Source organism: Bubalus kerabau, chromosome 15 (genome assembly GCF_029407905.1).
Source record: "Bubalus kerabau isolate K-KA32 ecotype Philippines breed swamp buffalo chromosome 15, PCC_UOA_SB_1v2, whole genome shotgun sequence".
NCBI lineage: Eukaryota > Metazoa > Chordata > Mammalia > Artiodactyla > Bovidae > Bubalus > Bubalus kerabau.
In genome coordinates, this window is record NC_073638.1 from 15,927,237 (window position 1) to 15,985,669 (window position 58,433).

Here is a 58,433-nt window from a genome sequence, read left to right on the forward strand (position 1 = left end):
CCAGCACCCCTGGAGGACTGACTTTCCGGGTTTAAATCTCAGCCCCTGTAAAGACACAAAAATAAATAATTCTGTGGAAAATGACAGTATGGCTTCCTTTTCTGTGTAAACACAGGCAGGATTTCTGGGATGAAGGGAGAAGAAGGTTGCTTCTGCTTTATTTTCACATCTATAAGTATGCTTTTTTAAAAATCCAGGTTATAGAAAAATGGATACAGAAGAAATCAGGAGATGATTATTCACATTGTAAAGGGATTCTCCACAGGGTTCCATTAAACACTGAGCTCTCTTATAACAGTGGATTTGATTAAAAAGCGGCCTTTCAGGAATACATTTGTATAAAGCGAGGTACACCAAATATTCACTCTCCCTCTTCTCCAAGGACAATCCAGCATCTTGTTTCCATTCATAAAGCAGGGGAACAAACAACAGTAGTTGTTACTGAAGTCAATGGAGTCTTGGACCGCCCTCCTCACCTTTCTTAGGCGATGAGGCTTTGAGGAATCCAGGTACAAAGAATAAGACCCTGGTGGCCACAGTCCCTTCACTATTCTGCAACAAGGCTCTTTCTAAAACCAGGGTTTTGCAGCATTTGGCCCAGGGACATGTGAGTGGAGGAGTCTGTGAAATTTGGACTCAGCACAGGTCACAAATATAGCCTGTGGCTGATGAGGAAATTCAGAGCCACAGACCATTTTCTTGTAGGTAAGCTGTTTCCTCACCCTAAAATGAGGAGGAAACGTCCCCTTCTTCATCCCTGAGCTCGGATGCCCTCGGACAACCGTGAGTTATGCAAAAACCATGAGCACCCAGGATCCTTCCCACCCAGTCTTTGTGTTGAATGACATTAATTGGTAAATCAACTTGTTCCCATAGATTAAAAATGGGTATTTAGGAAATGCAGTCCCACGACTCAGCCGTCAAGGAGAGGCACCGAAGAGCCTCCAGACATGGCCTCCAGGGTCACACCCAGGGGGACAATGACATCACTGTTGAAACCAGCCAGCCAAGTTGGGGACGCTCTTGCGTTGGTTCCCAGCCTTCTGCACAGCCTGGCAGGCCAGGCACCAGGGCTCGTCCCAGAAGGAGGTGACATGCACGGCATGGCTCCGGCGCCACCTGAAGTAGCCGCGATAGACAGTCGGGTTGCGGTCCAGGAACTGCAGGTGGGCGGCCAGGGAGGAGGCAGAAGGGAAGTCGTCCACGTGGATGAAGGCATTAGAGGGCACGAAGCGCTCGTAATTGGTACGGTTGGGGCCCAGCACGATCGGCACGGCCCCGGCCAGGAAGGCGTTGCGCCACAGCTTCTCGGTGATATAATCCAGGTGCTGCGAGTTCTCGAAGGCCAGGTAGAACTTGTAGCGGGCCACCGTGTGCACGAGCTCCGCGTCGGGCAGCGGCTGCCCGGGCCCGCCCTTGCCGAACACGTCCACGGTCACGTACTGACTCAGCTGGCGGTAGTAGCGCACACGCGCCTGGCGCTCGTCCCAATTGCTCACCACCCAGGCCACCAGCCCCTGCTTCCGGGCCAGCGGTGGGACCAGCCCCGGCGGCTGCTCGCTGGGATGGGTCCTGGGGTAGAGGTAGCCGTAAGGCACGAAGATGTCCGAGTCGGCCCTGTAGGAGAGCGTCCAGTTGAAGATGTTACCTGCCAGGCCCTGCAACCCTGGGGAGTGGGAGGGCGACTCGAAGTTCATCCACACCCAGCGCTGGCCCGGGGGCCGGGAGCCCAAGGCGGCCGAGGTTTCGGCCTCAGCCTCTTGCCCCTCGTCGTCCATCACCAGCCCTTTCCGCTCCTCCTCCGGGGGCATCTGGACGCTCCAGGGCGGGGGCCAGTCTGGGGGTCCTTTCACCAGGTCTCGGTGGTGGAAGAGCACCGCCTGGGCCTCCTCGTAGGCCGCGCGATCCGTGTGCAAGACGCAGCCGCTGATGTTGAAGCGCCGCTGGCAGTCGGGGGGCGGCCTGCGGGGGTTGTGTCGGCCCCTGAAGGGCTCCCACCACAGCAGCACGTTCACCGGCCGCGGCGGGCTGGGGGAGGCCCAGGGCAGAGGCGGCAGCTGCTTCCAGCAAACGTAGATGGCCACCGCGGTGGACAGCAGGCTGGCGGCCAGCAGGGCCAAGTGGGTGCCGGGCAGCCCCGGACCTCCGCGCCGGGCGCCCCGCCGGCCCCAGCGCGCACGCATGGCGAGCGCGGGCAGAGCCGCCGCCGCCGCTGCCGCCCGCCGCGCGGCCGCGAGCGTGGAGCGCCGGCGCCCGCTCTCATGCTGCTGCAGCGGCTCCAGCCTTCTTAGGCGCTTGCCCTCCGCCCTGGAGCGCGAGAGGGCGGTCCCAGGATCTGAGGACGCGCGGGTCCTGCTCCCCTCCCCGCCGCTCCTCTCCCGGCGAGGTTCCAGGGTGAGGAGGGCGGACCCGACGGCCCAACCTGGCGCAGCTGGGTCCCTCCCCTCCACCGCGTCGCCCGCCCGACCGGCCCGGCCAGGCCCCAGGCGCCTCCTGCGGCACCTCCGTCCGCTCCTGCGCCCCTCCAGGGTTCCTGGATTTCCCCTCCGCGCCCCACCCCGCGGCTCCGGATGCCTCTCTCCGCACACCCCACGCCTCAGCCCGAAATATTCCCTCCCAGCTACGCCCCAACCCTCAATCGCGGCGGCCCAGACGCTTGCCTTCCAGGGTGAGGGCCGGGCTCACCCCCTGGCGCGGGCAGGCGGCGTGAGACCCTCCCGAAGCCGCGGTGGCGGCGCGAGAGGAGGCGGGCACCGGAGAAAGGCGGCCTGGGGGTGGGACCGGGGAACCGCTTCCTTCCTCTTGTGCCGTCCAGGGCCGATTACGCCTGCTGGAGGGAGGGAGCCCGCGAGGCCGAGATGCTGAGCGGAGGGAGGCGCAGCCTTGACCTCGTGACCTGCCGCCGACCCCCGCAGGTCCTACACTCGGCCTCCTCGGCGCGGCCACAGAGGTGGTGCATTTTGTGAAACCAAGTTTTCCAGGAAAGCCTGCTGTCAGAAAACCTTCGCTTTGCCAATGCTCCAGCAGTGGAGAGAGAATTGTTTCTGAACAATGGAATTGTTCTGTTTCTTCCCTCCGCCACTGAATGAACGCTTCTGCCTGCTGGCTCAAAGCTCTCTTTGTACCAGGGCTAGAACTCATAAACCAAACCTAAAAATGTGGCCCTTGAGGCCATTGTCCTCAGGGAAATCCCTGCCTATTCAATGAGATGGATGAATGAACGCCACCATTTTTTTCTTCTTCTAAGCACTTAAGAAATGGCTTATCTGCACTTAGGAATAGGAAGATCATTCAAAACACAGGACTATAAAATCCTGACTAAGATAAATATCATAGCATCCAAGTTTAGGATATAAAGGATAAGTATCACAGTGGTACCTTCTGGTTGATCATCGAAGCAACCGAGGCATCTACCTCCACAGTGACTTAAGGAGATTTTTCCCTATGGCTTGATTTTGAATTTCTGGATTTTGACCTTCATTTATGTAACTAAACTTTTCTTCAGCAAATTTCTAAATAGGGCATGGGTGGGCTGCTGACCTGAGAAGAGCAGGCAGTTTTGAGAGAATTTTTAGAGCCCAGCGGTGCATGGGTGGTGTCCCAGGCCACTGCCAGGTAAGTTACAAGATGTTAGGGAAGAAATAGACTTGCCAGGAAGGAGCCAACCTGACAGGTGTTTTTGATGTTATGCCGTATGGATTTATTGTGAAGAACTTTTTCATTGAAAACCAAGTACAGATTGTAAAATCTTCCATAAAAATGGTTTCAGGTGGCACTTCCTGCCTGCCTACACTGACAGCTTGGAAGCTGAATGAACAGTGTTAGGTGCTCTGGCTATACCCATCAACCTAGTGATACTTTCTCCTACACCAAAACTTTTTATAATGTTTTTCTTTCCATAGAATCACTTTTCAAGCTATTAATAGTTAAGCAAATGGGCTTTGAAATAAGATATCTCAGTGATTCTTCAGTTTATTTTTAATTAGAAGGAAAAAACTATAAATGAATGAATAACTTCCTTTCAATCAAAGGAAGGAAAGGACATGTTGGGTTTTCTTTTTATACGATTCAGAAATCTATACCTTTATGCCCATCCTCTCTCCCCCACTTCAGTAAAATGAGACATCATAGACAGAGCCTAACATTGTGTTTGGCATTTGGTAAATGTTAATCTGCTTGCTTATTTATTCAGTTTTCCCTTGTTGTTGTTCAGTTCCTCAGTCATGTCTGACTCTTTGCAACCCCATGGACTTGCAGCATACCAGGCTTCCCTGTTCTTCATTATCTCCCTGAGTTTGCTCAAACTCATGTCCATTGGGTTGGTGATACCATCCAACCATCTCATCGTCTGTCGCCCTCTTTTCCTCCTGCCCTCAATCTTCCATAGCATCAGGGTCTTTTCCGATGAGTCGGCTCTTTGCATCAAGTGACCAAAGCATTGAAGCTTCAGCTTTAGCATCAGTCCTTTCAGGGAATATTCAGAGTTGATTTCCTTTAGACTGACTGGGTTGAGCTTGCTGTCCAGTGGATTCTCAAGAGTCTCTCCAGCATCATGGTTTGAAAGCATCAGTTCTTCAGAGCTCAGTCTTCTTTATGGTCCAACTCTCACATCCAGACATGACTACTGGAAAAACCATAGCTTTGACTAGATGAACCTTTGTAGGCAAAGTGATGTCTAGGTTTTTAAAATATGCTGTCTAGGTTTGTCATTGCTTTTCTTCCAAGGAGCAAGTGTTTGACCCCTGGGAAAGGACATGGCAACCCACTCCAGTTTTCTTGCCTGGAAAATCACTATGGACAGAGAAGCCTGTTGGACTACAGTCCATGGGGTCACGGAGTTGGACATGATTTAGCAACTGAAAAACAACAACAACATAACCAATTAACAATGTTGTGATAGTTTCAGGTGAACAGCAAGGGACTCAACCATACATATACATGTATCCATTCTCCCCGAAACTCCCTTCTCATCCAGGCTGCCACATAACATTGAGCAGAGTTCCATGTGCTATACAATAGGACCTTGTTAGTTATCCATTTTAAATATAGTTGTGTGTACATGTCCATCAAGATTAGTATTTTAAAAAGCTCACTTGTGAAAGGAGATGTGTATACACATGAGATGGGCTTCTGGCATGCTGGCCATGTTTAGTGATGTGGGCACTGGTTAATGGGTGTATTTGGTTGAGGAAATTCATCAGACTGTATGCTTACATATGTAATTTTATGTATGTATAGTATGTCAATAAAATGTTGCTAAGAAACAAATCATTCTGTCATCAGTGAAGAATGAACTGGGTATTGTGCTTAGTTTCTCAGTCGTGTCTGACCTTTTGGACTGTAGCCCCCCAGGCTCCTCTGTCCATGGGGATTCTCCAGACAAGAACACTGGAGTGGGTTGCCATGCCCTTCTCCAGGGGATCTTCCCAACCCAAGGATTGAACCCAGGTCTCCCGCATTGCAGGCAGATTCTTTCCCATCTGAGCCACCAGGGAAGTTGGGTATTAGGGACCAGGGTAAGAGTAGAAGTATCTAGTCCAGTTAGAAAACTCTTGCTATAATTCAGATGTGAAACAAGAGAGCCTGAACTAAGATAGTAGCTGTGAGAATGAGATTAAATTAAACTTAAAGGAGAATCAATTCAGAGATGTGTAGCAGGCCAGTCTCTTTTTCCAGGAAGCCCTCCTGGACATCCATATGCATACATCTGGGGTAGGTCACATGCCCCTCCTGTGTGCCTATATATACATCTTTCGGAACATGATTGGGCAGTGATCATAGCTGTTTCTGTCAACCTCTATCCCTAGCACAGAACCAGGCATCTAGTTGTATTCATCATCTCAATGAATACTTGTTGAATGAATGAATGTCCTAATTGTATTATTAAAATGCTCTGTTAATATCACTGATCCCTAACTAGAAAGGGGCAAGTATCAGGAGAAGCTGGCTATTTGAATGACTTGTTGTGACTTTAAGAAGTTCCTTAGGCTTTCAGTGGTAAATGCTATACATATATTAATCAGGACCCTGGGGACAGTCATCAGAAACTCCATCAAATTAGGCTGGGTCTCACTGGCACAACCTGGACTAGGCACTTATGCTTGAAGAATCACTGTGGTCAGGGCATGAGGACTCCCTTTAGACCTTCTTCTGGGTCTAGGGGGTAGAATCAATCTCATATAAAGACTGTGGACTAACAATGGGGGAAAAGTAATTCCCCAAAGGAAAAAGTGAAGTGCTCTTACCTGAAGAAGAGAGAAGGGACAGTGGCAGAGACCAAAATCATGTGTCTACCAGCCTTGTGCAATTCTAAATAAATTCTAAATCACTTTAGAACTTTAAACATTCTATGATTCTTTTTAACTTTGTAACAATAAGCAAATAGTTCTTTTGTATGTATTTAAAGACCTCCTAGTTTCCACAAAATATTACACAAGAAGAACTGGATTTCAGTCATAAGCATGATGACAATGTCAGGTATCAATAAGGAATTTTGACTAAAGGTTTGTACAAACTAGAGGAGAGCTCCAAAATTCAAGGCTCACTTCATCAAGATGGTTGAGGGATCCATGCACAATGGGACCGAGGATGGTGTATTCAGTTCCAAAATTTGATATAGGGACTGGATTCTCTGGGGGCAAGAACCAGGCCAACTGTGGTTCCTAAAAATTCAACTCATGCTTTGTTCTTCTCCATGGAAAGAGTTCATTTTAAGCCTGTCCTACTGCTCCTCAGGACTTCCCAAGTGGTGCAGTGGTAAAGAATCTGCCTGCCAAAGGAGGAGATGTAAGAAACATGAGTTCCATCCCTGGGTGGGGAAGATCCCATGGAGTAGGAAATGGCAACACACTCCTGTATTCTTGCCTGGAAAATTCGATGAACAGAGGAGCCTGGCAGGCTACAGTCACAAAGAGTCAGATGTAACTAAGTGACTGAGCACACACACACACTGCTCCTTCCCAGAGACAGATGCTATTTTCCAGAGATGCCTCAGAATGTGTTGTGACTGCCCCGGGTCTGCCCACCAGCACCAAGTTCACGGTCAGCCTGGGTCCGTGAGAACCAGACTGTCCTCAAATGGTTTGCTATTTTTTATTAGATCTGAGATTTCTCCAACTGAACATTGACCTGCTAAGTACACTTCAATTTTTTTTTTTTCCATTGAAGAAAGAAAAGGGCAAAGTTCCTCCCAGGATGACATACTTATTAGGAAATGGGGAGCAGCCAGTGAGCAGGTATAACTGGCAAAGCTAACTTGTATGCAGAAAGGTGATTATTTCTTTTGTCAGATATGATTTTTTTCCTGTGCATAATTGGGCTGATGACTATGAGTTACTTAATAACTGTTAAGAATTGTGTAAGTTCCATAACAATCCACAAGTTATTGTTCATTGCCCTATTAAACCCTTGATAGAAAAATAAAACTAGCACCAACTTTTAAGGTTGTTTGTCTGTATCTCAGTGCAAAATTTTACTGCCCCTAAAAGATTGTCATGAATAGTCAATATGAGAATGTATTACACTTACTTTAGGATTTTAACTCTTATGCATTCAAGTCCTTTCTATATTCTTACTTGACTGAACAGGTAATGCAAAAATTTTGGATGTTCAGGAAAAGGTACATTGTGAAATTCTGGTTTACAGTCAGAAATATTTGTATCATATTCACAATGTTTGTAGGGCTTACATCTGCATTCTCCTTGTTAAACTACTCTTTCTTAGAGTGTATTTGCAATCACGTGTACAAGTTATGGAATACAAGACTTACATGAAAGAAAATTATTTTGGCCTTCTGAGGTGACCCACAATCTGTGGAATGTGTTTCTCTCTAAATAAACCCACTTCTTACCTCCCAAAAAAAGAAATAGAAAATTACATTGACATTGCAATGAACATGTTACTATCATATAGTGCAGTGCCTGGCACATGCAAGGTGTATAATAAATATTTGTTACATAAGCGAATAGATGAGTGAACAACACTTTTAATTTTTTTTTTTTTTTGGCCGCATCACTCTGTATGTGGGGTCTTAGTTCCCTGACCAGGGATTGAACCCACACCCCCTGAGGTGGAAGTACAGAATCTTAATCACTGGATCACCAGGGAAATGCCCACTTTTAATTTTACATTTCATGAAGCACTTATGAAACAGTTCACTTTGTTCATTCATGAAGAGTATGGAAAAGACTGGGCTGAAAAATAATGACTAAGATAAATAATATAGCACAAGTGTAGGGTAAACACGTGGAGTATCATACTGGCTTCCCCAAGTCCTCTTCATGTTCACCAGCACTATCTTCATACCTCACCTGAAGTCTGTTTGGGTCCTTGGTCAAATGAATTAGCACAAATCCTGTATGGTCTCAGGATTGCAAACAGGTATGACCTGGGTTTACTATGGTACTGGCTCCACATCAGAGCTTATGTGTGGCCATACTCAAGGCAATCGGACCCTAACTCAAGACAAGACCCGAACTCAGGAAGGCAGCCCAACTCTTTACAGTTGGAGGAAAGGATGGTGAATCCCCTCACCTTTCCCCTGTCCTGACTGCACTTCTCACACAGACCCAGGGCACACCTCACTACAGAAAATGGAGAGGAGATGCATTTTCCATAGAAGTCAGGAAAGTCCGCCCCGACCAGTAAATTTCCCTCAAACAACCATTGAGAACACAAAAGTAGTCAGATCAGATTCCATCACGCTTCTGCCTGTGATTCTTCTTCTAAAAGGAGTCTGAAGTACTTGAAATATTAGGAAATACTTGCTGAATTAAAGTCAACAAAACTAGTGACATATGAATGATTTTGAAAGCGTATGGGAATGGAAGGGTAAATCCATGTTGCTCATGCATGGCAAGGGAAAATTATTGCCAAAGAAGTGGGGCAGCCACATTTTATAGTTCCGTGATCAGCTTCGGTTTCAGTTCAGTTCAGTCACTCAGTCGTGTCTGACTCTTTGGATCCCATGAATCACAGCACGCCAGGCCTCCCTGTCCATCACCAACTCCTGGAGTCCACTCAAACCCATGTCCATCGAGTCGGTGATGCCATCCAACCATCTCATTCTCTGTCGTGCCCTTCTCCTGCCCTCAATCTCTCCCAGCATCAGGGTCTTTTCAAATGAGTCAGCTCTTTGTATCAGGTGGCCAAAGGAGTTTCAGCTTCAACATCAGACCCTCCAATGAACACCCAGGACTGATCTCCTTTAGGATGGACTGGTTGGATCTCCTTGCAGTCCAAGGGACTCTCAAGAGTCTTCTCCAATACCACAGTTCAAAAGCATCAATTCTTCTGCACTCAGCTTTCTTTATAGTCCAACTCTCACATCCATATATGACTACTGGAAAAACCATAGCCTTGACTAGATGGACCTTTGTTGGCAAAGTAATGTCTCTGCCTTTTAATATGCTATCTAGGTTGGTCATAACTTTCCTTCCAAGGAGTAAGCGTCTTTTAATTTCATGGCTGCAATCACCATCTGCAGTGATTTTGGAGCTCCCCAAAAGAAAGTCAGCCACTGTTTCCACTGTTTCCCCATCTATTTCCCATGAAGTGATGGGACCAGATGCCATGATCTTAGTTTTCTGAATGTTGAGATTTAAGCCAACTTTTTCACTCTCCTCTTTCACTTTCATCAAGAGGCTTTTTAGTTCTTCTTCACTTTCTGCCATAAGGGTGGTGTCATCTGCATATCTGAGATTATTGATATTTCTCTCAGCAATCTTGATTCCAGCTTGTGCTTCCTCCAGCCCAGCGTTTCTCATGATGTACTCTGCATATAAGTTAAATAAGCAGGGTGACAATATACAGCCTTGACGTTCTCCTTTTCCTATTTGGAACCAGTCTGTTGTTCCATGTCCAGTTCTAACTGTTGCTTCCTGACCTGCATACAGATTTCTCAAGAGGGAGGTCAGGTGGTCTGGTAGTCCCATCTCTTGAAGAATTTTCCACAGTTTATTGTGATCCACACAGTCAAAGGCTTTGGCATAGTAAATAAAGCAGAAATAGATGTTTTTCTGGAATTCTCTTGCTTTTTCAATGATCCAACAGATGTTGGCAATTTGATCTCTGGTTCCTCTGCCTTTTCTAAAACCAGCTTGAAGATCAGGAAGTTCACGGTTCACGTATTGCTGAAGCCTGGCTTGGAGAATTTTAAGCATTACTTTACTAGCGTGTGAGATGAGTGCAATTGTGAGGTAGTTTGAGCATTCTTTGGCATTGCCTTTCTTTGAGATTGGAATGAAAACTGACCTTTTCCAGTCCTGTGGTCACTGCTGAGTTTTCCAAATTTGCTGGCATATTGAGTGCAGCACTTTCACAGCATCATCTTTCAGGATTTGAAATAGCTCAACTGGAATTCCATCACCTCCACTAGCTTTGTTCATAGTGATGCTTCCTAAGGCCCACTTGACTTCACATTCCAGGATGTCTGGCTCTAGATGAGTGATCACACGATCGTGATTATCTTGGTCGTAAAGATCTTTTTTGTAGAGTTCTTCAATGTATTCATGCCACCTCTTCTTAATATCTTCTGCTTCTGTTAGGTCCCTACCATTTCTGTCAGGTATGACCTAAATAAAATCCCTTATGACTACACAGTGGAAGTGAGAAATAGATTTAAGGGACTAGATCTAATAGAGTGCCTGATGAACTATGGACAGAGGTTCATGACATTGTACAGGAGACAGGGATTAAGACCATCCCCAAGAAAAAGAAATGCAAAAAAGCAAAATGGCTCTCTGAGGACATTACAAATAGCTTACAAATAGCTGTGAAAAGAAGGAAAGCAAAAAGCAAAGGGGAAAAGGAAAGATATATCCGTTTGAATGCAGAGTTCCAAAGTGTAACAGGAGAGATAAGAAAGCCTTCCTCAGCAATCAATGCAAAGAAATAGGGGAAAACAATAGAATGGTAAAGACTAGAGATCTCTTCAAGAAAATTAGAGCTACCAAGGGAACATTTTTTATGACCAGCTTACTGTGGTCAAATAAACCACAGCACAGAAATCTTGCACGATTCACTGCGGTGAAATCACAATAAAAGTGCTCGTTATATTATTTTCAATCACTCCAAAAAGAACCTTTGGGTCTGAATTTACCCTTAGCAATGTTTCTGTATGCTCAGTTGTGTATAATCTTTGCGACCCCACAGACTAGAGACTGCGGGGCTCCTTTGTCCATGGAATTTTCTAGGCAAGAATACAGGAGCGGGTTGCCATTTCCTACTCCAAGGGATCTTCCGGACCCAGTGACCAAACCTGCATCTGTTGAGTCTCCTGCATTGGCAGGCGGATTCTTTACAACTGCACCACCTGGGAAGCCATAGCAATGTTTAACCGGATTCAACAAACATTTGATCTCAGGAGAAAGAGAATCTACAGGTGACTAAACATTGAGCCAACTGTCTGATTGCATTGCTGAAACTACTTCTGGCCTTGCAGCACCACACAACACTGCAAAAAACCCCGGAAACTTCTTTTCATGAGTCACTGTTCAAAGACAATTTCCAGGAGCATCTAAGACAGAGGAGGAGTGCAGCCCCTCTCAAAGTCAGAGAAGAGAAATTCGATGTGATTGAAGACTGGAGATGCTGTCTGACCACCATTCACAGAGCCCGCTCTTCATCACTGCCAAGCTGCTTTGCCTTTTGGGTTCCCTCCAGGCTCTCAAGGACCCATTTCCCTGTCCACAGTTTGAGAAAGAACTTTAGGGATTGTTGTTAGATTTTGGTATGATGACCTCAGGATTGCCTGTGTTCCTTTAAAAGATAAAATGCTGTGATTTTTCTTTATTTTGATATATTTTGACATTTTCAGCTTGCAGAGCTATTCCTAGTGTTTTCCAAGCCATATGGCACTGAGAATCATTCTGTATTGATATTGGGTTGGTTTAAAATCGAACAAACTTTTTGGCCAACCCCATATTTGCAGGGCTACATTAGGGTCAGAACTTGTTTGGGTTTAAAAATTTGCAAAAGCTATAACTTCATGTAGTAACACTTACTGGATGTCAAGTGTGTGCCAGGCACGTGAGGTATATCTGAACACACAACCAACCGAACATTTCTACCCCTGTGGGACATGCTAAATGTCACATTCAACCCATACTGTGAATTGTGGCTTTAGAGAAATTTCCGACTTGAAGAATCCAGAAGTAGACTTCAAAAGCTGTGATGTGAGGTGAAAAAATTCGCCCCTTCCCTGGCTAGCCCTAATTTGCATAGGGCAGGCTCACTGGGGAGGAGACAAAAACTTATAAAAAGAGGGAGCCAAAACGCATTGGACTTCCCTGGTGGCTCAGAGGTTAATGTGTCTGCCTGCAATTCAGGAGACCTGGGTTCGATCCCTGGGTTGGGCAGATCCCCTGGAGAAGGAAATGGCAACCCACTCCAGTATTCTTGCCTGGAGAGGGCCATAGTCCACCGGGTCACAAAGAGTCGGCTTTCACTTTCACTTTCAAAACCCACTGAGGCCTCTCTGTTGGAGTCTGCCTGCCCTCACACCTGGAGGTTGTAGGACAGAACTGTTAAAAAAAAAAAAAAAAAAAAAAAGCTGTGATGTGTTAGGCTTTTAGTAACCCTGCCCATTTGCCTCTTGAAGCAATATTTCCTTGATCGCCTTGTCACTTTGTCCTTTTGGTTTTGAATTAATCAAGTGTCACCATCAGAGTGGAAAGTTCTTTTAGACACCTATCTCTGCAACTCTTTCATATCCAATTATAATTAGTTAAGCAAGATTTTTTCATACTGTCACATACATTTTTCAGGTTAAAGGGAAGCTAGGATTTGTGAGGGGCGGGGTGTAGACAGTGGGTCTCTCCACCCAAAGTTTCTACTCTCTCTCCTTCAGTTATAGAGATGTGGAAATAAAACTGGAAGGAAGCTATTTAGCCCATAGGTGTGCTCCAAGGAAGCACTATAATTAAGACAGATAAAACTAAAGGCAGTTGTACTGTTGCAGGAAGGGGGACCCCTTCCAGGGCCCGAAACTGGGCTCTTGTCTAACACTCAGGAATGAATTGTCTGAGGAGACACATGTGCAGACAAAGCAAGAGATTTTGTTGGGAAAGGGCACCCGGGTGGAGAGCAGTAGGGTAAGGGAACCCAGGAGAACTGCTCTGCCACGTGGCTCGCAGTCTCGGGTTTTATGGTGAGGGGATTAGTTTCTGGGTGGTCTTTGGCCAATCATTCTAATTCAGAGTCTTTCCTGGTGGCGCACGCATCACTCAGCCAAGATGGATGCTAGCGAGAGGGATTCTGGGAAGTGGACAGACTCTCGGTGTCTCCTTTCGACCTTTCCTGAACTCTTCCGGTTGGTGGTGGCTTATTAGTTCCGTATTCCTTATCAGGATCTCCTGTCATAAAACAACTCATGGAAATAGTTACTATGGTGCCTGGCCAGGGTGGGCGGTTTCAATCAGTGTGCTTCCCCTAACACTACTACTAAGGATTCTTTTGGTTGCAATTACAGTGACCTGCTAGAGGCAGCTTTTGACAAAAAAGAAAAGGGTAGGGGACAAAATGTACTATTATGTAAGAAGTAGGTCTCATCAGTTCAGTTCAGTTCAGTTCAGTCACTCAGTCGTGTCTGACTCTTTGCGACCCCATGAATCACAGCATGCCAGGCCTCCCTATCCATCACTAACTCCTGGAGTTCACTCAGACACATCCATCGAGTCAGCGATGCCATCCAGCCATCTCATCCTCTGTCGTCCCCTTCTCCTCTTGCCCCCAATCCCTCCCAGCATCAGAGTCTTTTCCAATGAGTCAACTCCTCACATGAGGTGGCCAAAGTACTGGAGTTTCAGCTTTAGCATCATTCCTTCCAAAGAAATCCCAGGGCTGATCTCCTTCACAATGGACTGGTTGGATCTCCTTGCAGTCCAAGGGACTCTCAAGAGTCTTCTCCAACACCACAGTTCAAAAGCACCAATTCTTCGGCGCTAAGCCTTCTTCACAGTCCAACTCGCACATCCATACATGACCACAGGAAAAACCATAGCCTTGACTAGATGGACCTTTGTTGGCAAAGTAATGTCTCTGCTTTTGAATATGCTATCTAGGTTGGTCATAACTTTCCTTCCAAGGAGTAAGCGTCTTTTAATTTCATGGCTGCAATCACCATCTGCAGTGATTTTGGAGCCCCCCCCCCCCAAAAAAAAAGTCTGACACTGTTTCCCCATCTATTTCCCATGAAGTGATGGGACCGGATGCCATGATCTTCGATTTCTGAATGTTGAGCTTTAAGCCAACTTTTCCACTTTCCACTTTCACTTTCATCAAGAGGGTTTTTAGTTCCTCTTCACTTTCTGCCATAAGGGTGGTGTCATCTGCATATCTGAGATTATTGATATTTCTTCCAACAATCTTGATTCCAGATTGTGTTTCCTCCAGCCCAGCGTTTCTCATGATGTTCTCTACATATAAGTTAAATAAGCAGGGTGACAATATACAGCTTTGATGTACTCCTTTTCCTATTTGGAACCAGTCTGTTGTTCCATGTCCAGTTCTAACTGTTGTGTCTCATAGTGACCCTCTTTTTTTTTTTTTTTTTAAGAGTTGAAGAGTTTTATTAAAGATAGCAAGAAAGCTAGTGTAATTAAGTTATAGAGTCACTCAGCAGAAATTTCCTTAAATGATCAAAGATTTAAGCCATCTGTGAGGCCAAAGGCCCCTCCACTGAGGGACACTCTCACCTGACATTCATGGGTAGCTAAGGCCTTGGTGTCCTGCACCCAAAGTGAATCTGTGACAGAGGGCTCGCTTGAACAAAAGTTACTCTCTTGTGAGAGGGGTTTCAAAGTCCAAAAGGAGGACTGTGGGACAGAGAACGCTGTCAGAATTCTACATCTGCTTCTTTCCCTCCACCCCACCACTCCCATCAGCTCTTTCTCTGTTTCCCCCTTTCGCTGGGCAGAACATAACCCTCCATAGCTCCATGATTCTCCAACAGCAGTGTCTGACAAGCAACTTTGATTTTCAATTTTAAGTCTTTGGCAGCGAGAATCTGACTGGACTATCTTGGGTGTGGTGTTCACCTAGTGAAATTAGCTATGGTCTGGCATAGGGTCCAAAGGTGTGGTGGTCAGTGGGTGGGCTGGGTGAGGGATTGGGGATGGTAGTTCTCAGAGAAGTGAACACCTTTGTGAGCTGAACAGTTCTGAAGAGGTGTCTGACTCTTGTTTTCCTTTTTATTTTAAACAGATGACCAAGGAAGAAACTTTCTCAGTCTATTATTTCCATAAGCAAATGCTTCCTTATGTCTACTGTAAAACAACTTATTATGAAAAACTATAAACACATACAAACATAGGAAGAAAAGGGTGATGAGCCCCTCAGTTCCCTTCATCAAGACTCAGCAATTATTGATTACCCACATATGCTCCACTTAACCACTTTCCCTTTATTTCTTTTTATGTTTTCAAGTAAATCTCATTTATCATATCATTTCACTCCTTCATGACTGTGCTACCTACAAAGTCTACTTACTCAAAAGGGATTACATGAATCTAATCAAGCCACGGGACTTGACACCAGCTGGCACTCAGTGTTCCATTGTCGCACTTGTGTCATTTGAAGATAAACTACAGATCCTGGTGGTGCCCAGGCTTCCCTCCCAATGAGGAACCTCCCATCAACAGTTGTCTAATGGTTTCATCCACTGATGAGCAGAGTCAGTCAACACTTTGTGGATTATAAAATGATGGTTTCATTAATCTTTCATTCTTTCCACATCTATTAACTGAAATTCTGTAAAGAGGATTTCCTTTAATCTACTAGGGCTCTTAGGTACCTAAATTACCAAATTGTTCAGAAAAGGTAAGACAATAGATGATTCTTTCTTTTCAGTTACTACCTTTGTAAATAAGAATTAATGCCTTTGCAATCTGGATTGGTATTTAGTGAAACTGGGTTTTGTTTCTGTTGTTGCCATTTGCCTTCATTCTCTTTCATTTAAAAAAATATCCATATGAACTCATGGCTCTTTATATTTTCAGTGTGTGTCATTTATTTTGTGTTCAAATTTCTCCATCTTTGGACAGAGGACTGCTTTATGGTGACTCCTAAGTGCTTTGGATGTGACCTATTAATTTTGGAAACTTCCCTGTTTTCTGGTACAACAAGATGTTCTAAATTCACCCTGGAGATTTCCTGCCTCGGGTCTAGAATCAGACATTTTTCCAAGGAGCCCTGGTTTCTTTTTTAATCTAAGTGTTTTTAAAAAAACCAACTTTATTGAGGTACTAGGAGTTAGGTTTTCAACATAAAATTTTTGTGGAGATACAATCCAACTTATATTCAAACCGGGGAGTTTTTAAAAATGTTATGAACAATATTATTTTACTTATCAGGATTTCCTTTCAATATTGGCTACCAGGATCAAACTTGATAAACTTTAAATTAGAATTTAAATGAAAGACTATAGTGAAGTAAAGATCAGGATCAGGAGGAAAAAGACATAGCTTTTAATGATCAATGCACACTTACAGTCAGGAGACTAAATATCTCATTGTACAGGAAACTGAAGTGACAAATCTCTTTTTGAAATTGCCAGAGCATAAAGAAATAAAGGCTAGATGGGGAAGGAAGAAAGGAAGGCAGACAGACAGTCAGAAAGAAAAAAACAAAGGAAGGAAAGAAAGGTGAGAAAGAAGAAAGGAAAAAGAGAGGGAGTATAACAGGGGAGAAATAAGAGAAACAGAGAGAGACAGACTCTTTGGCCAAATTAGGAAGTGGGGTGAAGCCCTATGACTCAAGTCACCCAGCAGCCCATGGCAGCTGTCCCTGGCTTGAACCCAGGAAGCACGGGAATTCCAGACCCAGGAGCGAATAAAATGAAAGAGGAATGTGGGGAAAATCCAAGCATCTTTAGGAAAAAAGCAGTTTTCTTTTGTCCTCTCCTCGAAAAGAATGCTTTTGTCACATTTCATCAAGAATAAAAAGAGCCATTAGTTTAAGATTGCTATAGATTTTTATCATCTGAAAGAATGTCCTTGTAACCCTGGCTTTCAAGGGGGTTTCATTTAAAAGTGTTCTTTAAATTTAAAAAAGAAAAATAACAAGAGGCATCCTATTATATAGTAATTTTAAAAATCATCCTCTACATTATTCATTATTATAAATAATCCTGGCATGAAAAACCCTGTACATGAAACCGGTTTGGAAGATGTGCAGTGGGGCAGTGAAGAACAGAATTTAACCCCAAAAGGACCAAGGCCCCAAAGTGGAAAAGAGAGAGAAGTCCTAGCAAGGAAATAGTGCTGTGACATCAGTCCCGAGGGGGAAGACTGAAGTGTGTGCTAGAGGCTGCTGGGGAGCCCCCAGCTCAGACTGCAAAGCTGAGGATGAACTGCAGGGAACTTGTTTGGGGGCAGGAGTAGAGCAGACATGGGGAAGGATATTTCTAAAGTCACCCTGAAAGCCCAAGTGCAAAGAGGACATCATTTCTAGTCAAAGAGGACATCATTTCTGAAAACAGGTGGCTCAGTGGTAAAGAATCTGCCTGCCAATGCAGGGGACTTAGGAAACGTGGGTTTGATCTCTGGGTGGGGAAGATCCCCTGGAGGAGGAAATGGCAACCCACTCCAGTATTCTTGCCTAGAGAATCCCATGGACAAAGGAGTCTGACTGGCTACACTCCATGGGATTCCAAAGAGTTGGACATGACTGAGCAGCATGTGCAAATAAAAGTCAGTCACCTACAGAGTCCCACTTGGGGTCTGTGAGCTAACAGCAAGGCTTGTATCTGCTCTGCAGGTAGAATCAATAGAAACCCAGCTATCTTATAGTGAAACAAGATTCAGACTTCTGGCATTGACAACAGCCTTGCTGCTGCCTAGATGGAACTACCAGCCAGCTCCCTTTGGGACAACAAAATTCCAGGTCCCTTTTGCCTGTGGCCACGTGGAAAGGTATATGAGCCCAGAAATCTTCTCTGAGTATTACTGTCTGGTGTTGTATCTGTACTTGAGTACCTAAAAACCATTTTTTCTATTACAGTAGGATAACAGTTTTCAAAGTTCTTTTCTAATCTTTCCTTACATAACATGTTTTTTAATCAGAAATAAAAGGATGCTGCCTCTTTTGTCATGAAAGTTCAAATCTATTCAGCCAATATTTATAGAGAATAGTCTAATCACCTGGCATTTATGTCACCTTATGAATTAGGGCAAGTTTTGGGATCTGGGGCAAATTACCTAAATACTCAGTCTTGGCTGTCTTGTCATATGTATATGTGATTTGTAACATGAGATTAGCAATGTATTTATTGTTAAATAGGATCTTGCTATTCAAGAAAAGAAGGAAATGGCAATCCACTCCAGTACCCTTGCCTGGATGGAGAAGCCTGGTAGGCTACAGTCCATGGGGTTGCAAAGAGGCGGAACTGACTGAGCGCCTTCACTTTCCTTTCCTTTCCTTTATTCAAGAAAATAAGACTTGCCCCAATGCCTGCTACTGCTGCTAAGTCGTTTCATTCGTGTCCGACTCTGTGCAACCCCATAGACGGCAGCCCACCAGGCTTCCCCATCCCTGGGATTCTCCAAGCAAGAACACTGGAGTGGGTTGCCATTTCCTTCTCCAATGCATGAAACTGAAAAGTGAAAGTGAAGTCGTGTCTGACTACTTAGCGACCCCATGGATTGCAGCCCACCAGGCTCCTCTATCCCTGGAATTTTACAGGCAAGAGTACTGGAGTGGGGTGCCGTTGCCTTCTCCGTATATAGTCACTGCTGCTGCTGCTGCTGCTAAGTCGCTTCAGTTGTGTCCATCTCTGTGCCACCCCAGAGACGGCAGCCCACCAGACTCTGCCGTCCCTGGGATTCTCCAGGCAAGAACACTGGAGTAGGTTGCCATTTCCTTCTCCGCCCCAGTGCCTGGAGCCTAGTAAATAATGAATAAAAGGTAACTGACAAAACAATGATGCCAGTGATGATAAGTAGGAATAAAGTCACATTCATCATTCATTTTCTGAATACTAATGATAGCAATCTATGTTTTATGTCTTGGAGCACATTAGTAAAAGTAGTATATATACACACACAGAAATGTTGAAAGGTTTCAGAAAGGTTGATGATATGAATTTTGATAAGGTTAAGATTTTAGATTCATAAGAATAGTAAATGCTTTACCCCAACTCCAGGTAGTTTTTGGTGTTATATTTCTTGGCTCATTGAAGATAAAAATCTCTCCAATTTTAGCCACTGGCTCACAACACTGTTTTTTAAGTATCCAGTGATGAGAGAGTTCCATAAACATGGTGGTGGCTGGAACTGGCTTACATGTAGGATCTCTTAATGTGTATTAACTAAGTGGAAATTTTTATATTAAATCTGGAAAAGTTTGGATTTTGACTCAAGAGATTGTTGACTGTTTCATAGCGTAAATATTTTTAAGTAGGGAAGGGACATACCCAGTCAACAAATCTTTGTTGACCTCAGTTGATTTATTTTATTAAATCTGAGAAATGAACTCGAGAACTATAAACTGGAGAAAGTTTTAAGATGAGCTTGAGAGTGGAAGGTGAATGAAAGTTGTGTAGTCACAAGACTAGGAAAAAGAACTTTGTTAAATTTGAGGGGAAGGCTGTAAGTAAATTGGGCTTCCCTGGTGGCTCAGCAATAAAGAATCCACCTGCAATGCGGGAGATGCAGGAGACGCTATCCGAAAAACCCAAATATCCAAAAAGTAGAGTAATAAATGCAAAAAAAAATTAGTACAAACATATACAGATTTTTAATATAATTATTCAGTTATATTTTAATGAATAGGAATGATATGTTAAAAAGGGATAACATATATACCATACAATGTGATTTCAACCATATGAAATAAAACATGCATAGGAAAAAAGAATAAAACTATATAAGCATGTTTTCAGTGGTTATTTCTAGAAATGAAATACAGATGGTTTTTTTTCCCTTTATTTTCCAGTTTTCTATATGGTATATATATTATTTTTGATAATTGTGGGGGAAAGGAAGGTTAGGGGTTTTTGTTTTTGTTTTTCTCCTTTTCAACCTCTTTTTAGCCCAGTAGTATTATATTGAGTATTTGTAAAACCTCTCACCCCCACTCTTGTTTTCAAGATCACTTCATAAATTTCCCACTTCCTTACTTTTTAGTGGACAAATTCTAGAGAAGTGATGAGTTCTGCCAAGGCTAACATTAAAATGGTTGTCTCTGAGTCAGAGGCTTTTCATCTTTGCCATTCATTTACTAACTTTTACCTACATGGATAAAACTTTTACCTGGATATTCTTTTTAATGGATGACCATAATCATGCAACAGTGAAAGGTTAACATATTTACCTTGAGGACTCAATAAAATGCCTTTGTTTCTTATCATATTTGGCATGTTTAATAAAATAAGCTGAATTAGACATCCAATGTATTCTAACTGTGACAACTAAAAATAAATATAATATTTTCCTTCATTGTTTTCAGGTGCTTAGCAAACTTTACTAATAGTCTTTCATTGCTTTGGATTAATTTACAGATAGGAAATAATACCAATAATAGGAATTACAGGCTAATATATGCTTCCTGTACACATCTAAACTGTGAAACAAGCTTGGGTTTCTTCTGTTTTTCAGACATCAGGAGAAAGCAGTTTCTTCTCAATGGAAAAGTTGTTCATCTTATCCTAGAGTAAAGAAATAAGTGGACAAATAAGCAAGTTTGTCCTTTGGGGGAAATGTTTTTTAGTCCCAACCCCATTTTAATCTAAAATTGATTTAATGTTCTCAACAGTGTTTCATTGGGCAGAGCAGCATGCAAAAGCATGCAAATCACCCAAGAGATTCAAGTAACTGGAGAAACCTCAGTCTTCTAGATCCCCCTATCTCAGAGCCTAGTGTCTGGACTGGCACCAGCATCATCACCTGGGTGCTGGTTAGAAATGCAAAACCTCAGACCCTACCCTAGACTGACTAGATCAGAAACTGCTTTTTAATAACATACCCATGTAATTGACAGGCACATTCAAGCCTGAGAAGAGCTGGGCTAGATAACTTTATTATTATTGTTTTGTTGTTCAGTTATATGCCACAGAATACGAAGGAAATGATACAAGTAAATAACTCAATCTTATTAGTACAATGAAAGCAGGAGATACTTCACAGTCTCTAACTAAAGTGGTTTTTAAAAATTTTTTAAATTATAAAAGTATGATAACACATTCATAGGAGATTTGGAAAATACAGAACAAAGTTACATATAGTCCCACTATATATTACAATTATTTTATTATTTTATTTTTTATTGGAGAATAATTGCTTTACAATATTGTGTTGATTTCTGCCATACCTCAACATGTATCAGTGCTTTTCAGGTCTACTATATCCTTCTACTTTGCTGTCTATTCATTCTATTAATTTTGGAGAGTTTGATATTGAAACTCCAACCAAAAACTTCACCTTAAAAAAAATAAAGATTTTTAGCTGGAGTTTCAACATCAAACTCAAAAATTAATAGAATGGATAGACAGAAAAGTAGAAGGCGATAGTAAACCTGAAAAGCACTATGAACCGATTCAACATAACTAAGATTTATACAATTTTCACACAACAGCAGGATACAAACTCTATTCAAGTTCCCATGGACAACTATAAGACACTGGAACATATCCAGGGACATAAAACGAGGTGCAAAAATTTCATGGTCTAAAGGTGTTGAACTCATACAGAGTCTGTTCTCCTATCACTGAGACATTATGTTAGAAATCAATATCAAAAGATATTTGAAAATAACCCACATATTTTCAAGTGCAATGTGACATTTTCCAAGAGAGACATTTGACTTAGTCATTGAAAGCCTCAATAAAGTTAAAAGACTGAAAAAACACAGATTGCAGAGAAGAAAGCACTTAAATGAGAAATTGATAGCAAAGATATTTTTTAAATGCCGTATATTTGGAAATTAAATGTCCACTTTTGAATGATGGGTGTATTGAAGAAGCCATAACAAGAAAAATTAGAAAATAATTGTAAGAGAATAAAAATGAAAATAATTGATCAGAATTGGTTGTATGAAGCTGAAGTTGCTCAATGCAACTAAACACAATGTAGAATCTTGAACAGGTATGAAAACAAATAATGGAAACTAGCATAAAATTTTGTGAAATTTGAACAAAGCTGTACTTTAGTTAATAATACTGTGCTGGTGCTGCTGCTAAATCGCTTCAGTCGTGTCCGACTCTGTGCGACCCCATAGACGGCAGCCCACCAGGCTCCCCCGTCCCTGGGATTCTCCAGGCAAGAACACTGGAGTGGGTTGCCATTGCCTTAATTTCTTGTTTTTCTTTTCTTTATTTTTACAGTTTAGCATTTCTTTGTATCCTCAGAATTGGATTAAAAGTTTCAAGCTTCAAAGTTTAAAAAAAAAATTATTAAGATAATAGGCTGTCTAGACTTTTTGCAGTAATACTAGATGCCAGAATAAATGGGACAATATCAAAGTTTTGAGTGAACATAAATTAGAAATCTAGCATTCAGTTCATACTTAGTCAAAGAAGTGGAACCAAAATGTCATAAATTTTTTAGTGAAGCAAAAATTCATAAGTTTCCCAAACTATAAATATTATGTCAGATCCGAAGGTGGCTGGCAGTGAGGGGCAGGCAAGCAGGATCACTCTTGAACTGGCTTTTCTGGGTTTGGCATCTGAGAGAGAGTTTCTGACAGAGTAAAGGTACTCCTTTCTGCTACTCTCGAGATCTTTTAGGAGCAGGTCCTGATATCTGGGAATTGGAGATACAGAAACTGAGCGTTGGGGCAGGGAACTTCTCACTTAGCAGCAGAGCCGGGTTGGGCCAAGTGCTTAGGGTAGCGCCTTGCACAAATTCCGGGTCAAGTTGGTGGAGTAGGACGATCCTGGGCTCACCTCCTCCCAGGGACGCACCAAAACTACAACCTCGTAAAGAACAACTGTCTCTCAGGACTGACCTGAAGACTAGCACAAGAGACTTTCTACAACTAAGGGTATAAGGAAAAGGCCATGATGAGAAAGGCAGGAGGTGCAGAGTCCTGGTCTGTGAGAACCAAACCTTGGTTTTACTCCTGTGCAGCAACCCACAACCCCAAGAGACATCACAACCACAGAGGTACCCCCTGAGGAGCCAGGAGGCCAAGTCCCACATCGTGCTCCCCAGCACCAGGACCTAACTGGGAAGCTGAGTCCCCAAAAGAGCTGGTTCTGAAAAACAGCAAGGATTAAATCTGGGGGCGTGGCAGTGGGGGGACGAGGACGGGGGGTGCCCTGGGAAAGGGGGGAGACTTCACTCTTAAAGGACTCCTCGCAGAAACTCAATCACTCCAAACCCAGCTCAGAGGCAACAGCTTGAAAAGCTCCTGGGCCATACAAGATGGGGAGTCCTTGACTCATTTCAGGGCCCAGAGTGGGTGGGGTTTGTCACAGTCTTTGTAGACCGGGACCTGGGGACTGGAGTCGATGAGAAGAGGGAGGCAGGGGACCCAAGTCTCGAGTGAAACAAGGGTGCTTTATTTGCAGAAACACATGTTTATATATCTTCATACAAGGCAGCTTTAGACAGTAAAAAAAACTGAGCAAAAACAAAGCCAAGCAAATAACAGTCTTCAAAGGGCCAGAAAGCATTCCATATCCTGAGTAAGAGGGGCATAACTGAATAGATTACATTTAAGTAAGGTCACTGAGAGTTCCAGAAAAATATCTATTTCTGCTTTATTGACTATGCCAAAGCCTTTGATTGTGTGGATCACAATAAACTGTGGAAAATCCTGAAAGAGATGGGAATATCAGACCACCCTATCTGCCTCTTGAGAAATTTGTATGCAGGTCAGGAAGCAACAGTTAGAACTGGACATGGAACAACAGACTGGTTCCAAATAGGAAAAGGAGTACATCAAAGCTGTATATTGTCACCCTGCTTATTTAACTTATATGCGGAGTAAGTACATCATGAGAAATGCTGGGCTGGAAGAAGCACAAGCTGGAATCAAGATTGCAGGGAGAAATATCAATAACCTCAGATATGCAGATGACACCACCCTTATGGCAGAAAGTGAAGAGGAACTAAAAGCCTCTTGATGAAGGTGAAAGAGGAGAGTGAAAAAGTTGGCTTAAAACTCACCATTCAGAAAACGAAGATCATGGCATCTGGTCCCATCACTTCATGGGAAATAGATGGGGAAACAGAGGAAACAGTGGCTGACTTTATTTTTTTGGGGCTCCAAAATCACTGCAGGTGGTGATTGCAGCCATGAAATTAAAAGACACTTACTCCTTGGAAGAAAAGTTATGACCAACCTAGGTAGCATATTGAAAAGCTGAGACATTACTTTGCCAACAAAGGTCCATCTAGTCAAGGCTATGGTTTTTCCAGTGGTCGTGTATGGATGTGAGAGTTGGACTGTGAAGAAGGCTGAGCGCCAAATAATTGATGCTTTTGAACTGTGGTGTTGGAGAAGACTCTTGAGAGTCCCTTGGACTGCAAGGAGATCCAACCAGTCCATTGTGAAGGAGATCAGCCCTGGGATTTCTTTGGAAGGAATGATGCTAAAGCTGAAACTCCAGTACTTTGGCCACCCCATGCCAAAGAGTTGACTCATTGGAAAAGACTGTGATGCTGGGAGGGATTGGGGGCAGGAGAAGGGGATGACAGAGGATGAGATGGCTGGATGGCATCACTGACTTGATGGACATGAGTCTGAGTGAACTCCGGGAGTTGGTGATGGACAGGGAGGCCTGGTCTGCTGCGATTCATGGGGTCGCAAAGAGTCGGACACGACTGAGCAACTGAACTGAACTGAACTGAACTGAAGGTCACTGAAGGGAGTCACTGAAGGGAGTTACTGAAAGGAATCCAAGCAGGTGCCTCTTCTCATGATCTCAGTCCTGAGAACTGCATGCATCTCTACTCGTTCCTGTTTTCCAGGAACTGATAAGGAATAGAGAATCCTTGAGAAATGGAACACAAAACAAAAGAATAACATATTGGATCCCTTAAAGCTGAACGTCCCCTGACAGGCGTCCAGTGGAACTTCCTCTGGGGGCGGAAGTGCCTGCAGATCATCATTCGTTTTCACTTTCTTCCCACGTAGCTGGCCTGGTGCTAGTGAGCACCGTTTCTATCAGTCTCCATAAGCCTAACTAACACTACCTGCTCTGGCCCTGCTTTCTCCTGAGAACCCAAGAGGCCAGGCCTACACACCAGCACCCCCTCCCTACAGTGGTCACAGCCAGGTCTGTGGACGTTTGGACCAGGAACCGACTCCACCTACTAGGGTGTCTGCCGCAGTCACAGGGAAGCCTGCCTGGGGACCAACCTCACCCACCATCACACCCACAACAACTGTTGTCCACCCATCACAGGAGGGCACACGCAGCCTACACTGGGGATACCCCTGGGGCACCTGGCTGTGTTGACCAGGGGAGATTGTACCGCTGGGCCCTATAGGACACCTCCTACATAAGGTCACCCTTTTAAGACTGGGCGATGAAGCTGATATATGCAGAAACAGAGTTCAGGAGTCAGTCAGTTCAGCAGTGTCTGACTCTTTGCAACCCCATGGACTTCAGCACACCAGGCTTCCTTGTCCATCACCAACTCCCGGAGCCTGTTCAAACTCATGTCCATCGAGTTGGTGATGGCATCCAACCATCTCATCCTCTGTCATCCCCTTCTCCTCCCGCCTTCAATCTTTCCCAGCATCAGGGTCTTTTCCAATGAGTCAGTTCTTTGTATCAGGTGGCCCAAGAATTGGAGTTTCAGCTTCAGCATCAGTCCTTCCAATGAATATTCAGGACTGATTTCCTTTAGGATGGACTGTTTGGATCTCTTTGCAGTCCAAGGGACTCTCAAGAGTCTTCTGCAACACCACAGTTCAAAAGCAGCAATTCTTCAGTGCCCAGTTTTCTTTTTAGTCCAACTCTCACATCCATATGTGACCACTGGAAAAACCATAGCTTTGACTATATGGACCTCTGTTGGCAAAGTAATGTCTTTGGTTTTTAATATGCTGTCTAGGTTTGTCATAGCTTTTCTTCCAAGAAGCAAGTGTCTTTTAATTTCATGGCTGCAGTCACCATCTGCAGTGATTTTGGAGCCCCCCAAAATAAGTCTGTCACTGTTTCCATTGTTTCCTCATCTATTTGCCATGAAGTGATGGGACCAGATGTCATGATCTTCATTTTTTGAATGTTGAGTTTTAAGCCAGGTTTTTCACTCTCCTCTTTCACTCTCATCAAAAGGCTCTTTAGTTCTTCACTTTCTGCCGTAAGGGTGGTGTCATCTGCGTATCTGAGGTTATTAATATTTCTCCCAGCAATCTTGATTCCAGCTTGTACTCCATCCAGTCCAGCATTTTGCATGATGTACTCTGCATATAAGTTAAATAAGCTGGGTGATGATATACAGCCTTGACGTACTCCTTTCCCAATTTGGAACCAGTCTGTTTTTCCATGTCCGGTCCGGTTAGAAACGGAATTAGGTAAAATGAAAAAACTACAGAATATCTTTCAAAGGGAAGAACAAGATAAAACATCGGGGGGCGGGGGGGAGCAGGGAAAAGAACTAAAGGAAGAGGAGATAAAGTTTATCAGATAAAGAATTCAAAGTAACAATCATAAGATGCTTATCAGACTCAGTAGAAAACTGGATGCATTTAGGGAGAGAATCAACAAAAGGCTAAAAGGATTGTAAGCCTCTTTCACCAAAGGGCTAGAAGATATAAAAAAAGAAAGTTTTTACAGTTTTGAATTCATTAACTGAAGTAACGGAGAAGGCGATGGCACCCCACTCCAGTACCCTTGCCTGAAAAATCCCATGGATGGAGGAGCCTGGTAGGCTGCAGTCCATGGGGTTGCTAAGAGTCGGACACGACTGAGCGACTTCACTTTCACTTTTCACTTTCATGCATTGGAGAAGGAAATGGCAACCCACTCCAGTGTTCTTGCCTGGAGAATCCCAGGGACAGGGGAGCCTGACGGGCTGCCATCTATGGGGTCGCACAGAGTCGGACACGACTGAAGTGACTTAGCAGCAGCAACTGAAGTAAAAAATACACTAGTAGAAACCAGCAGGAGATCAGAGAATACAAAAATAAAAATAAAAATATAGACCAGTGATCTGGAAGATAAGGATAATAGAAGTCACTCAATCAGAATAGCAAAAGGGAAAGAAAATAAAACAAAATAAATAAGAAGAGGGCTCATGAGGGGTCCCAGCTCCTCTGGCAGCAGGAGGAGCAGCAGTGGACAGGCAGCCCAGCTTCTGGATTTCTCTCAGCCCCCCCAGCGTGCGCCCGCCCCACCACCAGCACACCCGACAAGGGCAGCTCCGCATAGAGGACAGCAAAGGAGGACCCCAAGAGGAGAGCCGGGAGGTTGCCATCTAAACCTGCTCCTCCAAAAGTGGAAACAGAGCCAAAAAAGGCAGCAGGAAAGGATAAATCTTAGGACAGAAAAGTGCAAACAAAAAGGAAAGGGGGAGCAAAGGGGAAACAGGCAGAAGTGACTAAACTTCTGGTTGGAGGTTTACCTGCATAAAATGGAGAAAATGAAAACGAGAAGAGCCCAGACTCTGAGGAAGCAGGAAAGAAAGAAGCTATGTGTGGTTAACATCACACATCGGGTCCTATCAGTGGTCCCTGTCTACCTTCTCGTTCAATCCAGATGAATATTTTTATTAATTAGTTTGTAAATGCAAGTTTTTTTTAGTAGTTCTAGTAGTATTTTTAAGAAAGGGAATCCCACTTCATTTTTAAAGTGTAAGTGCTTTTTTTCTTTAAATTGGAGTAGAGTTGATTTACACTGTTGTGTTAGTTTCATGTGTATAGCAAAGTGAGTCAGTGTATATGTATATATACATATACATAGATCCACTCTTTTCTAGATTCTTTTCCTATATAGGCCATTACAAAGTATTGAGTAGAGTTCCCTGTACTATACAGTAGGTCCTTATTAGTCCTCTATTTTATATAAAGTATGTGTCTTTGTCAACCCTGATATGTTCCCCCCTTCCCCCCTGGTAACCATAAGTTTGTTTTCTACATTTGTGACTCTATTTCTGTTTTGTAAATAAGTTTATTTGTACCCTTTTTAAAGATTCCACATATAAGTGATATCATATGGTATTTGTCTTTCTCTGTCTGACATTACTCAGTATGACAATCTCTAGGTCCATCCACGTTGCTGTTGTAAACAATTTGCTGGTTGTTTTGTTTCTTTTCTTTTCTTTTTTTTTGGTACAATCAGAAATAGTAGGATATTGAATATGGGAAATTTTGATTGTGTTAGGTGTCAGCTTAATATTCCATAGATGGGGTAGCTTTTATATCCTATGATACAAAGAATACCAAATGACAGTTTGGAGTCAGTTGTGCATTTAATGTCTTGAACACTCTTTTTTTTTTCGGCTGTGCCACATGGCATGCAGGATCTTAGTTCCCCGAGCAGGGATTGAACCCATGCCCCCTGCATTGGGAGCGTAGAGTCTTAACTACAGGACCACCAGGGAAGTCTCACTGAACACTTTACTTCTCTTCCCATGTTGATTTTGGGTAGAATTGTTTCCTAAAACAAACCACTCCTTGATCTTGGCTATCCTGGTCAGAATTTTGTGCACTCTGTACCATCTTTCTTTGGTCATGGTAGTCCAATTTTCCTAGTAACTTTGTTAATGTGCAGTGAACTCATCAAAAACTTGAAAAACTTGAGTAGGTTTTGTATATAATATCAAATTGTGAATTAGTGGGACTTATGACATAACAGAACATCAACATTTGAAGATATTGGTACTTGTATCCTGTTAAGGAAAATTTGCCTCCACCTTTTCAGCTGGAAAGTCCCTGGAATAACTCTTCAGAAAGAATCACATCTACATGATTTTTTAGATTTTTGGTATGTATATTAAGAATTGTGTACAAATTTAAATGTCTGTGTCCTGATCCTCAAAACAACCAGTAAAATCTCAGTCATGAAAGAAAAGAAAACAAAAGTGAGGATAGTAAAGGGACCACTGAGAGAACGTCAAGGGGAGGAACAGTCACATAAAAGAGGTCCCAGAACAAGAAAGTGAAAGGGGCAGAAAACCTATTTGAAGAGATAATGGCTGAAAGCTTCCCTAATCTGGCAAAGGAGCCAGACAACCAAGTCCAAGAAGCACTGAGTCCCAAACAAGATGTACCCAAAGAGACCCCCACCAAGACACATAATTAAAATGTCAAACTATCCCACAGCACTCATGGCCAAAAAAACAAAAAAAAAAAAAAACAAAAAAAAAAAACCCAGAACATAAACAACAGAAGTGGGTTTCCTGGTGGTTCAGTGGTAAAGAATCCACCTGCCAATGCAAGATACATGGGTTTGATCCCTGGTCCAGGAAGGGATCCCTGATCCCTTAGTTGCCGTAAAGCAACTAAGCCTGTGGGCCACAACTACTGAGCCCGAGAGCAGCAACTACTGAAGCCCGTGAGCCCTGGAAACCATGCTCCGCAACAAGGGAAGCCACTGCAACGAGAGACCCGACCACCGCAACCAGTGAGTGGCCCCTACTCTCTGCAGCTAGAGAAAGCCCACACGGCAATGAAGACTCAGCACAGCCAAAAACTAAAAGGTAAAGGGTTACCCTTTTTGCTTTGGGGATGCTGATAAGATTCTGATTCCTATTCTAAGTGCTGGTTACCCAGATGTGCTCAGTTTGTGAAAACTGAGCTGTACACCTACAATATGTGAACTTATTTGTATGTATATTATGCTTCAGTTTTTAGGTCTCTCCTCTAGTGTCTTTCTGCTCCCTAGAGACAACTTCTATAACCAGTTTCTACATCCTTCTTGAGTTATTTTAAGCATATAAAAGTTTATATCTTTAAAAATATATATTATGCATATTACTTATATATGTATGTGTGTGTGTAAGTCGCTCAGTTGTGTCCGACTTTTTGAGACCCCATGGACTGTAGCCCACCAGGCTCCTCTGTCCCTGGGATTCTCCAGGCAAGAATACTGGAGTGGGTTGCCAGGCCCTTCTCCCAGGGATTTTCCCGACCCAGGGATCAAACCCAGGTCTTCTTCATTACAGACAGATTACTTACTGTTTGAGCTACCCGGGAAGTTCCATTTATACACATATGTATGCAAAAGCTTTTCTACTACATTTGATAAAGGCTTGAGAAAGAACAACAACAACAACACAGACACAAATTGGAAAACATAAACTAAATGAAAGCACTGAATTGAAATATAAAGAGTAAAACAAACTAGATATAAGTAAAACATCATCATAGAGTCCAGTTGTTTTTAAACATGGCTGCTCATTAGAATTACATCTGCAATTTTGGAGAAAAAACAGTACCTGGGCATTTGTATTTTTCAAAAAATTCCAAGATAATTCTAATGTACTTTTGGATTTTAAAAAGTGATTACAGGTTTTTTTTTTTTATTAAATGGTAGTTTTAGTGATATAGAATTCTATTATTTTCTGTTGATCAATCATGATACAATGGTATTAAAATGAATAATAGTTACATAATCACAGTAGTAAAAGATGTTTATCAGTTTTCACAATCAATAGCCAGACAAAAAAATAAGATAATTTCAATTGCAAGCCATAATAGAAACATGATTAACCTAACAATTTAACATAATTATGTACAATTTGGGGAGTTAAGTAGAGTGATGTCGTAGGTAGAAGTGCATACACATTTTCATCCACTCAGCCAGTCTATGACTTTTGGTTGGTGCATCTAATTCATTTACATTTAAGGTAATTTTCAATATGTATGATTCTATTACTATTAATTACTTTCGGTTTATTTTTTTTTAGGTCTTTTTCTCCTCTTGTGCTTCCTGCCTAGAGAAGTTCCTTTAGCATTTGTTGTAAAGCTGGTTTGGTGGTGCTGAATTCTCTTAACTTTTGCTTGTCTGGAAAGCTTTTGATTTCTCCATCAAATCTGAACAGGAGTCTTGCTGGGTTGAGTACTCTTGTCTAACCTGAGTGTTTTAGAATTTAGAACTACAATTGATTCTAGAATTAAAAAGGATTCTAATTTTAAATGGCGTGTGTTAAATGTTGGAGGAGTTACAACTCCAGTGATCACTACACTGCAGACAGTGATTCTTCCTATCAATTATCAACCGATTCTTATGGATTCATCAGCTACGATTTGTATAGCAGATAGAAGCATTTTAGATGGCAAAATGCAGCTGGTAACTTACAGAGTTGAAGCTAAAACCTTCAACAATAACAGTTACTGTAACATGATCACTGTAAGAGCTTGACAGTGGGCTGGAGGTAGAGGGCTGAGGGCCTCTAGGAAGGTAGTGTGGATAAGTATCAATGAGTGGGAGCTGTGAACAAGTTTCTCCTAAACTGTATGGGTGAAAGTATTGTAATTATAGTCCAAATCAAACATATGTTTTTTATTATATGCCCTTAATTGATAAGTCAGGGAATTTGTTGCACTTCTGTGTCTTAAGCTGAAGGTAACTTGTTCTTCAAACCGGTCTTATAATATGACCTTAGAAAATCACCTTTAAAATAAATTGCTTTGTGAGTTTTATTGGAATGTTGGGTTTACCCTCTAGAGTTGGGACCTGACTAACTGGGTGGAAAGTTGAAATAAACAGTCCCCCCTGGGCAAGTGTCCCAGACTTGGGTTGAACAACCAATACTTTAGGACACTCACATCTTTGTGGATTTTGCATTCAGTTGCCTCCCAGGTTCCTAACCCTGCATTCCTATGGCCCTGGCATTTGAGCCTGTTTAACCACTACTATTCAGCCCTTGTTGTCCGATGTGTGAATTTCTCTGCTGTGGTTTCACAGAGGTTGAAGCATAGTGTTGGAAGTTCGACAGACATGGGCTTATAGTTCTGGCCTCACTACTCCCTAGACATAGGAAGTTGGGTAATGCAAAAAGTCTCCAAGCCTCAATTTTTCTCACCTGGAAAATGGAGACTAAAATCCTCATCTTGTGTGACTCTGCAGATTACATAACTATAAAACTCCCACTGCCATGCATGGCACACTGTAAATGGTGATTACGACTACGTTATTATTATTAAACCCAGGTCTCCATTACTGGTTCCTTTTTACTACGTGAATCCCTTAGGTAACAAGTTTTTATCTTTTCACTTTGTGTGTCAGTCTTTAGTGGCTGTATTTTCCTCCTGCTGCTGCTGCTGCTAAGTTGCTTCAGTCGTGTCCGACTCTGTGAGACCCCATAGACGGCAGCCCACCAGGCTCCGCCGTCCCTGGGAGTCTCCAGGCAAGAACACTGGAGTGGGTTGCCATTTCCTTCTCCAATGCATCAAAGTGAAAAGTGAAAGGGAAGTTGTTCAGTCGTGTCTGACTCTTAGCGACTCCATGGACTACAGCCCACCAGGCCCCTCCGTCCATGGGATTTTCCAGGCAAGAGTACCAGAGTGGGTTGCCAGTGCCTTCTCCATATTTTCCTCCTACTGAATCCATACTCCAGAGGCCGCCTCCCTGGGAGCCCCTTCTTTTGTGGCACTTGGGCTGAGCCCTCACCTGCCTCCAGGCCCAGCGGACAGCCCAGCAGGAAAATGCACTGCGGACTCACAGAGCTGCTGGTGTCTCGTCACTTCTCGCTAGCTGACTGACTTGAGTAAATTATTTCAAGCTTTCTAGGCCTCAGTTTCCTCATCAGTGAAAAGAACTGTACCTGCTTCATGTGATTGTTGTGAAGATTTAATAGATAATTACATTAAAAGGGCGTAGAATACAAAGGGCTCCATAGCACTTGCCAGTATGACTCATATTTAGGCAAAGAGTAGCCAAGCTTGGCACTTACCCACTTCTCTCTTCTTGGCCCAGGGTTCCCTCTCAACGTAGAGCTGTTTTCAGGACCTAACTGCATGTCCTTCCACTATCTGGACACTGCTTATACCCCCATGTGAGAATCCCTGCCTTCTCCACATCCTGCCACAAATATTGCTGGCAGACGCTGGCAGGAGAGTGAGGAATGAGTAATACTTTTTTCCCCAAACATACTGTCTGTGAGGAACAGTGTACTGGGGCCAGCCTGTTGGCCTCCTACCTAAAATAGGGTAAAACTCATGGATCCAAGCAAAGCAGTTACCTTATTCTTCCTGAATTTCCTCATCTCTCTTTCCTCATTGCCACTAGTAAACACAGATCATCCATCTACAAGAAAAGGACAGTGCAAGATTCCTACCCGCTGAGTTTGTCGGCTGCAAAGTGTGCCACGGATAAAAAGTCAGGGGTGTAACTCAGGAGTGTGAACTTCTATTGTATCCATGGGGTAAATTGGTTACCTGAACTGTAACTGTTCAAGTTCCACAATAAGGCAATGAATTGAACTGCTAAACTACAAGTAACCTGAGAGAAGCAAGTCAAAAAAAGATTAGATTTTGACTGAGAACTATAAAACACATCACTGGTTTATAAACTGCTCAGCGCTAGTGGTAAAGAACCTGCCTATCAATGCAGGAGTCGTAAGACACAGGTTTGATCCCTGGGTTGGGAAGATCCCCTAGAGAAGGGAATGGCAACCCACTCCAGTATTCTTGTCTGGAGAACCCTTTGGATAGAGGAGTCCGGTGGGCTACAATCCATGGGATTGCAAACAGTTGGACATAAAGGAAGTGACTTAGGACAGCATAGCAATAGCACCCTCCACACTGGGCTTGGAAATCAAGTATGAAAGAAAGAGTTAGTCGCTCAGCATGTCCATCTTTTTGTGATCCCATGGACTGTAGCCCACTAAGCTTCTCTGTCCATGGGATTCTCCAGGCAAGAACACTGGAGTGGGTTGCCATGCCCTTCTCCAGGGGATCTTCCCAACCCTGGGCTCGAACCCAGATCTCCCTCACTGAAGACAGATTCTTTACCGTCTGAGCTACCAGGGAGCAGGGGGAAATCCAGGGTATCAGGATCTTACTTCTCAGGCCTCCGTGCCTTGAATAGTACTTGGCTTGTGGCAGTAAGCTGCTCCTGCTCGTCAGTCCTGGCTTCAAGCCTCCCACAGGGAGGTTCCTTTTAATGCTCCAAATCCCTTCCAGGGCCACTGTCAATATTTTCAAAAGCAAGATAATTATTATTAGTTTCTACTGTTTTTAGCACAAAGTGTTTTTAAACTATTTACCTAGCAATTATTTTTCTCAGATTTGGGTGGAGACTTCTTTGACTTAATTAAACTACCCAAAGACTTTAGCATTTGTTTAATGTGTAATTCCAGTTCATTTGTTCAATTATTTCCTATGCAGTTAAACATCTACAGTGCTACTAATTTAACTTCCCCTAAAGAAAGAGATGAAAAGTCAATAAAGAAACCAACAGCAAAACACAGCGAAATTAGGAATATGTAATAGGTAACATGTGGACTTCATTGGTCAGTCTTATCTGATTCTGATTTAACTTCTAGAAGCACAAAATATTTCCAAAGATAATACAATCTAAAGTTACCAGATTAACTCCTCCAATAGATCCTACAATCTTTTAAACTAGATGCTGGTTAATCTTCCCCTTGAAAGAAACAGTAAACTAACTGGAAAACATCACTGCAAAATATTTGTAATGTAATGTCTATGAAGAGGAGGCGGCAAGAATACACAGAAGAACTGTACAGGAAAGATCTTCATGACCCAGATAATCATGAAGGTGTGATCACCCACCTTCACCTAGAGCCTGACATCCTGGAATGTGAAGTCAGGTGGGCCTTAGGAAGCATCACTACGAACAAAGCTAGTGGAGGTGATGGAATTCCAGTTGAGCTATTTCAAATCCTAAAAGATAATGCTGTGAAAGTGCTGCACTCAATATGTCAGCAGATTTGGAGAACTCAGCAGTGGCCACAGGACTGGAAAAGGTCAGTTTTCATTCCAATCCCAAAGAAAGGTAATACCAAAGAATGTTCAAACTACCACACAATTGCACTCATCTCACAAGCTAGTAAAGTAATGCTCAGAATTCTCCAAGCCAGGCTTCAGCAATACGTGAACTGTGAACTTCCAGATGTTCAAGCTGGTTTTAGAAAAGGCAGAGGAACCAGAGATCAAATTGCCAACATCTGCTGGATCATCGAAAAACCGAGAGTTCCAGAAAAACATCTATTTCTATTTCTGCTTTATTGACTATGCCAAAGCCTTTGACTGTGTGGATCACAATAAACTGTAGAAAATTCTGAAAGAGATGGGAATACCAGACCACCTGACCTGCCTCCTGAGCAACCTGTATGCAGGTCAGGAAGCAACAGTTAGAACTGGACATGGAACAACAGACTGGTTCCAAATAGGCAAAGGAGAACGTCAAGGCTGTATACTGTCACCCTGCTTATTTAACTTATGTGCAGAGTACATGATGAGAAATGCTGAGCTGGAGGAAGCACAAGCTGGAATCAAGATTGCCAGGAGAAATATCAATAACCTCAGATATGCAGATGACATCACCCTTATGGCAGAAAGTGAAGAAGAACTAAAGAGCCTCTTGATGAAAGTGAGAGAGGAGTGTGAAAAAGTTGGCCTAAAACTCAACATTCAGAAAACTAAGATCATGGCATCTGGTCCCATCACTTCATAGGAAATAGATGGGGAAACAGTGGAAACAGTGGCTGACTTTATTTTTCTGGACTCCAAAATCACTGCAGATGGTGACTGCAGCCACGAAATTAAAAGACACTTACTCCTTGGAAGGAAAGTTATGACCAACCTAGATAGCATATTCAAAAGCAGAGACATTACTTTGCCAACAAAGGTCTGTCTGGTCAAGGCTATGGTTTTTCCAGTGGTCATGTATGGATGTGAGAGTTGGACTATAAAGAAAACTGAGCGCCAAAGAATTGATGCTTTTGAACTGTAGTGTTGGAGAAGACTCTTGAGAATCCCTTGGACTACAAGGAGATCCAAGCAGTCCATCCTAAAGGAGACCAGTCCTGTGTGTTCATTGGAAGGACTGATGTTGAAGCTGAAACCCCAATACTTTGGCCACTTGATGTGAAGAGCTGACTCATTTGAAAAGACCCTGATGCTGGGAAAGATTGAGGGCAGGAGGAGAAGGGGACGACAGAGGATGAGATGGCTGGATGGCATCACCGACACAATGGACAGGGGTTTGGGTGGACTCCAGGAGTTGGTGATGGACAGGGAGGCCTGGCATGCTGCAGTTCATGGGGTCACAAAGAGTCGGACACGACTGAGGGACTGAACTGAACTGAATGTCTACTCATTGCACAAGGCAAATTATAGTCCTAAATCTTGATACTGTCAATAAGTACTGGCTTAGTAATGATTTGCACTGGGCTTTTCTGTGTATCTGAAAATCACATGTTTAGATTTGGGGAGTCAGTTAACAAGTATTTAGTAAGAATCTACTGTGTAGAAAACTGTGACCCAAGTTAAATAAAGAAGTGAATTCAGGTAAGTGCCATAAGTTGGTTTTCGCATTTCTGAAGCTACAAATGTTAATATCCAATATTCTCCATAGATGTAAGGTTGCCCATGGCAAACACACTGACATGACCCCTCCTGAAAGGAGTCTATAGCATGTAATGACTGGGGCATAGCCTTTGGGATCCGAGGTGATCTGGGTTTCAGTCCCTTCTCTACCACCTACCAGTTTTATGACTTTGGGCAGTCATTTAATCCAGTATGTGTCAGTCCTTTCATGGGGATGACAATAATATCTACCTTGAAGGATTGTTATTGCATTTGGGTGAAATGAACATAAGTGCTTTGTACCCAATAAATAGTAGCTTTTTTTTTTTTTTTACAGAGACAATGATTTTCCTGTCCAAGCATGGACTGAGACTCTGTTTCCAGAGGCACAGTCATTGAACTGACTCACTGAACTGACTCCTTCTCTGCTCCTGAATGGAGTGGCTGAAGCTATCTGTCAAGATTAGTTCCCCCCTCCTTTCTAAAGACCTTCAAGGAAGCCTCCACAACCTCCTTCTGCCAAGACCTTACAAAATTCAAGCTGTTTCTAATATCTAACCCAAATCTTCTCGTAACTGATCAAGCCGGTTTCTTCTTCTACCGTGTCTAGACATAGAAAAGGGTAATAAACTCTCAGATGAAGGAGTCCACAAACATTTATTCAATACTCTCTGTGACACCCTATGCAAGACCAAGGAAATAGGTTTCGATTTATTCCATATTGTGGAAAGGTCTGGTAAATAGAAAACAGTTAAAAGTCCAGAGGCAGGGACTTCCCTGGTGGTCCCATGGCTAAGACTCTGTGCTCCCAATGCAGTTGGCTGAGTTCTATCCCCGGTCAGGGAACTAGATACCACATGCCACAACTAAGAGTTCATATACAGCAACTAAGACCCAGTACAGCTAAATAAATAAATACGAAAAAAAAAAAAAAAAAAAAAGATCTGGGGGCAAAACTCTGTAGAAAACCCATCTCAAATTAGAGAGAAAGATTGTACCAATCTAATTTCGTTTGCTCTTTCAGATGCAAGCACAGCTTGATAGAAAAAACTCTGTTGCTGTTGTTGTTGTTTACTCCCTAAGTCATGTCCGACTTTTTGCGACCCCGTGGACTGTAGCCCACCAGGCTCCTCTGTCCTTGGGATTTCCCAGGCAAGAATACTGGCGTGGGTTGCCATTTTCTTCTCCAGGGGATCTTCCTGACACAGGGATCAAAGCCGAGTCTCCTGAATTGGCAGGAGGATGCTTTACTGCTGAGCCAACAGGGAAGCCCTAACAGAGAAAGTACCTGAAACACAAATGCCTAGGCCCAGAAACACCTGGGTGAAAAAAGAAAACTCTCAAAAGCAAAATATTGTTAGTCACAAGCATTTATTGTACTTGGGGATAGAGACTGCTGGGATAAATAGCGTGATTTTGAGCAGATAGGATATTTTTGGATGAAAATGTTACAGAAAGTGATACATTCTCCTGGAGGAAAAGAGGACCAGCAAGAAGTATGAATACCCATTGAAGCAGCGGCATCTTTAAAGGGAGCTTCAGCCTCTTAGCTCTGGGCAAACACTTTCCAGGTGGAGAAAGGAAGACAAGGAGGGGGAGGGGTGGAGCGCTGGCAGCTTAACCTGAAAAGAGAAGCAGGCACAGAGAGAAGCCAGGAGAAAAGAATTAAGTCCTTTCTGGAAGGTAGGAATATTATAGAGATTCTTTTCTTTCTCATCTTTTCTTGCCTCCAAGCCTATTCTACTCAGAAATCTTTTTAGGTGTGTTTTTATCCTGAATTTTAAAGTTACAGAACAAAGTCTTTATGCTGAAAATTTTGGCCGATGGGATCTGACCTGGTCCAACAGAGAAGGCTGACCTTTAAAAATATTTTTGTTTCCTTCAGCTGTCTACAGACTGTGAATAATGAACATTGGACCTTGAAAAGCCAGCTTAGAAACATTTTGTCTATGCTTCCTTTGTGTAAACATAGTCAGAGGAAGAAAATTTCAAATCATTTAAACTTTTGTTTGGTGACTTCTGAGCTCTGTAATTATCTTTTTTTTTTTTTTTGGTAATTATTTTAACATGCTTTTGGTGTCTAGTAAGTTCCTTGTACATTGCAGGTACAAAAACATTTTTGTTGAATGTGTTAACGAATAGCAAAAATATCTGCAATTGCTGGGTAACATTTTACATTTCTTAAATTTATACTAAACATAATAAACCAGACTCAAAGTTAAGTTTGCATGCATTCAGGCACATATAGACACAAATGAATGTGTCTGGTAGCACACTCCCAAAATTAATCAGGAAATAGAATGTTGTGTTAGAGAAAACTAGTAAGCTTCATTCATCAAATTTTTCACGACCACCATAAACTCTGCTAGTTTTAGCCAGAAAAATACAAAAAACCCTAGCAACTTAAAAACATTAAATTAGTACATTAATTTACTTCTGTGTGGTTCTCTTACAGAATTTTTTGAAATGTAGATATCGTTTTAAAATAAATGGCAAAATGAATGCAATAGTCCTGTAATGCATGCCTCATAAACCTACCTCTTCTTTTAAAAAAATTGGAAGGAGGGGAAAAATTTCAGGGAACCACTAAAAATACACGAATTATCAGTTCAGTTCAGTTCAGTCGCTCAGTCGTGTCCAACTCTTCGTGACTCCATGAATCGCAGCACGCCAGGCCTCCCTGTCCCTCACCAACTCCCAGAGTTCACTCAGACTCAGGTCCATCGAGTCAGTGATGCCATTCAGCCATCTCATCCTCTGTTGTCCCCTTCTCCTCCTGCCCCCAATCCCTCCCAGCATCAGAGTCTTTTCCAATGAGTCAACTCTTTGCATGAGGTGGCCAAAGTACTGGAGTTTCAGCTTTAGCATCATTCCCTCTAAAGAACTCCCAGAGCTGATCTCCTTCAGAATGGACTGGTTGGATCTCCTTGCAATCCAAGGGACTCTCAAGAGTCTTCTCCAACACCACAGTTCAAAAGCATCAATTCTTCGGCGCTCAGCCTTCTTCACAGTCCAACTCTCACATCCATACATGACCACAGGAAAAACCATAGCCTTGACTAGACGGACCTTTGTTGGCAAAGTAACGTCTCTGCTTTTGAATATGCTATCTAGGTTGGTCATAACTTTCCTTCCAAGGAGTAAGCGTATTTTAATTTCATGGCTGCAGTCACCATCTACAGTGATTTTGGAGCCCAGAAAAATAAAGTCTGACACCATTTCCACTGTTTCCCCATCTATTTCCCATGAAGTGATGGGACCAGATGCCATGATCTTCATTTTCTGAATGTTGAGCTTTAAGCCAACTTTTTCACTCTTCACTTTCACTTTCATCAAGAGGGTTTTTAGTTCCTCTTCACTTTCTGCCATAAGGGTGGTGTCATCTGCATATCTGAGGTTATTGATATTTCTCCCTGCAATCTTGATTCCAGCTTGTGTTTCTTCCAGTCTAGCGTTTCTCATGATGTACTCTGCATATAAGTTAAATAAGCAGGGGGACAATATACAGCCTTGACGTTCTCCTTTTCCTATTTGGAACCAGTCTGTTGTTCCATGTCCAGTTCTAACTGTTGCTTCCTGACCTGCATACAGATTTCTCAAGAGGCAGGTCAGGTGGTCTGGTATTCCCATCTCATGAAGAATTTTCCACAGTTTATTGTGATCCACACAGTCAAAGGCTTTGGCATAGTAAATAAAGCAGAAATAGATGTTTTTTTGGAACTCTCTTGGTTTTTCGATGATCCAGCAGATGTTGGCAATTTGATCTCTGGTTCCTCTGCCTTTTCTAAAACAAGCTTGAAGATCAGGAAGTTTACAGTTCACGTATTGCTGAAGCCTGGCTTGGAGAATTTTGAGTATTACTTTACTAGTGTTTGAGATGAGTGCAATTGTGAGGCAGTTTGAGCATTCTTTGGCATTGCCTTTCTTTGAGATTGGAATGAAAACTGACCTTTTCCAGTCCCGTGGCCACTGCTGAGTTCTCCAAATTTGCTGACGTATTGAGTGCAGCACTTTCACAGCATCATCTTTCAGGATTTGAAATAGCTCAACTGGAATTCCATCACCTCCACTAGCTTTGTTCATAGTGATGCTTCCTAAGGCCCACTTGACTTCACATTCCAGGATGTCTGGCTCTAGGTCAGTGATCACACCATCGTGATTATCTGGGTCATGAAGATCTTTTTTGTGCAGTTCTTCTGTGTATTCTTGCCACCTCTTCTTAATATCTTCTGCTTCTGTGTTAGCTAAGTTCTTTACTTATCCAGAAAGTTACATGGTGGTGGTCAGCCATTTAGTTGCTAAGTGAAAGTGAAAGTGAAGTCGCTCAGTTATGTCCGACTCTTTGCGACCCCATGGACTGTAGCCCACCAGGCTCCTCTGTCCATAGACTTCTCCAGGCAAGAGTACTGGAGTGGGTTGCCATTTCTTCCTGCAGAGGATATTCCCGACCCAGGGATTGAACCCGGGTCTCCCGCATTGCACTCAGACACTTAACCGTCTGAGCCACCAGGGAAGCTCAGACCCTCATGGACTGTAGCCCACCAGGTTCCCCTGTCTATTAGATTTCCCAGGCAAGAACACTAGAGTAGGCTTCCATTTCCTTCTCCAGGGCATCTTCCTGACCCAGGGATTGACCCACATCTCCTGTATTACAGGGATTCCCAGGTGGTGTTAGTGCTAAGGAACCTGCTTGCCAATGTAGGAGATGTAAGAGATTTGAGTTTGATCCCTGGGTTGGGAAGATCCCTTGGAGAAGGAAATGGTAACTCACTCCAGTATTCTTGCCTGGAGAATCCCATGGACAGAGGGGCCTGGGGGTCTACAGTCTACGGGGTCGCAAAGAGTCAGACACAACTGAGCACTGAGCACACACACACTTCTGTATTACAGCTGGTCTCCTGCACTGCTTGTCAGAAAGCTGCATTTCTTTTTTTCAGGATGATGAGATTCTGTAGATCCAGGCCCAGTGGCTTATCTGACAGAATGTGTAAAGCCTCTGAAACCTGTTCTATCTCAGGTTTGAACCTGAACCTGGGTAAGATCATGACAATCTTGTGTTAACCAAAAATAATACTATTCGCTACCAATGCAGTTTCAAATCTTTTTTCCCTCTAAGAAAATATAATCTTATAAAGTATAACCCAGTGACAAAGAGCAAAGATATCAGCTTCAGATGAAGCTACATTCATGTATCAGTTATTCCACTGAGTGGCAACAGTTACTGTACCTTCCCCTAGTCTCAGCTTCTAGAGCTACAAAATGGGAAGAATAGTGATACGGAAAGAGTAAAGGGACAAAGTAGGAGATTAAATGGCTAATCCCACTGGGGGACTGTAAGTAAAGCAAAAGGTATAGGAGACTCCTGTAAGTTAATGATAACTCAAGGAAGCAGACTTGCTTAAGAACAAAACCAAGTAGGCTTGTTTAGCAACAACAACATGTAACAAGAGCAAGAGACATGCCCCCAAACACTAAAACAATGCTAGAAGTGAGGCCCAGTGAGGTCAATAAGTTAATGATTCCCAGGATTTAGATAGGCTTGGGTGTTTATAAGAAACAGTATATATTACTTATATTCAAATAAAAATACATATTCATATATGTATATACACATAGAAAAAAGAGAGAGAAAGGGCCAGGCAAATAATATAAGTAAGTAGAGGAGGCTAGAGGTAAGAAATAATTGGTTCTCCCAGTTTTTTCTTTTTCTACATTTATTGGAGGCATCGATACCACAGAAATACTTTTTTTTCTTATTTCTACCACTTGCTCCATGGAAGAAAAGCTACAACAAACCTAGACAGCATATTAAAAAACAGAAACATCATTTTGCTGACAAAGGTCTGTATAGTCAAAGCTTTGGTTTTTCCAGCAGTCATGTACAGATGTGAGAGTTGGACCGTAAATAAGGCTGAGTGCTGAAGAAATGATGCTTTTGAACTGTGGTGATGGAGAAGACTCTCAAGGGAATTTCAAGAAAAATTGTGTGGCTAAAGTGGAGTCAGAAAGTATGGGAGATGAGTTCACAGAGGTGAGCAGGCCACACGATAAAGTTGAAATTTAGCCTAAGGAAAATAAGAAGGCATTGGAGAGCTTTAAGCATGGTGGTGATGGGCAAAGATTTATGTTTGTCAGAGATACCTCTGGTTTCTAAGAAGAGAATAGACTGCAGGGGGAAGGAGTAGAAGCTGTCATTAGGGGCTATTGCTGAGCCTGCAAGAGATGACTGGGGTTTGGGGCAGGTGATTGTGGGCAAAGTGGTTGCTGTTGTTCAGTTGCTTAGTCATGTCTGACTCTTTGTGACCCCATGGACTGCAGCACACTAGGCTTCCCTGTCCATCACCATCTCCTGGAGCTTGTTCAAACTCATGTCCATTGAGTCAGTGATGCGATCCAACCATCTCATCCTCTGTCATCCCCTTTTCCTCCTGCCTTCAATCTTTCCCAGCATCAGGGTCTTTTCTAATGAGTCAGCCCTTCCCATCAGGTGGCCAAAGTATTGGAGCTTCAGTTTCAGCATTAGTCCTTCCAATGGATATTCAGGACTGATTTCCTTTAGGACTGACTGCTTTGATTTCCTTGCAGTCCAAGGGACTCTAAAGAGTCTTCTCCAGTACCACAGTTCAAAAGCATCAGTTCTTCAGTGCTCAGCCTTCTTTATGGTCCAACTCTCATATCCATACATGACTACTGGAAAAACCACACCTTTGACTAGACTGACCTTTGTTGGCAATATGCTGTCTAGTTTGGTCATAGCTTTTCTTCCAAGGAGTAAGTGTCTTTTAGTTTCATGGGTCAGTCACCATCTGCAGTGATTTTGGCCCCCACCCCCCCCAATAAAGCCTCTCACTGTTTCTACTGTTTCCCCATCTATTTGCCATGAAGTGATTGGACCAGATGCCATGATCTTCATTTTTTTAATGTGGAGTTTTAAGCCAACTTTTTCACTCTCCTCTTTCACTTTCATCAAAAGGGTTTTTAGTTCCTCTTCACTTTCTGCCATAAAGGTGGTGTCATCTGCATATCTGAGGTTATTGATATTTCTCCCGACAATCTTGATTCCAGCTTGTGCTTCATCCAGCCCAGCATTTTGCATGATGTACTCTGCATGTGAGTTAAATAAGCAGGGTGACAATATGCACCTTGATGTATTCCTTTCCCAATTTGGAACCAATTTGTTGTTCCATGTCTGGTTCTACCTGTTGTTTCTTGACCAGCATACAGGCTTTTCAGGAGGCAGGTAGGGTGGTCTGGTATTCCCATCCTTGAAGAATTTTCCACAGTTTGTTGTGATCCACACAGTCAAAGGCAGACATAGCATAGTCAATGAGGCAGAAGTAGATGTTTTGGGCAAGGTGGGGAGATTTCAAATATCTTTCAAATGTAGATTTCACAGGATTCACCGATGGACTGACCATGGATAGAGGATTTGCCTTCTAGGCCTAATCAACTGAGTGAATGGTGGTACCATTTCTTGAGATGGGGAAGACCCAGTGAAGAGCAGGATTTTAAAAGCTGGGATTTAGGGATGTCCCTGGCGATCCAGTGGTTAAGATTTCACCTTCCAATGCAGAGGGTGCAGGTTTGATCCCTGGTCAGGGAACTTGGGCTTCCCTTGTAGCTAAATCGGTAAAAAATCTGCCTGCAATACAGGAGACCCGGGTTCAATCTCTGGGTTGAGAAGATCCCCTGGAGAAGGGAATGGCACCCCACTCCGGTATTCTTGCCTGGAGAATCCCATGGATAGAGGAGCCTGACAGGCTACAGTCCACAGGGTCGCAAAAGTCGGACACGACTTAGCAACTAAAACACTACCACCAGGGAATGAAGATGCTGCATGCCTCGTGGCCAAAAACCCAAAACATAGAACAAAAACAATATTATAAAAGATTTAATAAAGACTTAAAATGATCCATGTTAAAAATTTTTTCAAGATTTTTATTCTGTTCTGGTCATGCTAAGCGTGAGAGGCCTTTAGATAGCCAAGCCAAGTAGGCTTCTGGGAATTTGAAAATCAGAGGTCAGAGATATACATTTTGGAGTTGTCAGCACAAGAGGGCCAAGCATGATCTGCAGGGAGGGAGTATGGATACAGAAAAAGGTCTATCTATGACTGAGTTTTACACATTTTACAGCATAGAAGAAACAGAGTCAGCAAGAAGGATAGAGAAGGGGTGGTACAACTCAAACCAGGAGACTGGAGCATGGTGACCTGGAGGCTGAGCTGAGAGAGTATTTTCTGGGGAAGGAGTAAATGGTTATGTCATATGCTGTGGAGAAGTTGAGTTTGTGGATTGGATTTGACCTTGAAGATCACTACCTTTGACCTTAACAACAAAGGTCATTTGCAATCTGGAAAAGAACAATTTCTTTGCATGCGTGGAAGCAAAGGCCTAATTGGGATGGGTGACAGAGCCAATAAGAGAAGTAGAAATAATGGGTCAAGTGTACTTACTTCTAACATCTAGGGATGGCTGCTTATAAGTTATGTGTGTACATGCTCAGTTGCTGTTGTGTCTGACTCTTTTGCAACCCCATGGACTGTAGCCCACCAGGCTCCTCTTTCCATGAGATTTCCCAGGCAAGAACACTGGAGTGGGTTGCCATGCCTTCCTCTAGGGGATCTTCTCAACCCAGGGATCAAACCCCTGTCTTCTGTGTCTCCTGCATTCACAGGCAGATTCTTTACTACTGCACCACCTGGGAAGACTACATTCAAGCCCCTAAAAGTCCCTAAGAGTTTTATGCAGAATTCTGGGTGTATGCGGCAAGGTGTGTCCTCCAGCAAGAGAGGCCATATCTTTCTTCTGATATTTAAAAGAATTTGTCACCGTAAACCTTCCAGTTTACAGTAGCTGATGAACACTGCCAGCCTTAGCTCTCAGGGCTAGGCTGGAACAGTGTGGAACTCTCCCTAGGTGTTAGTTTCCTATTCTGGTCCACATGGGGCTTCCAGCCGTGAAAAGGAGAAGAAACGAAAAAGAAAAAATTTAGTAGGCTTCTGTTTTTCATCCATTAGAGCCCTTTAAAACTTAACGTTACAGAAGCAATTCTCAGCTTTGAAAGATTTTTTTCTAAGCTAAAGTAGCACCTCTGTGCGACCTCTGGTGGATGCTACAAAAAATGCAGCACCCCATGCGGTCTTCATTTTATATGAAAAATATTTGAGAAGTCTTCCCTGATAGCTCAGTTCGTAAAGAATCCACCTGCAAGGCAGGAGACCCCAGTTGGATTCCTGGGTCGGGAAGATCCTCTGCAGAAGGGATAGGCTACCCATTCCAGCATTCTTGAGCTTCCCTTATGGCTCAGCTGGTAAAGAATCTGCCCGCAATGTGAGAGACCTGGGTTCAATACCTGGGTTGGGAAGATCCCCTGGAGAAGGAAAAGGCTACCCACTCCAGAATTCTGGCCTGGAGAATTCCATGGGCTGTATAGTCCATGTGGTCGCAAAGAGTTGGACATGACTGAGCCACTTTCACTTTCAATATTTGAGAAGATTACCTAAAAAAATGAATTTTTATAAACCAAATGATTTTTCCTAATTATTTAGACTGACATAAATAAATTTATCCATTAAGAATCAACACACCATACAAATAGTGTATAAATTAGCTTTTATGTAATCTCTGAAATGAAGGGGACCCAAATACAATTGCATAGACTTAAATATTTTTTTTTAATCACCAGAGAAACAATATGTGTAGATTGGGTTTCAGAGAAACAATTTAGTTGGTCATTCTGCATCCATCCGTAGAGTTCAAACCCTAAGACTTTAAACTTTCCTTCAAGACACTGTATGAACAAAATTAGCCATTCCTTTGACCTCTCTTTCCATAAGAATGGGTGATGCAAGAAGACCTTAAAAGGCATTTCTATGCTGGTTTTAAAATGTAAAGTGGAGGGAAAACAATTCTTAAAGGGAAAAGAAGACATTATTAAAAAGCTGTAGTATCAATGTGGCATTGGCATTAAGATCAAGAAATAGATCAATGGGACAGAACAGGGAGTGAAGAAATAGGAAAAACCCCACAAAGTGTGAAACTATGTCACAGAGTCTGAAAAGTTGTACCTCTGGGCCTGCAACCTCTGCTTTAATTTGGGTCCCACTAGCCTGGGCTTCCCAGGTGGCACCTATGGTAAAGAACATGCCTGCCAGAAAAATTTCCATGCCTGCAGGAAATCTGAGACATGTTCGATCCCTGGGTCAGGAAGATCCCCTGGAGGAGGAAATGACTACCCACTCCAGTATTCTTGCCTGGAGAATTCCACGGACAGAGGAGCCTGGTGGGCTGCAGTCCATAGGGTTGCAAAGAGTTGGACACGACTGAAGCAACTTAGCACAGCACAGCCCGTTTTTCAACAATTCTCCTCAGAAAACGTCAAGTTCTCTATGTACAGGAGTCATGTCTCATTTCTTTTATATCTTCAAGCAACTGCTGGTATCCAAGAGGGTTTCAATAAAAACATGAAATATGCACCTAGTAATCACTGAGAAGGAACTATAAAAAATAAGGAGCTCCAGCAGTTTCAAATAATGTCTATAAGGGATTCTTTAGAGCATGCATGTGTGTGTGCTCAGTTGCTTTAGTCATATCCAACTCTGTGTGACCCTAGCCTGCCAGGCTCCTCTGTCCATGGGATTCTCCAGGTTAAGAATACTGTAGTGGGTTGCCATGCCCTCCTCCAGGGAATCTTCCTGACCCAGGGATCGAACCCACATCTCCTGCATGGATAGGCAGATTCTTTATCTCTGACCTCTCAGGGAAACCCTCTTTAGAGCATATCTTTTTTCAAATGAATCATCAGTGTGAGCTATCAATGCCCAGACCATGTAACCCATATACTATGTGTATGTGAGATAAAATCCTGGGATGAATTGACCTATTTAAATGACTTAGATTCTTCTGAGTCAGTGATTTGCAAAGTGGGGTCTATGGACCAGCATCATCAACTTGGGACTTGGTAGAAATGCAAATTCTTGGGCCCCACCCCAGACTTTCTAAGCCAGTTACTCTATAGATGGGGCTCAGCTATCTGCTTCTAACCCGTAATTCCTAGATAATTCTGATGCAGTCAATACTTTGAGAATCACTGTTATTGGTACTACTTATATTGATAAAGATTGAGGATGTTATTGTGCTTTCCAGACACTTGGAAAAAATTCTACTTATCATTACGTAGAAATAAATCCACCAAAAATGTGGGACAGCAATGTAAATACAGCAATTTATTTGGGCAAAGCCAAAATAATTATAAAATTAGCCAAGAACCTCCCAGGGGGGCTATTTTTCTTTTAATACTCACAGTTTTGCAATAAATAAAATAATCACTGCCATCAAACAGGCAATTTTATATCCATTTTGCAAATATACTTCATTTGTCACTGAGATTACCTGCAGGTGGATGTTTAACGTGGCATTCATCTCTTTTAATATAAAGTTCTTCTTCGAGTACTTCCTTAATTCTCTTATGTGGTTCACAATATAAAAACTTCTTCCCTGTAAAGGTGTTAACAAAATTGGTTACTTATCATAAATTCTGCCCAACCTTCTAGCCATTATTTACATAAATAACTGTTTGTTAAAGAGACAAATCCTTCCATACAAATAGCAGGTGTTTCATCCTGCAGACTCTATTTTGGAAAGATCCCTTCCAGTGTAACTTTTAGCTTTGCCTGGAGGGAGAGAACTTTATATTTTGCGGTTAAGTTTCAGTTAACTTCTTTTAAGTATTATGAAGTAATATATGAAGTTTTCTTCATTAACTTGAAGAAAACTTTCATTTATTCAATAAATTCTTATTAAAGACATACTCTGTGCCAGGCATTTGGGGCAGAGGACACAGCAGTGAATAATAAAGATATATGGTGGCTTAGCTGGTAAAGAAACCGCCTGCAATGCAGGAGACCTGGGTTTGATCCCTGGGTTGGGAAGATCCCCTGGAGAAGGGAAAGGCTACCCACTCCAGTATTCTGGAGAATTCCATGGACTGTATACTCCATGGGGTCGTAAGAGTTGGACATGACTGAGCAACTTTCACTTTCATGCGTAGAGCCTACAATCCAGATATATGATATAGAACAGTCTAGCACTATTTCGGAGAAGGCAATGGCACCCCACTCCAGTACTTTTGCCTGGAAAATCCCATGGATGGAGAAGCCTGGTGGGCTGCAGTCCATGGGGTCGCTAAGAGTCAGACACGACTGAGCGACTTCACTTTCACTTTTCACTTTCATGCATTGGAGAAGGAAATGGCAACCCACTCCAGTGTTCTTGCCTGGAGAATCCTAGGGACAGGGAATCCTGGTGGGCTGCTGTCTATGGGGTCACAAAGAGTCGGACACGACTGAAGCGACTTAGCAGCAGCAGCACTATTTCAGCACCTTTTTTAAAGAATAAACCTGAATTGTAGTGGAGTGTCACTAATGGACATATGACCTTTTCCCGACCTCCAAACCTGGCCCCACAAGACTTCATTGCTATAGTTGAGGACGGACTATTTTTTCTAAGCTCTTTAGCTACATTTCTTCTGCTCAGCCCAGGGAGTCGTCTGAGCCCATCTGTCTCTCCAGACTTCCTGTCAGCCCTTCTCTCTCTTGCTCTCTGAGCTCTGGCCAAGTGGCCTTTCTGTCCATCCCCACACATTGTCTCTTTTGTACATTCTATTTTCTCTGCCTGAACTGTCTTTCTCATAATTATTTTTTCCTGGGTAACTTCTACCTAAATGTCAGGTCTAGGCTGAGATGTCAGTTCTTTAAGGAAACTTTCCTTGGCTCCACAATGTCCCTGGTTACTTTTTCTCATAGCATTCTCCTCTTTGCTTTCATTTGATTTATTGCAATGTGTATGCAGCCTCATTTACTTTATGTACAATTTTATTTGTGTAACTGTTAGTACTGTATGTCTCCCTTGCCAGGCTATATACCGTGAGAGCAGAGGTGTTGTTTGTTCAGCTCATCAGAGTCCTAGAACAGAGTGTGACATAATAATAGATGCTCAACAGGATTTCCCTGCTGGTCTGCCTGCCAATGCAGAGGACACAGAGTTCGATCTCTGGTCAGGGAACTAGATCCCACATACGTCGGGGCAGCTAACCTGTGCATCACAACTGCTGAGCCTAGAGCCTGTGAACTCCCGAAGCCCCTGCTCCCCAGAGCCTGTGCTCCTCAATGAGGGATGCCACGACAGTGAGAAGCCGGCACACTAGAGAGTAGCCTCCGCTTGCCACTACTAGAGAGTGCCTGCATGAAGCTACGAAGACCCAGCACAGCCAAAAATAAATAAATACAAATTAAAAAAATAATAGATGCTCAACAAGTGTGTGTTCAAGTGGAACTAAAGCATTGTTCAATCAGGAGGAGCGCAGATTCCTCCATGTGTGTGTCTGCCCACACAGCCCTGTGAACAGCAGACAGCCAGTAGTTCTAGTCCTAGTGCTTAAAAACTCAGTCCAGGGAGCCATGGAGAATCTCAATGACCGATGCAAAGGTATGGCAGGTGTCCTCTTTTCTAGACTAACTGATGAAGAACAAATTTGACTTGTGTGCAGACTGGCCCAAATGGGGCAAGAGACCTAATGCCTCTCGCCATGGGTCTAGGTCATTCCTGGTCGTGAGACCCAAACACACCCTCAGACATGAACAAGGTAGAGTGAGATATTCTCTGGGTCTGGGCTTGTTTTCTCCCAAATTCAGAGTCATATGAATGAGAGATGAACGTGGGTCAGCATTACTCAAGTTTAACTCTGGTTTAAAAATCTGTTAAATCACGATCTTCAGGCAGAAAAGGGTTTAAGAAATTTGGCCAAGAGGAAAAGCCTATAATAGCACATTAGAAAGGAAGAGATGACTTGCTGTAATTTCAAGTCTCTTGACAAATTTCAGCCCTTCTCTCACAAGAATTTACAGAAGAAATCATCAAAGGTTTCAAGGAACTATGAAAAATGACAGACTTGTAAACAGCTGTGTGTGTGTGTGTGTGCGTGTGCACGCACACGTGTGCATGTGCATGCACACTAAGTCATGTCCGACTATTTGGGACCCCATGCACTGTAGCCCGCCAGGTTCCTCTGTCAATGGGATTTTCCAGGTAAGAATACTGGAGTGGGTTGCCATTTCTTACCAGGGGATCTTCCGGGACTAGGGATCAAACCCATGTCTCCTGCATTGGCAGGTGGATTCTTTACCACAGTGGCACCTGGGAAATTCATAAAGAGCTAGTTTGGGCAAATGTTCCTTGCTCTAAGAAAGACAAAAAGAAAGACAAAGAAAGGAAGGAAGCAAACAAGCTGGCTACTAACAATTGCTACGGTTTATTGAATGCTACCATGCTCTAGGCATCTTATGTATATTATCTTTCTTCTTGACAATCAGCCTATAGGAAGGTAAAATTATTCCTACTTTATGGAAGAGGGGCTTCCCTTATGGCTCAGCTGGTAAAGAATCTGCCTGCAATATGGGAGACCTGGTTCAATCCCTGGATTGGGAAAGGCTACCCATACCAGTATTCTGGCCTAGAGGATTCCATGGACTACAGTCCATGTGGTAGCAAAGGTTTGGATACAACTGAGCGACCTTTCACTTATGGATGAGAAAGTAAGTTTCAAAAGTTTTTAAAACTAGTCATAAAAATTAAAAGAAATTGATTGTTTCAAACTGTGGTTCAGGAGAAAACTTTTGAGAGTTCTTTGGACAGAAAGGAGATCAAACCAGTCAATCCTAAAGGAAATAAACTCTGAATGTTCACTGAAAGGACTGATGCTAAAGCTGACGCTTCAATACTTTGGCCACCTGATGCAAACAGCTGATTCTTTGGAAAAGACCCTGATGCTGGGAAAGATTGAAGGCAGGAGGAGAAGGGGACAACAGAGAATGAGATGGTTGGGTGGCATCACTGACTCAATGGACATGAGTTTGAGCAAACTCCAAGAGATAGTGAAGGACAGGGAAGCCTGGGATGCTAGCAGTCCATAGGGTCGCAAAGAGTTGGACATGATTTAGCGACTGAACAACATAGCTGACCCTCTCAAACCAAGTTACTAAACTGGCTTAAGGAGATGTAGCCATAGTATAGTATTTGCATTTCAGCAAGACATTTGATAAAGTGCATTTATATAGGAGGCAGATGCCCAGCCAAAGATGCTACTTGACAGATCAGGGGCTTCCAGAGACTCTACTTGGACTGTGGGGTTCACCATTTAATTAGTTAATCTGAATATAGGAACTTTCAGCAAACTCACCAAATGTGAGAATGACACAGACTTGGTGAATGGTTTATGGGCTGAATGGCAAACTCAGGACTCAAAGGGTCTTCCATACTTGCAATGAAGTGTTCATATCCATAGGATGGTATTAATGGGGATAATATAACGACCTGCATTTAGAACTAAACAGAGGAACTCCATAAGTATAGGACAGAAAAGGCCTTGGTCAAATGTTTTCAATTGGACAGACGGGAAAAGAGAAACTAAGGATGTCATAGATTGCATTTGTTGTGTGTTAAGAATCTAATGTGTCTGCCTAAACAGCTATTGTGAATTTATATAGATTCACCCAATAGAAGTATAATGCTCAGATCAAGCAAAGTTATGGTCCCACCACACTACCCTAATCTGATGGTACCTAGAATACTGGATTCAGTGATTTAATAAAATGGAGAATATTGGGATAGTTCAGCCAGCATGGTGAGAGCATTACAAATTATTTTAAAGATAACACTAAAATGAATAAATAAAGGTAACACTGAGGCGATAAAAGATTTGGTGGGGCTCAAACAGCCACCATTATATAATTCAAAGATGTTTCAGTGGGAAAGGACCACATTTTATCTGTGTATATTTGGGAGCAGATGTGTTATTAGGGAGTAGAAGCTGTTGAGACACTGAGGACCTTTCCAAAAAATAGAGACTGAAGACTTAAAAAAAATTTTTTTTTGAAAATTAAATGGGTACTTGTACCCATTTAATTTAACAGGTATGAATAATCTGTCTCTACTTGAGCTGAGGCCCTAAACAATGAGCTCAGGAAGGTTGAGGCAGGCACTTTTCATATGTTTCTACCCTGACTCTGTCAGCCCCTGAGTGTTTGGACACCAGCCTTAATTCATTACTCATTTCCCAGCAACCGCCCAATGGAAGGCACGCAATCAGGACTCAATATTTGTTCAACTGACAAGCAAATGGCTAATTCCACCTTTTGCTCCTACAGCCAAAAGGAATAAAGAACCTCTAAATTCTAGTATCATTTATGAGAAAATTTCCAGGTAGAATTTCAAGTCAGAGTAAGGAATTCCTTAAATATACTGAATACTTACATATACACTGAACTTAGTTGCTCTAAATAAGGTCTCTGCGTGCTGTTGACAAGAACAAGAATGAGGCATCATAATCAGGTATATTGTGACTGATGCTGAGGAAAAAGGCAGGCAACGGCAGTTCTGAGGCTCCTAGGGAGGTCTTGGGCTCTCAAGACAGGGTGTGTGGTCCCTAGGGGAGCGGAAGTCGAGCAGCTTCAGCCCAACCCTTGTTCTCTAGAGGGGTAATCAGTGAGGCTCTGCAGAATGGCTGGGAATTGCTCACCTTCTTCAGACTATTATTTTCATCTTCATCATTCCTTAGCACCTACTGAAGACGTGTCGGGCACAGGGGTCTGGGAAATATATGTAAATTTATGGAACAAGATGGATGAGCGCTTCGACCTGGCCCGGACTCAACTTTCAACTATGTTGGTTGTGAACCAGAACAGCTTTTTACTTCCTGCAAGGTTGTTTGTATGTTTGGCAGGGCAGGAGGAAACAGCAGCAGTGTGTTAACATGTGGCCCATAATTGTGAGACTCTAAAAGGGTCAGGTAATCATAATTTACAAACAGAGAACCAAGAGATGGGAGTTTAAGTGTTTGAAGGTGTTCTCCTGCACTGAGTGATGCTGGGCAAGGTATGTCCTTTCCACTAGTCTAGACTTTAGTTTCCCGGTTTGTAAAATGAAGGAATTGACAAAAATGATGTGTATTTCCATGCGTGTGTATATAAGTTATGTATTTAAAAATTAATTTCATATTTTATATGTAAAACAAGTTTATATATTTTACACATTTTTAAATTAAAATAAATTTTGTATTAATATTTTGAATACTATATGTATGTGTATTCACACGTGCACAATTTTTTTCAATACCTTCCAGGCCAATGCCACTACCCATTAAGTTGGAGGCTACCTGGGCTCGGATAACCTTTATGAAGGAGGGCTTGGGGAAATGGACCAGATGCCTTTGGCCCTTACCTTTGCCAAAACAGCAACTCCAACCCCTCCCTCCAAAACCTTTGTGGCTTCAGCTAGTCCCACTGCGGTTTCCCCAGTTCGCCTTTCACGGCTTCCCCTCGCCCACGTCCTCCCACCCTGTCGACGGCTGGAAGGGAACTCACACTGCTTGCGGGACTCCTGGGGACTGCCGCCGCCCAGTTCTCCGCACGCCCCGAGCGCTGCGGGAGGCCCGGGCTGCTCGCCATCACGGCCCGCCTGGGGCACCGTCACGACTGCCGCGGCCTCCTCCTCCCTCATGCCGCCGGGGTCTTCGTGGCCTGCAGCCGGCTGGCCTCCGTTCTGCCGCGGGCAGCCAGGGAACGCGAGGCGTCTCCGGTTGCCATGGTGACGGGATCCTCCCCGCGCCTAGCAGCTCTATTATGCTGGTGTCTCCTGTGTTCCGCGCGCCCAGGAAGACAGACGCTGGAGTTGGGAGCTGTGATTACTTACCCACCAAAGCAAAGGACTTTCTGTTAATTTCTCGTGTGTTTGTCATAGCAGTTTCGCAAGAGAGGCTTTACTATTATTGCCTGGTAGGGAAGCTGAGATTCAAAAAGCTAAGAACATTGTCTGAAGTTAGGCAACCAGAAGTGGCACAAGCCGGAATCCGAATTCAGAAAAGTTTGGTCCCAGAGGCCAAAGAGTAGATAGCCACCTGGAACAGGTAAGAGCGGGAGCAGGGACTGGACACGTGAGTTCAGGCAAGGTCACCGGTTTCACGCAGTGATAATGTTTGTCGTGTCCCGGCTCCTTGCTACACACACAACATGATGGAATAAATCAATGTTAAGGATTCCTAACTTTTGGATTGTAAATTCTTGTTGTTAAACAACTCTTGTAGTGTCCAAGCACTTTTGTATTCACAATCTATTTCAATGCATATAATAACTGATTTTACAGATGAAGTCAAACTCAAAGTTTAATTTGAATAGCAAATGGGAAACTCTAGGGTTTTTGGAGTATGAGGTTGCTTTTGTTTTTGCAGTTATTTAAAACAATGTTGTGGTGTTACTTTTATGAAAGCTAAATGTGCAGAATTAAAAAGTTCTACAAGGAATATAGTCCAATGCAACTGCCTCCATTTTACCTCCATTTAACTCTACTTTTCACGTCTTTGGGCTGATAATTTAGTATCTACAACACATAACCAAATGCTTACTTTGCCGCTTTTTATATTTTTCAGTTTTAGGTATCATATCTTGATTTCCTAGTATAGAAGATGAGAATTTAGCTCTCTTCCATGCTTCCCACCTCACACGTACTTACTACACCTTAAGACTCTGAATATAAATAAACTGAATTTTTTCCTAGAGTTTTTTCATTACTATGGCTATGTAAACTAATTGCAGACAAGTTTATCCACCACCTAATAGCCTAGGGTCACAGGGTCAGTATTTTCATTTGCATAACCTTTGAATTACTTGGAGTTAATAGTTGCCTTGTTCTTTTTTCACTTCTTTCTACTTTGCCAACAAAGGTCTGTCTAGTCAAGGCTATGGTTTTTCCAGTGGTCATGTATGGATGTGAGAGTTGGACTGTGAAGAAGGCTGAGCGCTGAAGAATTGATGCTTTTGAACTGTGGTGTTGGAGAAGACTCTTGAGAGTCCCTTGGACTGCAAGGAGATCCAACCAGTCCATTCTAAAGGAGATCAGTGTTCTTTGGAAGGAAAGATGCTAAAGCTGAAACTCCAGTACTTTGGCCACCTCATGCGAAGAGTTGACTCATTGGAAAAGACTGTGATGCTGGGAGGGATTGGGGGCAGGAGGAGAAGGGGACGACAGAGGATGAGATGGCTGGATGGCATCACTGACTCGATGAACGTGCATTTGGGTGAACTCTGGGAGTTGGTGATGGACAGGGAGGCCTGGCGTGCTGCGATTCATGGGGTCACAAAGAGTTGGACACGACTGAGTGACTGAACTGAACTGAACTGAACTGATAGTTAATTTACAGTGCTTTGATAGTTTCAAGGGTACAGCAAAGAGACTTGGTTTATGTATATATGTATATGTAGTGTATAACACTACATATACTATAATATATATACATATATATTGTTTTTCAAATTCTTTTCATTATAGATTATTGCAAGATATACAGTATAGTTCCCTATGCTACACAATAGGTCCTTGTTGTTTACCTATTTTATATACATATGCCTCTGTAATCCCAAACTCTTAATTTAGCTCCCCTCCATACCCTTTGTTAACCATAAGTTTGTTTTCTATGTCTGTGAGTCTATTTCTGTTTTGTAAATAAGTTCACTTGTATCATTTTTTTAGATTCCACATATAAGTGATATATGATATTTATGTTTCTCCTTCTGACTTGCTTCACTTAATATGATAATCTCTAGGTGACTTGCTAATTTGTTAGATTTTTCATGTCCTTCAGTTCAGTTCAGTTCAGTTGCTCAGTCATGTCTGACTCTGCGACCCATGAATTGCAGCATGCCAGGCCTCCCTGTCCATCACCAACTCCTGGAGTTCACTCAGACTCACGTCCATCGAGTCAGTGATGCCATCCAGCCATCTCATCCTCTGTCGTCCCCTTCTCCTCCTGCCCCCAATCCCTCCCAGCATCACAGTCTTTTCCAATGAGTCAACTGTTCGTATGAGGTGGCCAAAGTACTGGAGTTTCAGCTTCAGCATCATTCCCTCCAAAGAAATCCCAGGGCTGATCTCCTTCAGAATGGACTGGTTGGATCTCCTTGCAGTCCAAGGGACTCTCAAGAGTCTTCTCCAACACCACAGTTCAAAAACATCAATTCTTCAGCGCTCAGCCTTCTTCACAGTCCAACTCTCACATCCATACATGACTGCTGGAAAAACCATAGCCTTGACTAGACGGACCTTTGTTGGCAAAGTAATGTCTCAGCTTTTGAATATGCTATCTAGGTAGGTCATAACTTTCCTTCCAAGGAGTAAGCGTCTTTTAATTTCATGGCTGCAGTCACCATCTACAGTGATTTTGGAGCCCCCAAAAATAAAGTCTGACACTGTTCCCTCTGTTTCCCCATCTATTTCCCATGAAGTGATGGGACCGAATGCCATGATCTTCGTTTTCTGAATGTTGAGCTTTAAGCCAACTTTTTCACTTTCCCCTTTCACTTTCATCAAGAGGCTTTTTAGTTCCTCCTCACTTTCTGCCATAAGTGTGGTGTTATCTGCATATCTGAGGTTATTGATATTTCTCCCTGCAATCTTGATTCCAGCTTGTGCTTCTTCCAGTCCAGAGTTTCTCATGATATACTCCGCATATAAGTTAAATAAGCAGGGTGACAATATACAGCCTTGACGTACTCCTTTTTCTATTTGGAACCAGTCTATTGTTCCATGTTCAGTTCTAACTGTTGCTTTCTGACCTGCATACAGATTTCTCAAGAGGCAGGTCAGGTGGTCTGGTATTCCCATCTCTTTCAGAATTTTCCACAGTTTATTGTGATCCACACAGTCAAAGGCTTTGGCATAGTCAATAAAGCAGAAATAGATATTTTTCTGGAACTCTCTTGCTTTTTCCATGATCCAGCAGATGTTGGCAATTTGATCTCTGGTTCCTCTGCCTTTTCTAAAACCAGCTTGAACATTTGGAAATTCATGGTTTACGTATTGCTGAAGCCTGGCTTGGAGAATTTTGAGCATTACTTTCCTAGCATGTCCTTATCACTGATTAATTCCCAAACTCTCCTTGTGTAAAGCTCTTAGTATGTTTAAACACATGAAGAATTGTATCAATTTCATCTTTTTGAAAAAAAGATCCCTTCCAGAGAGACCTTTGATCTGCTCCAGTGTGCACTGGTCGCTCTCCAGACTGTGGGTGCACAGCTGTTGTGTAAGGATTACCCTTCACCATCATACCTCTCTCTTGCATTGAATCCCTGATTTGTGGAGCCCCTCTTCCTCACTTTCCTAGTTTACTTACTTACTTGGTGGAGCCTACCTCCAGGAGATTTTTTTCAGAAGTCGTGTATAGGAAATAAAATGTCCAGGTGTAGAAGTGTCTTTATTCTTTACTAATGTGAGGGTCTAGCTGGTTAAATAATCTAATTTGGAAATCATTTTTCTTCATAACATTAAGATCATTGCACCATTGTCTTTTGGCATCTACTGTGGTCAATAGAGAATTCTACTGTCATTCTATTCCTGCCCCTTGGATAAAACCCGACCTTTCTTTGAAATGTGGAGGATCTTCTCTTTGCACTCATTGTTCTGAAATTTCATGATAATGCACCTTGATATCATTAAATTTTCAACCATTTTACTGGGAACTCATTTCAATCAAGAAATTCACATCCTTAATTTTGGAGGCTTTCTTGAATTATTTGTAATCTTTATTTTCTCTGTTCCCTTGGGGATTCCTGTCATTTGTATATTATTAGTAGGTCTTCTGATTTGTCCTCTAATTTTATGACCTATTTTTCTATTTTGTACCTCTCTATTTTTGCACTATTTTCTAGGAGATATCAACATTATTTTCTAAACATTTTATTTTTCACTTTTGCTATCATGTTTCTATTGGTTTGCCCCAAGAGTTCCTTCAGTTTTTAAATAAAACTAAAAGACACAATTTTCATTTTCACCAAAAATGTTATTGAACAATGTACTCACCATTTTGTTTCACTACCTTCTGCCATTTTCCAAGCAACTTCATAATTCCATTTTCCCAAAATTGTTTATATTTTTGAGCAAAGAACTGTTTCAGGTGTCCTTTACAGTCTTCTGGGGAATTACAATTTTTTCCATTAAGAG

The 58,433-nt window shown here is 42.7% G+C and overlaps 2 protein-coding genes across 2 annotated transcripts in view; both read right to left on the minus strand.

Moving 5' to 3' along the window:
• FUT4 (fucosyltransferase 4) overlaps window positions 1-2,783 on the minus strand; it is a 3,515-nt gene extending 732 nt beyond the window's left edge. The window contains exon 1 of the mRNA XM_055547763.1: window positions 1-2,783. This exon is cut by the window's left edge and continues 732 nt beyond it. Coding sequence (XP_055403738.1) covers window positions 987-2,183 — 1,197 coding nt within the window. The 5' untranslated portion in view covers window positions 2,184-2,783 and the 3' untranslated portion in view covers window positions 1-986.
• A 17,677-nt stretch (window positions 2,784-20,460) lies between these two features.
• On the minus strand, window positions 20,461-54,974 carry C15H11orf97 (chromosome 15 C11orf97 homolog). Its single transcript, XM_055547769.1, has 4 exons — window positions 53,807-54,974; window positions 47,781-47,885; window positions 33,847-34,022; window positions 20,461-20,641 (listed from the first exon to the last, which is right to left on the minus strand). Exons 1-4 carry the CDS (start codon window positions 53,940-53,942, stop codon window positions 20,588-20,590), a joined length of 471 nt encoding a protein of 156 aa, XP_055403744.1. The 5' UTR covers window positions 53,943-54,974; the 3' UTR covers window positions 20,461-20,587.
• Window positions 54,975-58,433: the final 3,459 nt, after the last annotated feature.

Coding starts and splice junctions, on each gene's coding strand:
- C15H11orf97 (XM_055547769.1), bottom strand. CDS start 53,942: ATGAGGGAGGAGGAGGCCGCGGCAGTCGTGACGGTGCCCCAGGCGGGC. Junction 47,886..53,806: donor CCAGGAGTCCCGCAAGCAGT/GTGAGTTCCCTT, acceptor ACACCTTTACAG/GGAAGAAGTTTTTATATTGT. Junction 20,642..33,846: donor GCTCCCTGGTAGCTCAGACG/GTAAAGAATCTG, acceptor TCTTTACTCTAG/GATAAGATGAACAACTTTTC.